The sequence below is a fragment of the Rattus rattus genome, chromosome 10 (assembly GCF_011064425.1).
Source record: "Rattus rattus isolate New Zealand chromosome 10, Rrattus_CSIRO_v1, whole genome shotgun sequence".
In the NCBI taxonomy this organism is placed as follows: domain Eukaryota; kingdom Metazoa; phylum Chordata; class Mammalia; order Rodentia; family Muridae; genus Rattus; species Rattus rattus.
The window spans coordinates 63,260,375-63,332,463 of record NC_046163.1 but is presented as its reverse complement, the minus strand read 5'-3'; the positions used below and the strand labels follow the sequence as shown (position 1 = coordinate 63,332,463).

General features: G+C 46.0%; 1 pseudogene; it reads left to right on the top strand.

Moving 5' to 3' along the window:
• The first annotated feature begins 24,397 nt into the window (after window positions 1–24,397).
• LOC116911386 lies at window positions 24,398–25,417 on the top strand (annotated as a pseudogene).
• Window positions 25,418–72,089: the final 46,672 nt, after the last annotated feature.

Genomic DNA, 72,089 nt, shown 5'->3' with positions numbered 1-72,089 from the left:
GATTACACTTTCTCTCCCCCTATCTGGCCTCTGCCTGTCTACATCCATGAGGAATTACCTTAATTTGGTTAGTGATGTGGAAGACCCATCCTAACAGTAGGCACACCATTCTCTTGCCTTGGGTCTCAGTTTGAATTAGAAAGGGGAAGTAAAACTAGGCGGTCCTGCCTCATGAGTCAGGGGTCGCTTTGATGAACACGTGATGGAGCCGTCGGAAGGGTCGAAAAACGGAGCAGATCTGCATTGTGGAGAGATCCGGATCTGGAGATGCGACAGCCCGTGGCAGGTATAGAAGAGGGCTGAGGCCGACAGTGGAACCTTTTGTTGCCCCATGGGATCAGTGGGATAATGTGCAATGGCCCGGAGTTTATACAGATTCAGACTCAGTCCTTCAACACAACACCTGGCTTAGGGATCACCCTGTCTCTGAGCAATAACCCAGGCCCAAGATAAGGAAAGACCACTGTCGTCCTCGATGTCACTGGAGGCTATGTTGGTGTCTGTGCTGGGCCATGCTGCTGCCTCAGACTGTGATGAAGCCCGAGATCCATATAGAAGAGCTTGGTTTGTGCTGCTGACTGAGGCCTTGGCGATGTCCTACAGCTTGGGGGCAGGGTGGGGAGTGGAGTGAGGGTGGTGGGGATGGGGGTGGTGGCAGATGTTGATGTGAGTGGCTTGTATAACCATTTGAGGCCAGGTTGAGGCCTGTGGTCCATGCTGCTCCTGGACCATGAAGACCATAGGTCAGTGGTTCTGATGTGGCCCCTCCGTGGCCCTGTTATCACCTAAGGTCATATGCATGTCCGTGATCTGGGCTGCATCCTGAAGCCATGCTGATGTCTGTGGTCCAGGCTGCCTCCTAGAGCCGTGTAGTGGGTCTTTGCTACTTTGTGGATCCTTCTTCCCATCCTTTATCCTCTCAGTTTTACTAGAGAGGAGAGAAAGAAAGATGGAGGTGGGATAGAGAAAGAAATCTTTGAATCTAATTTCTTTCTTCTGTTTCTTCTTTGAGCACGACTACTAACAAACCATAACCAACCCCTCTGAAGGACCGTTAACCACCAACTCCCCACCTCCAGCATTTATATACCTTCTGAAAAGTTCCCAGAATTCACAGGTCACAGGAGTTATCTGCAGCTGGGAAAACCACGCTTCTGCTAGAGCATGAGGCAAATCATAGCCAGCTGCTTCAGTCTGGAATAGCCCCACATCCCTATACCTGGGATTAAAACAGGAGCACATTCTTATTCCAAAATTGTCCCTCTAGGGTTATGTCTGGATCTGTGGTCCTACTGCAACTGGGGGCCGGTGTCCGTGGTCTGTGCTGTTGATAGAAACCATGTGGAAGTCCAATGCATGATCTGTGCTCCTGCTGACTGTAAAAAGCAGGGAAGCTACTTTTTTTTTCAGGGATATCGATGACTGCAGGTGCACAGTTGAGAAAGAGGGACACAGACAGCTTCTGTGACAACCTCTCCCCCCCTCCCTGAAAAGTAATAGCCTAAATAGGAAAACATCAAAGAAAACTCTTTTAAAATGTGATAGGATGGTGACATGTGATCCTCTGTGGGACTGTAATGCTCAGGCTTAGGGAGGAAGGGTTGAGGGAACTTCAACCTGGATACCTCAAATATGAGGATGACAGGAACTGGCTCTCTCCTGCCTCCTAACCTGGTGCCATAAAGCCAGCTTTCCCACCATCAACCCTAGCAGGAATCCACAGTTCCCTGTTGTTACCACGCCAGACATACACATCCCAATTTGTGGCAGGCTTGGTGCATCCTGCCACCATACCTTCTCTTGAACTCAATGAACTCAACTAAGTCCCCACATGCAAGAACACACCACACAATAACCTGATTCAATTGATGAGATATAATTTGCCCATCTACATAGCACAAAATCCTGTACACAGCCATCCTTAAAAATATTCATATCAACCTGTATCTATGCACAGAGAAGAATCTTAACACCTGCCGCCACGTTCTCCCAGGTCCCTCTCCTTGCTCCGGCTCCTTGTCCTCCTTCTAAAACTTTTTTCTTGCCCAGCCTTCCTTCTTGTCCAATGACAGGCCTCATTCTATCCTGTACCTGCCTTCCTGCATAAAGACATCAACCTACAGGTCCCCCCAGTCCCACTCTGACCCTACATTCCCTAAGTATGTAGATGAAATATCTCTCAACATCTCTCCCGTGGCCAATGGTACACAGCCACACAAACCTTGTCCCAGAGACCCTGGAACCTCAAGGATGGAAATACCCCTTTTTCTCTGGCCCCGGTAAATGAACCAGCTCTGTGAAACTGTCCCCTGCTGTGTTCATTGTCCTGGAACTCATTGCCAACCAAGACCCTGCACAGCATCCACCAGCACTCGGTTAAGCTCCCCTCCCTCCAGCTCCAGCTCCATGCACAAAGGGCCTGGCTACTCCAAGGGGGAAGCTACTCAAGAGGTGGCATTTCTCTACAATTGGTGGCTTCTGGCAGGATGGGGAGGACTCAGTTCTATTTAACTGGCAGATACTGAGAGTTTGACCATGCTCCAGTGATACACAGATAACACAATCAGACTTTTAAATTTTTTATTTATTTTTTTGGGGGGTCAAAAGGATGGGGTGGACATGGAAGGACTTGGAAGTGAGTGTGATCAGGGTACAGGATGTGAAATTCCCAAAAGAATCAATAAAAATAATATGCCAAAAAAAAACAAACAAACAAACAAAAAAGGACGGTGGAAGCTTGCATTGCTGTAGGTGCAACATGACCGACTGACTCAAGCTCCTATCACCAGGGATTCCCCACCATGCTGGACTGTCCTCTTGAATTGTGAGCCCTTGTTTCTTTTGTCAGGGTTTTTTTTTAAACCACAGCAGCCATGTTTACACATATTTCTTCCAGTGGGTACTTTGTGACTGGAGGATGTCACTGCTGTGACCCTCTGTCTCCCAGAGCAGAGGTCTTGTTATTTCATGTTCTGCTGTTGCTGTGAGATGATTCTGGACTCCATCTTCCTTATTAAATGTTGGGGATTATGGGTTCAAGTTGGGGTTGTAAGGCTTGAAGTGAGCCTTAACTACCAGGAGACACCCCCCCCCAATGAGACACGAGAATGGAGTTTGATGCAAACGCAAGAGGTTTATTTTTCCAGCATGTTGGGGTCGACCCTCAATCAGCCCCTTGTGACAAGTGACTAGAAGGTGACCCTGAATGGCTATAACAAGCAGTTTTTATACTTTTTAAGTAACAGGTTACATCAGCAAGGTTACAGTTTAAACTTATTGGCTAAGCATATTGACCTTTGAATCTATTGGCTAGTAAGCATAGGACACGCATTCGAACTCTATCTGGGACCAGAGGGTCAGGTGATTACCAGTCAGTACATTCTACAGTTTTTCAAGAAAGTCCCTGGTCCTCCTGAGAACTGTGGGTGGAGAATGAAACTTGGCCTAGCCTTGACCCAAGGCGGGAAGCTGGTACTTGGCTTAGTCTTGACCTGAGGCAGTGCATAGAAGGCCCTAGGGTCTTTCAGGGTGAAAGCCCAAGTCCACCCCCCTCCGGGCAGGAAGGAAACCTTTCTAAGTGTTGAGCTTTGGAGGGTGCCCAATCCTGAGATGCCATCCCGTGGTGATGCTCTTTCACCTCTGCTGACAGACCTACCCTCCCCCGCCCTTAACCTGCTGTCTTGCCAGGGGAGTAACTTCAGGTTTTCTTTTTTTACTTCTGTCTTCAGTTTTCTGAACCCTTCCCAGCCCTCTTGACCAGCAGAATAAATTTTCACCTCCTTCTACCACATCAGTAACTGGCTTGAATTGTTAGTAAATCATGTCATACTGAACTTCTGATATTCACACTAAGACTGTCTGTCCAGATAGACTGTGCACTGACTGAACAAGGGATGGTTTCTACACACCCACTTCACGTTAGATGAGCGGACGACGTTTCTTCAAAGCTCACATCGGTAAAAGAATGGGGTACGTCACCCTTCAACTAAAAACTGAGGTAATGGAACAGTCATTAATCCGGTGTTTTAGATAGGCCTTTTTGGTCTTATCCCCCAAATTTCTATCAAATATATCTGTCATTACCCAGGGTCAAGTATTATATATGTTCTCATATATTGCTTTAATTAATGTTTGTTTCTCGGATATGTGTGTGAGAACATGTGTGGGGTCAGAGGACAACTTGGGGGAGTCCGTTCTCTTTTCCCACCATGTGGGTTCCATGGATTGAACTCAGGTTGTCAGGGTTGACTATGCATGGCTTCCTTTGGAGTAAACCTGTTCTGCCCTTACTGTTTTAGCCTGGGTACTATGCCTTCACCTGCTAATCCATCTCAATGGCCCACATTAAGTCTATTTTAAGGCATCTTCTAGGACCAAATAATACACCATATCCTGGGGGAGATAACAATTGATGGTGATGATGATGATGATGGCGATGGTGGTGGTGATGGTGATTTCTGTGAGACTTCTCTTTTCCAAGTTATGAACTAAATAAAATAAAAGAATAAAAGAAAGCGCTGTGGCCTAAAGCCAAGTTACACCATTTAAATCTTCCCAATAAATCTGTTCTGGGACAATGTTCTTTGTGTTGCTTCTTTTAAATATTTAACCACGTGTATGAAAATCTGTCTGTGTGGGGGTTTGTGCAAGTGAGTGTCGGTGCCCACAGAGATCAAAGGCATCAAATCCCTCTGGAACGGGAGTCACAAGTAGATATAAGCCTCCAGGCATGGGTGGTGGGAATTAGACTCAGGTCCCCTGCAAAAGCAGCACATACTCTTACCCCCTGTGCCTTCTCTTCTCTTTAGCCCCCACTTGGGCTTCTTGGTACTAAACTGAAGAATTAAAAGGACTCACCCATTCAGTGATTCCTGGTAGTTCTCAGCACAGTCAGCTTCTATAAAATAAACCAGAAACTGTGTGTGTTCCCACAGCAAAGTCTAGCCACCCAGGGAGAGGGCAGGGAAGTTGATGGAGGCAATAATCCTGGTTATCTCTGCGCTATCTGGTTCCTCCCACCGCCCTGGCTCTCACTAGTGACCTGTCTTGCAGCCAACAGTGAGCAACTGCTCCACTGACAACCTGGAAGGTACATTAGGAAGGTGCAGCCAGTGCTGGTGCCACACAGGGGCAGTGCCAGGGCTGCCCACACCTGGTCAAGATGAGAATGTCTGTGTGGATGCTTGTGGTTGCTACGGTCACCAGAGTTGCTGAAGACGTTGTTGGTATCGGGTCCGCACGCTTGGTGTCTTGGTGAACCATTAGGCATGAGATCAGGCTGGGACGGTGAGGCTGGATCAAAAGGATGACTTGAGGGGTCCTGGGTAGCGTCTCAGGGAGATATCAGCAGGACTGAAGGAAGGCAGCATGGCTTTTTGGGAAGAGCTGGATGGATCACATCACCTTCAACGAACACTGAAGTATGAACTTGTAAGGCTTGCAAAATCCATTAATATCTTGCGAATATAACACCAATTACTTGCCACGTCTTTTATTTCGGTGTCAAAAACTAAACACGTAAGTATGCTAAATGAAAACGTGTAAAATATGCCTTTTTTTTTTTTATAACCTAGTGCTGATATCCCTTACTGTAATACTCTGGAAGTTTCAAGAATTTGAAACTCCACCAGCCTCTGAGAGATGCCCCCTCATTCTCTTTACCCTTCGGCCTCTCCCACTCTGGACCACTGTCCTGGCCCAGATTTGTTTGCTCCAGAGCTTTCTTGAGGAGTTCTCTTCCTCTGGTTTCTCATCTAAGAAAATTCCTGGTGGCTCTCACACACTCCTAAAGTCCTTGAGGCAAACCTCGACAGGCCTAAGCCCCGGCTCGGATAGCCTTAAGTGAGGGCTGGGTTCCTTGTAGGGACTGGAATGAACAGGAGGTGGTGGGGTGGTGGGGGTTTCCCTAAATTAATCCAGGAACTTATTTCAATTAATAAAAGCAACCTTCACAGGGCAGGTGCCATGTTTCTCAGATTTGCTCCTGGTCTTCGTCTGCTTATCTTGTATTCTACATCCGGCTCTGACTCAGTCCCCGCGTTTCAACAGTCACCTACAAATCTTAAGGGTTCATAACTTAAGGACTGGTTCTAACCCAGCTTTGTGGGGACTTGGATAAACAAATCTTGCTGTGGGGGGGGTGTTCTAGAGCTTTCCACGTTTTGCTTCTCGCTTCTATTTCTGTCTAGGACTCTAATGTATTTGTGATTTGCGCTGACTCCCTAGGGAAGGTGTTTGTAGAAATGCGTCTGGGAGGCTGGGAGTGCACAGATCTTTTGAAGGCGTATAACTCCTCTCGGATGTATTGTCTTCACACAGACTCCAGCTGTGCGATGCTAACCACCAGCTAATCCGGCTACTTCTATCATCGTTCCTCAATTCCTCATGATGTTCAAACTCCCTGGGTCCTTACAATCGGTGCTGATTCTCTGGCAATTCTGGTTAACGGCATCACCAAGATCTCACTGTAGTCTCCCCAGACCTTATGATCTCTCTGAGGGAAATTTATTTTTAGAAACACACACACACACACACACACACACACACACACACACACACAAAGCATAGTGTAGAAGACGCACACAGTATGCCAGGGAGCAAAGAGAACAAAGAGAAAAACTCTTTTTTTTTTCTTTTTTTTTTTTCGGAGCTGGGGACCAAACCCAGGGCCTTGAGCTTGGTAGGCAAGCGCTCTACCACTGAGCTAAATCCCCAACCCAGAGAAAAACTCTTAAGGGGTAAAAATGGCCTGATGAGCCATTGTGCGGATCTACATTGTAGAATAGCATTATACTATTTCAAACAGTCTAGCAGAGAGTGTTCCAGAGAAGCATTTTCCTGGATAGGTGGTTGACAGGGCCATTTTGATCGACTCTCACCTGAGACCAAGGTGTGCCCTTCAGTTTTATCAGAAAACACCCTGATAGTAATCTCACAGGGTTGAGGGATCATAGAATCAGGTTTAAATAGGTATCAGCTAGTGACTATGCACGTAGCAGTTTAAGATGCCGCAGCTCCTCCCAGAGCCAGAGGTATGACTTGGGTCATTCCTTGGGCTGGTGGTTTCGGTACTGTAGTTCTAGCCTTAGTTTTATAAGCTGTCGATTATCGGGTAGGGGAGTGTCGGCACCTGCACCGACACGGTACCGAGAATCTGTGGGATTAAAGAAACACACACACACAGGTTATTCGTGTCAAACCAGAAGAGGAAGGGGCCTCCTGTAACTTTATTCACCAAACTATATACCCCAAGTACACCAGTTAGCAGGTATCTGCGAAACACAGTGGGAAACCCTGGCTCGAGACTGACTATGAGACCTGAATAAATTAGGGAAATAACCAGGAAGGCCAGCCTAATTCTGACTCAGGTGAGAAGTACCAGGCCAGACTGCTCCTAGTTAGGAATAAAAGGCTTCCACATGCATCAGCAGGGCTCAGCGGGGGTCAAACCCTGCTGGAGACCCAGAAGGGTCTTGTTCGGGCTGATTGTTATCTTCTCGTGCTGTAAATTCACGGGAGAGGCTTTTTGTCTAACAATCTCAAGAATCTTAACTGTGGCCAAACAGTCACAAAGCGGCCAGGCCCAAATCCAATACGGCTCCCTACAGGGGAGAGGGAGTCCGACACCAATGGTCTCTAATCCTGTCAAACTAGCACCTAAGAATGTTACCATTAGCGTGTGTCTGTCCGGAACACACAGGCAAACGCTCTGGTGGCCATGTTATCTTAGGTAACCAGAGCATTGTTTCTGGGAGTCTGACGCTGCTGCCTTTAAATTATTCAGTGAACCTCTCTCCGGTTCACAGGTCTGCAACAACGGGGAAAGCAACAGGAAAGAGATTTAACAGGCAGAGAAACAGAAAGGGAGAGAGGTCGAAAACAGGAAGGTGCCTAACAGGGAACCTGTGGACCAGGGCCACTTCAGAGCATGGATCTATTCACCTGTTCTCCAGTGGGTGTTGAGAGACGAGTGTGAAGCATTCGAGTGGCCCTCAACCAGTGTCATCCCTGCTACATTGGGAACATTTGTTAACACGGGTGGTCCCGTGTGTATTGCTTGTGGGCCTGTTTCTTTCTAGACTGCTGTTTGAGGGCGGTGACTTCGTTTTGGGTCATTTTGATTTACCCAGATCTGGGTCTTAGTGGCTCTTGATAAAAATGTGACAAGTGGGATCTGTTCGTTTGGCTCCCTTCTCTTTAGCTCTAGCCTACATGGCCCCGCAAAGCTATCACATAGGAGACCCGTTCTCTTCATTGGTACACTTGAAGCTGGGTTGAAAGGAGGTAGTTTCAAAGGGATTAATTGTTTAGCGGATAAGAAACTTAATACTTTAAAAATAACAGAGCTTATAGCCCCCTCAAATTTGATTTGCCGCTCTGCTAAGTGCTTCCTAGCATGGCTCTCTATGTTCCTAGGGTCAATGGTTTGGGCCTGTGAGCAAAGCCATACACTGACAGATGGGCAAGAGAAAACCGAAGTCAGTTTGAATCATGTGCATCTAGAGGAAGATGGAGCTGAGGAAGCAGCCGGACGCCAGGCGTTTACAAGCCCTCTCAGGCTTGGCGAAGAATGGGGGATTTTAATCCTGGTGGGGAAAGGGACTTAGGCAGGGCAGTCTGTTAAGACACAGTTTGCAGATTTAACTTGGTGCTTTCTCTCATAGTGACTTACAGCTCCCGTCCCTTCCTCTTGTTGGTACAGGAGAATGTGCCACCTTTACAAGTGGGAATTGCTTTTGTAAGTGTAGATGTCCTTAAAAAGGGAAACTTAAGCATTCTATTTCCAGAGCTTTCCCTGGGTCTGCTTTTCCTCAACTGCCTTCAGCACAGAATAGTCCATATGCCGTGGAGCCTATTTTGGGGTGGCATATTCCTGTCTCCATCACTATCGCCCTTCTTTCTACAGGGGGATAGACTATTAAAACCATCTGGGCTTCGGCTTACATGGTCAACACATTCGGGAACGATAATACTTATTTCTGCCAGTCCCTGGTGTTGCCAGGATGCTGCTCTGTTTAATGGAATCTGGTGACCGCGTATGTGTGTCCCGCATTGTGTCTTAAAGGAAGAACATTTATACTCTTTCACGACATTCGGTGGGACCAGAACCCACTGAACACGTGTCAGTGTCAGTCAACATGAAGATAAAAGAAAGGAGACTCTCATGGGCTGTGCTGAGCTCAGTGGGGCCATCTGGGCAGAGGAAGCACTAATGGCCAAAGCCGGGTGGATATTTGCTGTTTGCCTCACTGGTGTCCAATCCTGCTTCTGTCGGGAGCCCCTGTTCTCCTTTGGGATCCATTTCCTTTCCATCTTATCACTTACGGCCCAGATGGGGCTCTTGCTCTGGGGGTGGAAGCTGGATTAAGGCCTAAACCAATTGTCATTCCATACCAGTTGAGTCACCACGAGTTTCTGGACATCTCTTAATAGTTCTGAATAAGAACTGTTCACTGTGTTCTCCAGATACGAATTTACAATGAGTGACAATAGACATAAAGGGCCGGCAAGGAAGGGCAGGGACCTAAAATGACAGTTCTAGAGCATCCATAGTAGAGAGCAATCATGTCAGGAGAGAGCTCTGGTTCTTATCCCTCCCTTAGCTCCTGTCTCTGCCTAGAGACAGAGGGAAGTTCCCTGAGGAGCGAGTTCACCGACTCTCCAACTTCATCCCAGTTTCTTCAGTAAGTCAGACCTTTACAAAGTATCCAGAATGACCCCTCCTGCTACTAGGAGCTCTGTGTGCTCTCTCCCTCTCCCTGCCTTCCCTCCCTATTTTGTTCCTTTCCTTCTCCACTCAGAAATCCATAGCAAACCTCTTTCTAGAACTCACCCTCCGAGGTCTGTGAATTTCATTTCTTTAAATTTCCAAGACAAGATCCTGAAGGCCACTGGCTTCCGTGGCCTTCAACTGATTTTTCTTACCAGGACCCTAGCTGTTTGAGTGGAGAAAGCTTCTGTTGTTCTCTAAGACGACCAATGTTTCTGCATCACCAGGAAGATGTTCCCAGAGCAGGTAGCACTATTTTAGGGCTGTAGAGAAAGAGAACTGGAGAACGGAATCAACACAGAAGCTGACTCATAGGTGACATAGAAAGTCAGTCCCAGAAATCAGTCGAATGTTCACTCGTGCCTGAACTTTTGAACTTCCCAAGGAAACGAGCTGATAAATTTCTTTTTGATTCAGATTGGTTCGAGTCAAATATGGTATTATTTGCAGATGTGGAAAAACAGTTGGAATGTAGGTACTGAGTTAGTTCAATTTCTTCAAGTGCAAAGGGTGGATACAGAGTGGAGACAGAAACAAAAGTCCCAACACATGGTAAGAGGGTCCAGGAAGGTCTACAGAGTAGGAGCAATGATTCCTGGGAAGTTAGGGCAGCGCATGGTGGCAGGCTGTGTCACCAAGATACGCAAATTATCTCCCAATTCAGTTTGTAAGGTTCAATTTTTGGCTAATTCCCCAACATTTTTGTTTAAAACATAGTTTTGGTAATCTAAATTTAGGCTACAAACCTTCCCAAGGCCTACTGACCTTCTGAGAAATATGTGAACTATAAAGAACTAAAAATAAAAGCCAAGTCCCTTTTCTAAAACCTTCAACCATCCCAAAGTCAAAAAGGGCCACGGATTCCTACAGCTCAGTTCACTGAGACTTTGTTACCAATAGCAACAGATAGTTATTTTGAACACAAGCTCTAACATCACTCTCTTTCTCCATGTTCTTATTGGCAACTGGGCAGAAAATCTATGGTAACCTCCCACAGTGAAAACATGAGATGATTTTAGAGAGCCCCATACAGATGTCAGCTTTGCCCCTGTACCCCTAATTCATGCTCAGAACCTATGACGTCAGTTCCATTACCATTTGTATCCTTACTGATCGGAACACAAGGTTCCCTCATGGTAAGGGGTTCCCTCTAAATAATACAAAAAGGCACCATGTGGATGGGGGAATGACTTGTTCATGAAGGAAAGAGAGTGTGCATGGAAGGCACTGTGGTTCTCAGCGCTCATAAATAAACACTAAGTGACTAGGAGTGGTAAACACCCAGGGCTGTCTCTTCAAAGGGAAACCCGTGTTCTGCCCAGAAGGCTGGGAGAATGCCCAGAAGGTGGTTCATAACCCGGTGACCTTTGCACTGTGGCCAAGACCACAGTGGACCTTCCCCAGATCCTTATCATGAGCCTGTCAATCTCCAGACTCCTTCTTTATGGAAGATGTCACATGTATTGTACAACGAGTTTTGATGTAGTCATGTCTTAAGTTTTATTGTGCATGTAGGATTGAGTTAATTATCACCCCACCCCCCACTACCAAAAAAAAAAAAATCACCAAACTATTCTGTGCTTAAATATACCTACCATGAAGTCCTCAGGATCAGACTCAGTTTGAACCAACACCAGCAGGTAGTGCATCCAGCCTCCTACAGATCCTTACTCTGCTGGCCGTAGTGGTCACAGAAACCCCCACAAGTGCAGAATGTTTTCACATGGACCACTGCTGTGAGGAAAGATGAGGAGTTGAGGCTAGTTGGGAGATCTCACCATTGCATGAAAAATGCTACAGAAGTTGTCTTTTACCTTTGAAAGAGTGATCATTAATCCTCACAAATCATTTTCATACATATGTAGGAAATTCTAAGTACTGTTTCTTACCCATCTTCCACACAGTTATTGGTATCTGAGGCCAGGCCAGTTAGTGATGAGGGCATTGGAATAGTTCCTGAAGTGCTTTGCAGTCTGATACACTGTAACTTTCAAACATCTTGCTGCTTTCCACTGAGAGCTGGAGTGCCGCCGAGCTATGTGGTGGTTTAAGACACAAATTGTAAGTTCTTTTACACATCCCTCATAACATGGTGGAGTTGAGCTCCCTTCCCTTTGAATACTGAATTGGTTTTAGTCACTCACTTTTGAAGAATACAATGTAAGAAGTGTCACCACGTGACTTCTGGTGTTACATTTGGTAAAGAAATACAATGTCTCCTAGGCTGATTTTCTAGGACACATACCTGGGGAGCCTGACAAAATGAATGAGAAGCAGGCTCCCAGAAACCACCACCTAAGAGAGGCTGCCCTGAACCGCCTTCTTCATATTTGGGGTCTCTCTGTCCCTGTGGCTTCTTATCTTCCCAGAGGCTGTTCTGCAGGTTCAGTCAATGTGGAAGTAGGGGGTAACAGGTAGGGGCTGATCATCCAGACAGTCTAATTGAAGGGGTAAGAAGAACTCTCCCTTTGATGTGAGATCTTGGAAGAATTAATGACTACTGTTCATATCCTGAGTGTGCTCATCTAAGTGTGTTTCCTTGACTGACAGGTGTATTTTTTTTTTAATAACAGGTGTTAAATGGCTGAATTCTAAGATGTAAAACCGGATTATCTCTTTTTGATTCATGAAGTGTCACAAGAAGCTGTGTTGAAGCTTTCCTGGGCCTGTTGCCTTTCATCCTGCAAAAACACCAACTGCCCTTTCTTTCCCTTTAAGAACAGTGGTCCCATTGGACTTGTGCAAGGGACTAGGCCTAGCCAATTAGCTCTGAGAGATCCAAGTCTAGGAAACGGAGAGGAGGGATGTGAAGGGTTGGCTGAGCAGTGGTCCTTAACCTCTCCAGGCTAAATGCACTGACATATCAGTGAAGCGAAAAACCACGTCCCAGTGCAGGACAGAGAGCAGGATCTGGAGTTGGGCGTTCATGGAACACACATGCAACCCTTGCAGGGAAGGAGGGTGGGAAAGGCAAGGTGAGCAGAGCACAGCAGGAGGCTCTAAGAAGAACGGTGTCTCTCATCCCTCAGTCTTTCATGTATTCTCCTCACAGAAGAACACCACCACTCTTTCCACAGGTACACTATGCCTTAAAGCCCCTCCGGGTTCCAAGGGTTCAAACCCATTCTCCCGTGTGTCTTAAGCACTCAGCTAAGTTGGGCCTCATTTGGACACCAGTTAAGCTTTTCTGTGGGCCTCAATGGTTCTTGATATCAGCTTTTGCCTTAGCTTGATATCAATAGGGTTGGGATGAGGGAGGCTTTGGCTAAATCACTACCCGTACACGCTATGGGAAGAGCTGATTTTACATTTCCGTCTACTTTCTTCAGCATGGGTTTTACAAATATTTTGTTGACTCTTTGTGAATTTCACATTATGTACCTAATCCCACTCATCTCCCAGTCCCTCCATCTCTGCTTTTGTGCCCTTACCCCCCCAAGAGAACAAAAAAAATAAATAAATAAAAATAGAAAAGAAATTTGCTGTGTGCCATGGAGTGTCACATAGTCTACCCTTTTGCCCAAAGAGCTTTACTTAGAAATGGTCATTGCCTTGTGCTATTGGTTTGGTCCAAGGCCTCTGGCTTCTGCTACAACATCAACACTGGATTCTCACTGGGATCCCTCTGGGATATCCTGTTGTTTCCCTGTCATAGAGATCCCGGAGTGTTAGCTCTGCAGGGCCAGCTCCTACACATACCCCAGGAGTTCATAGGTGGGGTAGATGTTGGGGTGGGAAAACTCAGAGCCCTGGGCCTGGGTAGTGGCTGAGGTGGTCTGCTTGCCATCTCTCCCGTGCCCATGCCACCAGAGCCAGCTTTCCCACTCTGCTCAGGCTTGGGGCAGGGCCAGCTCTTCTGCCTGTGGCACACCCGGCTCTTCAAGACCCACACCATGAGGGCCAGATCTTCCGTGCTGCCCAGGCAAGATGCAGACCTGCTCTCCAGAGTGCTGAAGCCAGTGAAGGGCAGGGCTGTCCAGCTCACTCTGGGGGCACCTAGGCTACCAGGGCCAGCTCTCTCACACTGCCCCTGGAGGGAAGGGCATCTTTCCTGCACTCACCTGAATACTGTCACCAAGGCCAGTTCTACTGTGCTAGCAGAGCAAGGGTGGAGCCAGCTCTCCTGTCCTTCTACCCTCTGGGCAAGTTCTTCCATGATGCCCAGATGAGGGGCAGAACCAGCCCTTAGACACCAACAAGGTTTCTGGTGGCAGTCCCGATCAAGGATGTTTGCTTAGCTTTTGGTGGTAACATGGGCGACAGACATTGACACCCTTACGGAAGTTATTACTGGATCCGAGATCCAAGTCTGGCCTTGAGCAGGTGCTGGCCTTGAGCCATAGGGCCACCATGGCTTCGTTTTCCTCTCTTGTCTGGGGCCAGGTAGCACCCACATCTTCTGGTTTCTGAGCAAGGGCAGGATTACTATGGTTTGCAAGATGCCAAAAAGTTACTGGACAAGATACCTCCCAAACCCATCTGCTGCAGTGAACCATTAGAATGCTCTGTTAGAAAGAACAGAAAGCAACCTATTAGGAGATGAAAATGCAAAACCAGTAGAGTCTAAACAATTCTGGCCTTAAGTCTGAAGATCGTTAAGTGGCTACTGTGTGGACCACAGTAAAGGTCTACCACCAATCATCTAGTCAACGGCTAATCTACCCCGTACTGTCTTCAGGTCACCACACCCTAACCTTTTGTCTCTGGATTTTACTGTCTGCTTTCTTCCGTTGATTCAGAGCTTGCTCTAAGCAGACATGGGCTGTTGTGTTATCATGTTTCTCATTAATTAAGATGTCTCCAAGCTTTTTGGCATCGCAGAGTTGTGAGTTGTAGTTTTAAGCATTGATATGAGCCCTTCCCCCCTTCTTTCACTCCCTCTGTAGGCTGCCATTGACTTCGCTGTGTAGCTGATGAACTCCAGCTCCCGAGTGCTGAGCATGCAGGCTCGTTATCACTACATCCAGCTTAAGGCGGTGCCGGAGATCAAACACGAGGCTCCATGATGGGCAAGCACTCTACCAGCTGAGCTCCACCAGCTGCCAAGACTTCGTCTCTTTCTGTATGCATCAGATATCTTGAGACAGGGCATGCTTGAGACAGGGTCTTGCTAGGCAGTTAAGGCTAGCCTCTAACCTACGGTCCTGTTGCCTTGGTCTCCGAAGCGATGGAATTACAAGTGTGTGCCACCATGCCTGGATCCATTTTATTTTATTTTAACAAATTCTTTTTTAAAAAATTAGGTTTCTTTATGTGTCTGAGTGTTTAGGTTTAGACTATATAATGTGAACAGTGTGCACGCGTGGTGCCGGCGGAGGTCAGAAGATGGCACTGGGTCTTCTGGAAACCGCCCGTGGGTGTTGAGAATGGAACCCGGGTCCTTTGATGATTAATAAGGGGAATCAGTCATCTTCCATTGGACACATTGTTTATGGTGTGAACAAGCTATAAGTAGCCTGAAAATGCCAACCTGTAATTTCGTGAGGGACCAAAAGGATGGGAAAGGGCTGGTCTCTCTGTGCGTATAGCCCGCTCATTTATACAATAAATGCTACACCAGAGGGCACTAAGAATGGTTAGTGCGGCAGTCCATGGCAGAGGCTGTAATACATGGCAGAAATCTTGCCCAAGCACCTATTCCCATAGGATCAAATCTCACACATTCTCTGTGCATTTTCTGACCAAAGTTTTGATCCACTTGGAGATTTGAAAGTAAAATGAGCCCTACTTTCTGCTTTGGGAGAGACTTAAGGAGACCTACATTTAATTCCTCCTGTGAAGTGTGTTCAAAGACACCACGGGATCCCAGGAGCAATGGATTCAGATCCTGCGTGGGCTGCTAAGACATCAAGGGGCTTGTGGGCAAAGGCTCTTCCATCGCGAGCATGCCTCATGAGGAGCAGTGTGGCTTGGAATCGAGACAGAGGCTGGGCTGCGTTTACTGTGACAGCATTGCAAAACACCAGCTCAACCCACCCTGCATCCTGCTGCTCCTCTACACACATCCGGTCATCATCTTTCAAATGCAGCTGCTGCCTTGCTTATGGGAAAGCGCTTGCTAGGCAAGCATGTGTCTCGCCTTTCATTCCCATGGGGAAAGGTAAAGAGAAAGCGGAGAGCAGGGACTGGGCACGCAGGGGAAGGGGTGGAGAAGGGAAGGAGCGGCTAACACTTGGGGTTGGTGTTTGCCTTTGTTCCCTGAAAGATAGCGACGTGGGGACCAGGATGTGAGTGCAATGTCCACACAAACAAGGCAGAGTTCTGTGAATGTGGGGTTAAATACAAAGTAGGGAGAATTTAAATGTTAGGTTTTAAAAACCAGCCCTTCATAACACGTATATTGCAATGACATCATATAAGGACCAAAAGCAAAGGAAAGTGTGCCTTCCCTTCCTTGAGTAAGATCACCTGTTTTAGGAGGGTGAGCAAATGCACTGAGGCCTGTGGGTAATTGAGAAACATGTTAGCACGGTCAGCTCCATGAATAGAGGGGTTCCAGACAGCAAGTTGTCATGGGGGCAGAAGCGCCAGACACTGGCCCTTGTCAGGGAGGCTCACTGACCTGCTGCTGGGCACCTGTACCTATCAGGCACGAACTTCTTTTGTTCCTGGGCTCTTTCTGTCTCCTACTCTAGCCAACACCCCTAACATTGTCCTCCCCTCTTTCTTCACTGTGACCATTGCAACTTGACTCCTTGACCCGACCCAACCGCTCTGCATCTATGACTTCCCTGCTTGCATGTTGCTTTGCATTCTCGGCTTTCTCTACCGACCCTTAGGTATCCTCACATCCATGCAGCTGCTTCAGATCTCGGACATCATCGGGATTTTTAATTAGTCACACAGCCCTTTCACCAGAACTCTTGCATTTTTCCTTTGGCACAAATTCCAGCTGCTTTGAGGCTGAGGGAAGAATCTCTCGATCTGTGCTTCCAGCTCCACTAAGTTGACTGAACACAATTCAGGAACGGGTTCGGTCCTGTCAATCACAGAATCTCTCCAGTCCCGACTCTTAACGGGACTGGGCACAGAAGGACAGACAAACGGGCTCACGTGGAAAGCCGCCTCCGTTGTCATACACAGCTGATGGTGCAAGCTATCATCTCACATCTCGTTCTTCTCCACAAATCATTTGCAAAAGAGACTAAGGAAAGATGTCCCACCAATGAACCGGTCAGCATTCTGTGCTTCCTCTATAGGAGCCAGACATGAGAGAAACCAAAGGCTACAGTTTAGAACTTAGCTGGGGTCTCCCTCACCCAGTATGGGGCATTCACCAGTTGTAGAGCTGGGTCTCTGTCTGGTGTTGTTTTCCCTGTGCCCACAATGAGAAGAAGCCAGTGAGATCGGGCTAGGATAAATTCCACAATCGTTTCTTTGACGGTTGTGAGCTTATCTCTCCCCATGTTCTCCAAGCAGAGCACACAATCTGGAAAGAAGATACTGCTCAAGAGAGCCTGGTTCCGACCACGGCACAGAGAACTAGAAAAGAGGCAGAGGAGGAGAGAGCCTGATTCCGGCGGCGATGCTCTCCCGTTTCACGTGTCTCTGAGCAGGTCTCATATTATTTCTGTCTTTTCTTACCCAACATAGAATTTTCACAAGGGCATCCTTGAGTTATGGTTGAGGCCATCATCTCTCTTCACACTCATGCAGCCTCCTACTTCCTGATGTGAACCATCCTTCTGTCTGCCATTTATATTTTATTAATACTGACATTAGCTCCGAGGGGTGGTGTGTGGTGTGTGTGTGTGTGTGTGTGTGTGTGTGTGTGTGTGTGTGTGTGTGTGTGTGTGTGTGTATAATTATTCTTAGGCACCAGCAATCCCTCTTTTTAGAGTGAACGTGAACTACCCACAGCTTTGCTGTTTCTTTTTTTTTTTTTTTTCTTTTCTTTTTTTTCGGAACTGGGGACCGAACCCAGGGCCTTGCGCTTCCTAGGCAAGCGCTCTACCACTGAGCTAAATCCCCAACCCCAGCTTTGCTGTTTCTTAAGAGTCAAAACGAGTCTTGGGATATAGTACACAGCCCCTTTAGATAGAGAAGTACGGGTGAGGCTTTGTTGGTTTGTGGTCAGAAGTTTACCACACAGGAGAGGAAACATCTTCAGAATTTTTGTCTTAGCAGAACGCTACAAAAAAAGGATTTGGGGGATTCTTTTTCATTTCATTTTGTTTTGTCCTAGCCGGCCTGGAACTCACCACGTAGACCTGACTGGTTTCAAATGTGTATAAATTCTCCCGTCTTTGGGAAATGGGAGAACATCTCTAATGTTCTGAGACTGGAGGTGTGCCCCACTGTGCCTGGCTCAGTTTAGAGCCTTCCGAAGCCCACAGATGATCATAGGTATTTAGGGAAAGTCAAGCCACAACAGGGCAGGATGATACTGGCAAGCGAGACAGGGCTAACTCTCACCAACCAGGCCTGTTTTGAGGTACGCTCTGTCCATCCTGTGAGCTAAACATTTGTTTACAGTAAGATGACAAAGTCTACTTGTTCCAAACACGTTCCAGCACACTTATTTAACGGGATTATTTAATTCTAGCCTTTATAACCTCAAATTCCTCCACAGTAGGAATTACTGAAATGCTTTTCCGAGTTGTCTAAGGAGACTTGCCTTGGTTTTGATGTGCTTTGACTGATCTGGTCCAGGTTTGGGATGCTTCTCCTTGTGATCCATTGTGCTTTCTGCTTTTACACCCCGGGCCTTGCCTACTTGGGAGAGTTTATTGTCTCTGCAGCCGGCAGTGACTGAGAGTGTGGGGTGTGGATGCAGAAAAATGTATCGATCACTGTTTAGAGAAGCTCCCTTCTGCGGTGGCTAAGTTTGCTTCTCAACCTGATCAGATCAAGGAACACCAGGGAGCTGGCGAAATGGCTCAGTGAGTAAAGGCGCTTGCCCCAAGTGTGGTGACCTGAGTTGGATCCTCCATGACAAAAGGGAAGAACTGCCTCCCACAAATAGTCCTGATAGGCACACGCAATCATGTTCATGCATGCATGAGCACACACACACACACACACACACACACACACACACAGAGAGAGAGAGAGAGAGAGAGAGAGAGAGAGAGAGAGAGAGAGAGAGGTGTAATAAACACCTTGGAGATTTGGGAGGCACACCTCTCCATATGTCGGCGATGTTTCCTGACAAAACTATATCCCAAAGGCTCTGACATAACCAACGGTTTACTCCCCTGATGCTCAGAATTTATTGACATTATTGAGAGATGGCGACAGATAGGAAGTGGGGCCTAGCAGCAGAAGTTGGTTGTTGAATGCATGTCTTGGGAACCTGTGTTCTATCGACCCCTTATTATTCTATTTCCTTTGCTTTGTGTCCCCATAAAATGAGTAACAGCCCTCAGGCTCCAACAGCCTCGATGGAGCTAAACATGTGGGCACAAACAACCACGAACTAAGCCCTCTGAAACCAGGAGCTAAAACAAATCATCCCTCTTAGGCTGGTTCTGTCACATATTTGGTCCTAACAAGAACCATAACCAGGAAGGGGGAGGGGTTAGGGGGATGTTGGCCCGGAAACCAGGAAGGGGAATAACAATCGAAATGTAAATAAGAAATACTCAAGTTAATAAAGATGAAAAAAAAAAAAGAATCATAACCAACACATTTTACAGTATTTTTTGAAACATGGTCATCTTTCCTTACCTTTTGCTCAAAAGAATTGCCTCTATATCTCAGTCTTTTGACTTATTTTTATTTTGTTTTTTTGAGACCTTGTCTCATGTACCCAAAGCGCTCTTGGAACACACTATGTTACCAAGGCTGACAGGACAGAATGCTTGGGACTGAGGCGACCCACTTCATTAGCCCCGTGGTGTTCAGAGGGAAGCGTTATGTGTAGTTCCGATCTAAACTGAGGCGATCTCCATTGTTGGGAAGAAGTCAAGATACGAGAAGCAGCACTGTTGAGAAGAGCTCCCCGTGGAACTGTTTCATAGGCAACATTGCTGGAGCGACAGCGTCATCTTCCAAAACAGGCAGAGAGCAGTCCAAAGTCCTGCCTCTTACGAGAGCTGGCAATGAGAATTTGAAGAGTTAAACACTTCAAAAAGATTCAAGTTTAAAGGAGAAAAAAAAAAGTATCCGGCACTCTTGCCAGATTTCAGGGTGGTCACACTCTTTTATCGGCCTTTTAAAGTTTTCTACAACGAAGCTAGGCTACAGGGCTGTGGGGTCAGCCAGCTTGGAATCGCACGCCACCAGCCAAGCTCTTAACAACCCCATGCATCCCCACCCATTTCTTCCTGCTTCTCTGCGAGCCCCCAGCCAAACCATAATTCAGTTGCCTGTGGAGGTCTCGCCAGAGACACGTTTCTCAAACCGGGCTGTGCAGAACCCTGTTCCACGTGCTTCTAGGTAAGGGCGCCGTAAAGCCAGTGCGCTGCGCTGAAAACACGAGAAATTCTGAATGACACTTAGAGGTTCATTTGTCTTGGGACCTACTAGAACTTCAGTGCATTAACGCACACTGTAACTTGCAAAACGGTATTTGTGTTTCCCAAGTGTGTGCTATCATGGTGGACTACTTTGCGGTATGTGTGTGTTAAGTTTATAAGACCTTTCGGTGAAGCCAAAAACGGTTTGGAAAATGCTGGCCTAGGCGTATTCTCTAATTTTATCTGGAAATACATCCTCGCACAATCCAACTCGGGTCCAGGAGGAATGAAGAGGGAATGGAAACCCAGTCTTTCTCCTACCTCTGCATTACAGTCGAGGGCCTGCACCCAGCCTTGGACCTCTGAATTGGTTCTCACCCCAGTGGTTTCCTCCCTGCATACCCGGAGCCCAGCATGGAGGAATCTCTGGCTTGACTGCACACTGCCTCCCTAGTGGAGGTGGGGGTATAGACTCGGCAGGGGTCGGTGTCACCAGCAACCAGCGCCTGTATGTATTATGCAGTCCTTGGGTCTGTCCCTAACTCTCCCACCCCTGACCTTTTCATCCCATCCTCTTTTTAAATAATTAAAAAATTACCCTTAGAAGCTTTCAAGCACGTATATAATGAAACATGATAATACCATCCTTTCTTTTCTCCAGCTCACTCCAGAACCATCTAGATACATCCACCTCAAAGCGTCCAGTGGTTCTTCCTCCCTCCGTGTGTCGGCGAGCTAACGGATTCAGTTCTTCATGTACAGACGGTCTCTGACCTAACAATAGTATGACTTATGATTTTAGATTTACTGTGGCACAAAGTCTTCAGTAGAAAGTGCACTTCATATTCTGATTCTTTCCTAAGCCAGTGACATACCCAGCCACAGTCTCCTGCCATCTTTGGCAGCAGCATCGGTTCTGGGTTTTGGTTCAGCCTCATGATCACTGGGCTTAACTACCAGCAGCCTGCCGTCACTATGTTGACAGCAGTTTTTTTCAACGTTGCGCTTTCTGTTTTTTCCATCTTATCATGTCCATAAAGTGCCCATCGGTGTGTGGACACGAGCGCTGGACACGTTTCTTAGCAATGTTTTGTCTTCGATGGTTCTGCCTAATGTCTGTGCTCTGAGCACATTTACAATAGGTTAGGTTATAGGGGATTTTCTGTAGGTTGAATATGTTAAATACATCATCATCTAAACAATTTGTGTGTGTGTGTATGTGTGTGTGTATGTGTGTGTTCTGTGTGTGTGTGTGTGTATGTGTCTGTGTGTATGTCTGTGTGTGTGTCTGTGTGTGTGTATGTGTGTGTGTATCTGTGTGTGTGTATCTGTGTGTGTGTCTGTCTCTGTGTGTGTATGTGTGTGTGTATCTGTGTGTGTGTGTGTGTCTGTGTGTGTGTCTCTCTGTGTGTGTGTGTGTGTGTGTGTGTGTGTGTGTCTGTGTGTGTGTCTGTTGTGTGTGTGTATCTGTGTGTGTGTGTGTCTCTGTGTGTATGTGTGTGTGTATCTGTCTCTCTGTGTGTGTGTGTGTGTGTGTGTGTGTGTGTGTGTGTGTGTGCCTGTGTGTGTATCTGTGTGTGTGTGTGTGTGTGTGTATGTGTGTGTGTGTGTGTGTGTGTGTGTGTGTGTGTGTGTGTGTGTGTGTGTGTGTGTGTGCTTTCCCCAGAGGCATATGACAGAAGAGATCACTGATCCCATGAAGCTGGGGTTACAAGTGATAGTGTGGGTGCTGGGAACTGAACTTGGGTCTCCAGCAAGAGCAGCAGGTGTTTTTCACGCAGGTCTCTCCAGCCTTTGAGTTGCTTTTACATAGACTTCTAGTTGACGATAGATTTATGACTCCATCCTGAGCCAAAGGGCATCTAGGCCATCTTGCTTGATTCCCACTATAGCTTTAGGGGCGTATTCTAGCACCCCTGGATGTAGGGAGACTAGACATCTTGTCTACAGTCACACAGCTGTTGACAACGTCTCTGGGCCTGGATCTGTGTGCTACCCATCACTTAGTCATGCTCTTCTGTCACCCTCAGGTGACACAAAGCTGTCTTCAGAGGATACAATGATAAAGTTTAAGGACGTAAATCTCCAGACTGCCAGCCTACTTTACTGAGAAATTCCTCACTGGTGCGTGGACCTGGGTCCCCACGTCCCTCTCCCCGTTTAGACGTTATTCTGCACACATTGCTCCAAGATGTAAAATTCTCAGATGCTGGCTGGACAGGCCATGGAGATACCACAAAGCCTTCAGCTTCCTGTCTTTCTGGTTCACTCTGATGTTCCTTAAAACTATAGAATGAGGGGACTGGAGAGATGGCTCAGCGGTTAAGAGCACTGACTGCTCTTCCAGAGGTCCTGAGTTCAATTCCCAGCAACCACATGGCGGCTCACAACCATCTGTAATGGGATCTGATGTCCTCTTCTGGTGTGTCTGAAGACAATGACCATGTACTTACATAAAACAATTAAATCTTTAAAAAATAAAGGCTATAGAATGATACTCTAGAGCCCTGTCCACAATGGAGGTTATGATGCAGTTATGTGATGGGCGGGCCGTGTGGAAAAATCTTGTTTAATAATCTTGCCTCACTCTTCCTCACGATTGAAAGTCTCTTAAAACAGAGCAGAGACTACACTAAGAAACAGAATGCTAAAATTAGATTTCTTAAGAAATTTAAATTTATATGTTTTTCTTAGCTATTTTTGAAGTACTGCTTTCCAATGACTCCAGTTCCTTTAAATGTAGCAGGGACCCTTTCCAAGAAACATTAGCAGAAAAATACACAGACAAAGGTTTTATGGGCTGTTTTTTCAGGACTGGTAGTTAAAATCTGTATTATAAAATCACATTAGGAGATGTTCATTCTAGTAGCAACCAATGTTTATGTCATCTTCTAAAATTTAAAATTAATTTTAACTCATTAACAAAAAAGTAATGTACAAGTATCTTTACAATAGACTGATGTGAATATTTATTATGATTATTGCATACGATGATCATATACAATGATGTACTCTAGTAATTTTTTTAAATGACATTAGGTTGCAGAAAATTAAAAAGTTAGATTTAATTTTTTACTAATATATTTTATTCAAGATATAATGGGGCAATTCAATAAATTCAGTCATTAAATATATATATGTATATATAAAATATTTATTATGTGTACAGTGTTCTGCCTGACTATATTCCTGCAGGCCAGTAGAGGGCACCAGATCTCATTACAGATGGTCATGAGCCACCATGTGGCTGCTGGGAATTGAACTCAGAACCTCTGGAAGAACAGTCAGTGCTCTTAACCTCTGAGCCATCTCTCCAGCAGTCGTTAAATATATATAATGAGATGGATTTTTTTTTTGTTATATGTCTGGTGGTTGGGGCTTTGAGGGAGCAGAGCGGATTCACAAATTCAAATGGAAGAAAGAAATATGTGAGATCCATATATTTAGAAAATAAGTTTTTAAGTGCGTGTTGGTCTCAAAGGGTTTCAATAGTATTATATTTCAGTAGACAATGTAATGGTCTTTAGAAAGACATTCTTAACTGAATGTGGGGGCCATGCCTGCAATGCCAGCACTCAGAAGAGAAGAGTAGGGGGAAGAGGAGGTCGAGGCCAGTTTCATCTCTGTAGAATGGAGGGGAGACGAGATGATCTGGAAAGTCAGAGAGAGAGGGAGTCAAATGATAAAGATCAAAGAAGATAAAAGGACAAGTTGTCCTCTATTAAAAACTCAGTCCCTGAAACATTCACTTTGCACAACATATTAAAAACAAGACTTGATATCCAAATCTAAAATAGACTTTGCGCCCCCCCCCGCCTAAACACACATATGCACATGTGCACACACATACATGTATTTGAGGGCCCTGCAATGGTAAAATTTGAGAATTCTGCTTAGTTCATGATCCTTCCATCAAAAGGGAAGAAAAGTTGGGGGTGAGGGGGATAAAATTTGGTTTCTCACTCTTGGTAGAAGGACGGCTTGTCACTTGGGAAAGCACCAAAGGTGAGAAGGCAGGAAAGGGTTAAAATGAAACAGAAATTCTGTTCCTCACAAGCTGTAGGCCATCTCAGAAGGGACCCTCGAATCCTGGAAAGATGAGCACAGGCCCAAAGGAGTCAGTGTCTGTGTACTGGTGTTAAAAATGTGTACAATAGCTCTCTGCTCCTCCCTGTTCCAGAGACAGCCACGTCTTCTCGTGCAGTGCCAGCCTTGTCACATAGACAAGATGGTAAAGTTTGGTGTGGACGGATTTTGCCGTATTGGATGCCTGGTTACCAGGGCTGCCTTCTCCTCTGCATCTGGCAAAAGTGGAGATTGTTGCCATCAACAACCCCTTCATTGATCTCAACTACATGGTCTATATGTTCCAGTATGACTCTACCCATGGCAAGTTCAACGGCACAGTCAAGGCTGAGAATGGGAAGCTCGTTATCAACGGGAAGCCCATCACCATCTTCCAGGAGCGAGATCCCCCTAACATCAAATGGGGTGACAGTGGTGCTGAGTATGTCGTGGAGTCTACTGGTGTCTTCACCACCATGGTGAAGGCTGGGGCTTACTTGAAGGGTGGGGCGAAAAGGGTCATCATCTCTGCCCTTTCGGCCAGTGCCCCCATGTCTGTGATAGGTGTGAACCACGAGAAATATGACAACTCCCTCAAGATTGTCAGCAATGCATCCTGCACCACCAACTGCTTAGCCCCCTGGCCAAGGTCATCCATGACAACTTTGGCATCGTGGAAGGGCTCAGTCCATGCTGTCACTACCACTCAGAAGACTGTGGATGGCCCCTCTGAAAGCTGTGGCGTGATGGGTGGGGCAGCCCAGAACATCATCCCTGCATCCACTGGTGCTGCCAAGGCTGTGGGCAAGGTCATCCCAGAGCTGAACGGGAAACTCACTGGCATGGCCTTCCATGTTCCTACCCCCAGTGTATCCGTTGTGGATCTGACATGCTGCCTGGAGAAACCTGCCAAGTATGATGACATCAAGAAGGTGGTGAAGCAGGCATCTGAGGGCCCACTAAAGGGCATCCTGGGCTACAATGAGGACCAGGTTGTCTCCTGCAACTTCAACAGCAATTTTCACTCTTCTACCTTTGATGCTGGGGCTGGCATTGCTCTCAATGACAACTTTGTAAAGCTCATTTCCTGGTATGTCAATGAATACAGCTACAGCAACAGGTTGGGGAACCTCATGGCCTACATGGCCTCCAAGGAGTAAGAAACCCTGGACCACCCACCCCAGCCCAGCAAGGATACTGAGAGCAAGAGAGAGGCCCTCAGTTGCTGAGGAATCCCCATCCCAACTCAGCCCCCAACACTGAGCCTCTCCCTCACAATTCCATCCAAGATCCCCATAATTACAGGAGGGGCCTAGGGAGCCCTCCCTACTGTCTTGAATAAATAAATCAATAAAGTTCACTGCACCCTCCCCCCACCAATGTGTACAGTTAACAAGGGAGGTGGAGGAGGGAGAGGAGGGAACCAGAGGGCGAGGAGGAGGAGGGAGAAGGGAAGAAGAAGGAGGTGGAGGAGGAACAGAAGGGAGTAGGAGGGAGGAAAAGGGAGGAAAAGGGAGGAGGAGGATCATAAGGAGGAGTGAACTGACATTGGATGAAATGAAACTGCTTCAGGACTAAAACGGAGAAAAAAATGTCAACAGTAAATAGCGGCCAAGTTAAACAGAACTTCCTACCAGTTTTATTAAAACTATCACTTAGTGGGGATTTCACTCGGATTTTACAAGTTCAAATTACCTCTGTGCCTTCAAACCATTCGAGAAGACATTTGCCTTATGGTGACATTTAGTGTACTTTAGACTGTCAGAGCACCACGGCCATTTCAGATATGACAGCCTAAATTACAATTCATAGATTCAAAGAACCCAGTTAACAAGTGACTGGTTACCACAATTGCTTGTGAGTGCAGAGTGGGAGGGCACTGGGGGAGAGCTGGAAATGGGTGCTTGTGAGTTGAAAGGTCTGTGTGAATAAGTAAAATCCTAAGAATTCCAAGCTCAGATGCATTGGTTCTGCGGATAGTCAACTTGCTGTGGCCATTTTGGATTTAAATCGGGAGTGAGTTTTATGTGGACTCAGGAAAGACAGAGCTGTGGATCAAAGTGAGTTGGACGTATTACTGTCCCCGCCAGCGGGGACCCAGTTATTCAGGGTCCCGAAGAGGCTTTCTACCTGTGGGCCAAAATGGGGGTGAAGAGAAGAAGGAGACCAAGCAAGAGTTCTGTTGTCAAGGTCTCGTTTATTGAGAGGAATGTACAGCATTTAAAGCTCTGAGGCAGGAAATGAAGCAGGAACTGAAGCTTAGGGTGGGGGAGTTTGGGAAGTGCCCAAGGATATAAGGTGAATCACTATACTGCAAGATATCCTCCTATAACAAAGAGGCAACAGTCTTCCAGGGACATGTTCTTAGAAAAGGTCGAACCCTTCTCAGGAATCTGCTCAGGGACATCCGGTGTTTTGCTCAGGCTGAAACATCCTGTCATTGCTCCCAGGGTCTTCCTGGGAGAGGCTCTTAGTTCAACAACCTCAAGTCTGTATGGCAGTCAATTCAAGGTTAAACCTCTGTGGCCATGCAGCCCAGAGTCAAGTAGCCACCTTGAGCTATGCATTCACAAAGCGGCTAGGCCCAAATCCAATACGGCTCACTGCATATTACTACTTAAAAAACAAACAAACAAACAAACAAACAAACAAACAAAAAAGAGTAGACATGAAAGTGACAGGGATCTTGGAGAAGCAATTCTGTAGCCAGAGGGAAATATGTGACAAGCCCATGACACCGAGAGAACGAAGTCAATGGCTGGTTTTTGTTTGTTTTTAGTTTTGTTGTTGAATGTCGATGATTTCAACTTAACTAGCCCTCTTGAATCCATAATATCTTGAAAATACTACACATTTATGGTTTATTTTTGGGTCTCCCTATGCCGTTCTAAGCTGTCATGGAATTCTCTGTGTAACTCATTCGAGCCTTGATGAGTAATTCCCCTGCCTCAGCCTTCTGAGTTGCTAGGTATGCACCACCATGCCTAGCAACATGTATGTGCTTTTAAAACAACAACATAGCTTTTAAAAATGTAAATTTCAGGGCTGGGGAAATGGTGTGAGAGCCTGAGTTCAGCTCTCTGGCACCCCTATAAAAGGCAAAGTGTTGGTGTGCATATGTAAGACTCGTACTGGAGGAGGGGACGGCCTAGAACAGGTGCTGAATCCCTAGAACCCATTGGCCAGCCCAACCTTATGCAGTGGGTTAGCTCCAGGTTCAACGAGATACATCATCTCCAGAAATAGAGTAAAACCTAACTGAGAAAGACTCCTGATGCCAACCTCTGACCTTCACACACATGTGTACACATGAACATGTGCACATCCCACACATGGACATATACAATTTAAATATTATAAAGAATTTAGATAAGTTGCTGCATAGAAAAAAACAACATAGTAATACCATATTTCTTTGTTGTTATTACTAATTCATCATCTTACCTAGTGCTATTAAAAGAAGCCTAGGACAGTTAGTTTAGGGTGGGTCCCAGACTAGAAGGACCTACCTACAACAGACTGGACACTTCACCATGATTTAACAAATGCCCATGTGACCTAAGCTGTCCATCAAAAAGTGGTGCTACCCAATGGGTGACCTAACTGGAGCAGCGCTGGAGAGTTTGCCCTGGTGCCAATGAGGGGCAGCCGGTGGCTGACTAGTTCAGTTATCATGCAGGCCCAGATCCAGGGCTCTGAATGGACTCACCCCCAAATCTCTATCATCTTCCAATGGCTGAGATGTGTGAACGGCCCAGTCCCGCTGTTCCAAAGCTGCAGGATCTCTGTGACACAGGGCAACAACAGATTATTGAGAGGAGTCCCAGTGAGAATCCAATATTGATGGTGCCACAGAAGCCAGAGACCAGCTCAAACTAGACCAATGACGCACTGAAATGAACATTTGCAAGGAAAATACATGAACAGACGCACACTGTGGGACACTCTGGGACATACTACGGCTTCCACGATGAGACGATCTCTATGCTTTGATTTTATTCTTTGATTTATTTTTGTTTTTAGTTGTTGTTGAGAGAGAGAGAGAGAGAGAGAGAGAGAGAGAGAGAGAGAGAGAGAGAGTTTTATTGTGCACACCTCCTCTACACCTACCCAAATGTTTTGGATTCCCCTAATGAAACACACACACACACACACACACACACACACACACACACCGACATATTTTTAAAAGCCTTAACTAGCTCAGTGGCTGGACCACTCCTGAACAACCTCCACGCGGCTAACACACTCCTCTCTAATATTCCTGAGTTAATACTTGCTAAATTGATATTTCATCTCTGCTACTGGAGACCCAATCAGCAGAGTGACCCAACCACTTTCCCTGATTCTTGTTGGCAGGCTCTCTCTCCTGCACCTCTTCCTGAGTGGTCCATCTCCTACCCCTCCTAATAAGGGAATCTCTCTCTCCCTCTGTGTTTCTTGCCTGGGAATATTAAAAGTCCCACCTCTATCCCCTGTTCAGCCATTGACTGTTGGCTCTTTATTGACAGTCAAAAAAAAATCTGACATGCAGATTCCCATGTACATACAAATCAAATCCCCAACATGAGGGGATGGGGAGATTGAGTGGGACTGGGGTGCATGATGTGAAACTCACAAAGAATCAGTGAAAAAGGCATCCAGTGACCGGCCCAACTTGGGATCCATTCCACAGGCAAGCACCAAACCCTGACACTATTTATTACTGATGCCATGTTGTGCTTACAGACAGGAGCCTAGCATGGCTGTCTGCTGAAAGGCTCTACCAGCAGCTGACTGAGACAGATGCAGGTACTTACAGCCAACCATTGGGCTGAGGTTGGGCACCCCCATGGAAGAGTTAGGGGAAGGACTGAAGGAGATTGCAACCCCATAGGAAGAACAACAATATCAACTAGCCTGGACCCCTCAGAGCTCTCAGAGACTGAGCAACCAACCAAAGAGCATGTACCTTTGCTCTTTGTTGCTGGTCCATGGCCCCTGACACACATGTAGCAGAGGACTGCTTTGTCTGGTCTCAGTGGGAGAGGATGTGCCTAATCTTATAGAGACTTGATGTCCCAGGGAAGGGGGATGCTGGTGCAGTGTGAGGGTAGGTGGGAGATTACCATCTTGGAGGCAAAGGGGAAGGAAGATGGGGCGAAGAACTTTGGGAAGGGGGACTGGGAAGGGGAGCAACATTTGGAATATAAATAAAGTAATTTAATTTTTAAAAAGGCCAAATCAAGAGAGAGAGAGAGAGACAGAGAGAGAGACAGAGAGAGAGAGACACAGAGAGAGAGACAGAGACAGAGAGAGAGAGAGAGAGACAGAGAGAGAGAGAGAGAATAAACAGAATTATTTTAAAAAGTGGTGCCGTCTGATTCACCAACCATGTGTGTTGTAGTACAAATAATGGCTCCCTCTCCCCATAGTGATCAACTCAGAGCCTGTGTGGAAGGCATGAGCAAGTCCCATGATGGAACAGCCAGATCCTCCTAACTCCTCCTCCAGACAGGGCTGCTCGGCACGCTGATCTAGCCTGAGTGGACAGTCACAGCAGAGCTGCCCATGCCATAGCATCCCTGAGTGACAGTGAGGAAGGAGACCTCACCAGGAGGTAGGAACCTTGTCAGTCCACCCAGCTGTGCTCCACAACACGCGCGTAGCAAGGTCGACTCAGGTCCCTGTCACCACAAGTGTTCAGCAGATAGTGATGCTGAGTCTGAATGTGATCACACTGTTAGGGGACACAGGGAGACTGCCAGCTGTCATAGGACTGACCCGTGACTGCCTCCCCTAATATTCATATGTTGAAGTCTTACCTCTATGTCAGAAAGTGATCGGTTTGGGAGGTGCGTCTTTAAGAGGTCATTAGAGTTAAAGATCCACATTAGAGCAGATCTGAAGCCTACATAGCTGATGCACTTGTGTCTATCGGAGAAAACCACACTCGGTCAGGAGCTCAAACCAATGTCAACACTGGGTGTTCGAGACCCCCCACTGCAGTCCAGAGCCTTTCTCGGGGTGGGATTTTAAGCACACACACCACATCCTATGTTGACATGGTTCAGTTATCAAGAACAGTTAGCCAGAATTGAAACTACAGAAGCCCAAGTACAAGGTCTACATGTAGGGACTTTCCCAGATCTATGGACTTTGATGGATTCCGGCTTTGTTTTCGTCTGGCAGGGTGATGCTATTTATGCGCTGGGTTCCAAGGGCTGAGTGGTGCTTCCGTCATCGCAACAGTTGTGCTAAAGTCTAGGGGCCTGTAATGCTCTTTTCAGATTAGTTTAAATGGCCTGAATGCCTGTCCTCCTGTCTGACCTTGATTGACACGGTGCCCTTCAAGGCTGTGATAATCTGCACCCTGTCCACCTCCTCAGAGTCACCACACAGCCCTCTGATCCCTGTGCTCCACTTTCCCTATTTCTTTTCCTTTCATTTTCTTGGATGTGTTAGTGTCCCTCCTGGCTGAGGACCTTTGCTCGAGCTGTTAGTTAGGAGGCGTGGAAGTCCTCTCCTCTCCCTGTCAGCTGACTCCACTCAATCTTAAAACCTGTCTGCTCTAACAGACTCTTTCAGTCCCCCTGATGTAATTGCTCTCTCAGAGGCTTACTGCCTGTATCTGCTAGCCTAGGCCTGGAATCTCCCAGCTTTCGTGCAATCTAATCCAGGCCTAGAATGTTTTCAGCCTTGGAGACTGACTGTTGAACAAGCTCACCCTTTCTAGTTCTTTCTGAACTCTGGCTGGATGGTTCAACTCAGCTGTTCTGGCTCAGAACTCCTCTCCATGCTGACTGATTCAAACTGGCTTCTTTCAGCTTCTGCTGAATTGCTGCACTGCTTGGCCTCCAACTAACTCTGGCAACCTATTCTAACCTCCTGGCTCCTTCTCATTCTCTGGCCCTTCTGTCTTCACCTGTGTCTAGCCTGTTCTCTCTCTCTGCAACTGGTCTCCACAACTCTCCCGGTAAAACTGCCTCCTCCTCTCTCTGCACTGCCCCTCAAGTAGCTTCCCTTTCTCTCTATTCTCTTGAGGGTTGCAGATCCGATTCTGTCAAATCATTCTCTGATTCGTCACTTAGACACCCTTTTGTCCGACACTCAATTAGACATCACTTTCAAACATGTTGCTTCCTTCTGCAAATTAGCTTCACCTTCACTGTTGGGTTAAAGGCATGCATATATTAAGGGTGCGCGCTAAGGTCACACCACAACCAGAAACAGGTTTTTCGGTAAATAACACAATCTCGGGGTTCGCAGTGTGGCCAAATATCCTGCAACAGTTTGCAAATGCCACTGTCTCCAGAGGTTGTGTCTGACCTCTTCTCAAACGCCTCGCTGCGTCTACTCACAGAACCACAGTCTGGGGCAGAACACTTCGCATGTAATGAATCGACTTCCTCATGTTGAGTTGAATAGCAATGACGCCCAAGATCACATTTATTTCTAAGTCTCTGTTTTATTTCCAGGATACATAACGGATGCCTGATACATATGAAAAGCTAGGGGTTTGTCGAAGGAAAGGAAATACTTGAATAATAAATAAATAATAATAAATAATAAATGCTCCTGATCCCTGTTTTTCCCTGGAGCCTAAGTTCTTGACCTCGGTTGCACACTCTAAGCAGTGAGGAGTTTTAAAAAGAGCTGACAGTTGAGCCGCCACCCAATGCTTTTTAGCTGGAGTGTGAACTGACTTTTGAGAGCTCTTGTGGTAATTCTAACAAGGAGCAGGCTTGTAGACAAAATATCAGAAGAACCTAGCACATGGAGAGTCTGTGTGTGACATTTATACGTCTACACACTGGGCTGGTAGATGTTCAGCAAGTGGTTTTATTCCCCCACTACTTAGAAGGGTTACTCTTTCAACCTCTTTTATCCAAATGCAGTTGCTCTTAGGGATGTAGAAGGCCGCTTCTTGCTTGCTTAGATGAAATCACTTCTGAGGTACTTTACAAGTTTGATAACTTAATTTTTTTTTTTTTTCAGAGCTGGGGACCGAACCCAGGGCCTTGGGCTTCCTAGGCAAGCGCTCTACCACTGAGCTAAATCCCCAACCCCAACTTAATTTTTTTAATGAAAAAAAAATCTTTTCTGTTGCGGCCAAGCTAAAGGCACGAGGGCATTAAGGCTTTATGCTCTAGGTGAGAGTGACATATTTAGTCTTGGAATCAATGGTCTGACTTTGACTCAACAGCTCTCAACATTCCACAATCCTGGTAGAAAAATCTCAGTGTAATAAAATTCCAAGCAGATGACCCTGCAGGCCTCTATCAGGATGCCCCCGGATTGGAGTTCCCACAGCCACCCTGGCCCCTCCAATGACCTCTTCCCCATGTTTCCAGGCAGTGCACTGCCTGCAATGAATCACTCAGCCACTGAGGTAAATCTTTTGCTCTATAAGCCTCCAAGAGAGTTCAGGCTTCAGTCAGTGAAATTATTGCATTGAAGCAGTTGGATCAAGCCCTCCTGGCACCCAAATGGTTAATGCAAACTGACTCTTCTCCTGTGGGTTCAATTCCTAGGAGGTCACCTTGATGATGATGATGATGATGATGATGATGATGATGATGATGATGGTTTTCTTTCTAAACACAAAACCGAGGACCTTGAAGCACCCCTGGCTTGCTCTGTCTGTCTGTTTCTGATGCCCCTGGCAAGCCAAGCACAGGTTCTCAATGATTTTTTTAAGGGCCAGTACATCTGAGCAAAGTGTCTTGCTCACTGTGTGGTCTGCAAGCACATACCAATAGGAACATTCATGTATGCTAATAAGCAGAGTCACATTGATTATGCTTTTATGTCCCACAGTTCCTTTTTGGATATCTCATTACTACCTCGACCTTTGAAATCATCATTGGTTTATGGCAATGCATGTGTGTGTGTGTGTGTGTGTGTGTGTGTGTGTGTGTGTGTGTGTGTGTATACATGCACACATGCATGTGTATGTGTACATGTGTATATGTGCATGCATATGTGCATGTGACAGTTGGTAGAGTGTATGTATGTGTGCATAAGTATCTATGTGTATGTATGTGTAAATGTGGGTGTGTGAGACCCTATTATATGTTTATACATGTGCATATGTGCATATTCATGCATATGTGTGTACTATATATTTGTGTGTTTGTATATGTGTGTATGTGGCATCCATACTATGTATGTGTGCATATTTTTATACATGCATATATGTTGATATATGTGTGTGTATGTGTGTGTGTGGTGATCCTTGGGGTATGTAAATGCACACATAAGTGTGCATGAGTGAATGTGACATCCTACATTGTGTGCATTTGTGTGTGAAGGGTGACATGTGACACTATGCCATTCAGGAACAGGCCCAGTGATTCTAGACCACCAAATGATTCTAGTGTCCCTGCAAGGTCCCTGTGGGTCCTGAGTGAGCAGACTCACACTTGTGGTTCCCACCCCTAGAGTGTCCAGGATGAGGTGAAGGAGACAGTTGGGAAGCAGAGGTTCTTGCTCTGTGGCCCTTTACATCTGTCTAGTCCCTCTCTTAAAGTCCATGTGGGGTTAGGAAGCCCCTTCTGCTGACCTCTGCATGGCCGCTGCCTCCCTTACGTAAGTTCATTGGCTTTCTTTGAAGGGCTCCGAAACACCATTTTCCTCTCTAGAGCGACCCACTGGTACAGCCCTCTCTAATGGAGTGTGGTTTTAAATGCACTGTGGTAAAGAAGCTAACTTAGAGCATGGGCCAGCCTTTCCTGTTTCCTCTATTGACTGGAGAGCCATAACTCTCGGCTTTTGGAGTTTAGCTCCTTTGACTTCTCTCTGATTCTGAGACATTCGTTTTCACTCAGCTGGCTTCTCATGATCAACGGCTTCCTCCGCCTTTTCTGCAAGTCTTCAGATGGGCATTTGACTCCACCTCTATGCTCCTCTATACTCTTGTCTGGTTCTCTAAAGTTGTGCAGGCACTTTGTGTAGGCTGAGGAAGAACCCAGAACAACTTAGACATGACCTGGAGAAGAGTTACACTGGGAACTGGCATGGGTTGTTGTGGAAGACAGATGTCAGAAAGTAGACACAGCAGGCTCAAAGTCACAGGATGACAGCAAGCTTGGAGGTCAAGATGGAGGGAGAAGGGAACAGTCTGGAAGAAGGGGTTTGTGATTGTCTCCACAGGTAGCTTCCTAGGACTTGGAGGTTATCCTTGGAGAAGAATTCCAGCCCAGGTATTTGGTAAGTGGCAAGTCAGAACAAATGTTCTCCCTGCTTTCTGGCCTTGGAGGACCCCGGGTGCTGCTGGCCTTTTAATGAATTGCATGGCACTGGGCCAGTGCACAGTGGCTTCTTTGCCAGTCTTGTGAGGTGGCATGTCCTCTGGGCGTCTGCCATGTGTGCAGAAGGCAGCAACCACAGCCTGTCGACCAGGGACAGTTCACGGAGAAGCCCCTTAGTCACATTGGTATCTGACAGCAAGCCTGGCTGGATAGAAGTCCTGTTCTCAGACTCTGTCCCAGGACTGTCACGACCCTGGAGGAGGAGGAGGCTTGAGCCAAGCCACAGCTGGCCAGGTCTGCGGAAGTCTCTAGAATGGCTTCTAGAAATTGAAAATTGGTATTGTTGTTTGAAATTGCAGGTGGACTCCAAGGATACTCAGCCAGAACCTGGGTCTTAGGGGTCTGAGCTCCAACCCTCAAGCTTGGAAGCAAGCACTTTAATCACTGAGTCATCCCCACAGACCTTGTCGTGGTATTTTTCTAAAGCATATATCCACGAGGGATACTTAATTCCCTGTTGCTGGCTCAGTCCAGCTCTGTATCCTAGAATAATTTTGACACTATATATAGTTCTCAATTTGTGGGTCGCAATCACCAGAAAGCATTTATTTCAGATGGTCTTGGAAACTGAGATACCGTTCAGTAGTGAAATTCCAGTTGTAAAGTATCAACGAGAATAATTCCTTGGTTGGGTTGTCACTACAATGTGAGGTACTGTGTTAAAGGGTCACAGCACTAGGAAGGTTGAGGACCACAGCTACATAGCATGATGCTGGTATACGTTAAGAGTTCAATAAACAGGTTTTCTTTTTTTAACACATCCAAGTGACTTTTTAAAGCGACTGAAGCCATCACTGGAATTGTTTGAGGCCATGTTGTCAGCATGATCTCCAAGTTATTCTGAGGGTTCTCACCTTCAGTAAAACGCAAGCTCCTGTGCCTCCCTGGTCACCGCATTCTGCTGCTCAGTGCCTGACTTGTGCTTTCTATGTCGTATTCCTTCCCTCCCCTGGCTCAGGGACTCTAAGCTGCCAGAATCACTAGGTCCCCAAGGCATTGTCTGGCCTGTCAGCAACCTATGAACTGTGTTGGACTCCTGCAGCCTGCTCAGGCGATCCCCCTAAAGGATCCTCTGATTCCCTAGACTAATGCCCGTGTTATACAAACTGCCTGTTACTGTCAGGCCCAAAGACTCTGGGGCCCAAACATCGCATGGGAAAAGGCTTAAGGCACTTTTTTTTCTGGAGTGAAGGAGCCAAATGTTGCACATGGAGTCAGTTTAGAAGGAGTGGGTGGCAAGCGCTGGGAACTACAGTCTCCAGCGCTGGCTGACTCCCTCTGTGGAGGTTAGGTCTGGACACTTCCAATCAAAGGTCACATCAAATGCACTCGCTAAGAGCATATGAAAGGGATCACATCCTCTGGAGGAGGCCGCAGAAGGCCAGAGTCAGCAGTTGTGAAAAGGCTCGAAGGCCAAAAAGCTTGAGTACACTTAACTACAGTTTGTGATGCCTGGTCCCTCTTGCGCTCTCGCTCTCTCTCTCTCTCTCTCTCTCTCTCTCTCTCTCTCTCTCTCTCTCTCTCTCTCTCTCTCTCACACACACACACACACACACACTCTCTCTCTCATTCTCATCACCAATTCTAATACACTGTGAGAATAAAAGTGATTTAAAATCATTATTTATTTTGTGTGTGTGTGAGAGAGAGAGAGAGAGAGAGAGAGAGAGAGAGAGAGAGAGAGAGAGAGTAGAGGAGTAGAGGTGCCTGTAGAGACCAGAAGCATCAGATGCCCTTCAAAGTAGAGTTGTAGGCAGTTGTGAGCCACCCCATGAGGATGGTGGGAACTGGACTTTGGCCCGAGTCTTCTGCAAAAGCAGTGTGTATTTTTAACCTCTACTCATCTCTCCTGACTCAGGATAAAAAATCATGAAACAAAGATTACCTGATTATCAAGGATCCTGGTCATTCTGCCAAGAGTGTCAAGGAGACACAGCCTGGCACTGCCACCAGTAGCCTGAGGAGTCTCACCTAGGATCCTCTACTCAAAAAAAGCCAGACCTTTGTCGATGATACCACTACAGAACAGAATGCCACAGTAAGCCTGAGTCCTGAATGAGTTCTGAATTCAGAAAGACATTTAGCATTCTGTCTCGTGTACACTAAGAATTCAGAGCATTAAGGGACCTAAGGAGATGGCTTAGTAGGTAAAGCACATGCCACAGAGACATGAGTTTGAATCCCAGAGCGCACACACAGCCAGGCGCAGCTGCGTGCACCCGTAATCCCAGCGATTCCACACTGAGATGGGAGACGGGGCCAGGAGAAGCCTGGGGCAGCTCACGAGCCGGCTGGCCTTGTGTGTGCATAGGAAAAACAAAGAGACCTTGCCTCAAGCAACATGGAAGTCAAGGCTGACACAGGAAGTTGTCTCTGGTCCTTATTGGCACACCCTGTCATGTGCCAACAGTCACACACAGACATGCATGCAAAAAGATTAAAAAAAGAAGAAGAATTCAGTAAACATCATCCCCATATTAACAGTGAAGTCATCACTGGAATCGTTTGAGACTGCATAATTAGGACTGCGGAGATGGCTCAGACATTAAAGGCTAGGCTCCCAACCAAAAAGACGTAAGGGTGCATTATTAGCACGGAGTTTATTTACTTATTTGTTTTTAATATGCTTTTAATTGTAATAGAATTACATCACTTCCCCCTTCCCTTTACCTTCTCCAGCCCCTCCCAGTTACTCTTCCCCCCCACCCCTCCCATGTCCTCCTATTCTCAACTTGATAGCTTCTTTTCCTTTGATTATTCTTGTTAGTTACATAATAAGTGTGTGCATGTATATATACATATATATGTATTTGTATGTACAAATTACATATATACACACACATATAGACATACATACATTCACACATACATACACATACACACACACACACACAAGGCTGGAAAGGCCTTCTCCCAGCAAGTCATAAGTCGCCTAAAGTCCTTGATCTAAGGGTGGGGCCCCTCCATGTTAACATGCCAATTGATTCACCATTGTTCCAGTCCTGTTTAGTTAGCACAAAATTTAAATAAGCTTAATGGAAATGTCATCAGAGACATTACAGGAGAGAGATGCTTAGGAAAGACAGTACCCACCGATGACCCGTGAGGGTCTCCCTCATGTGTCTTTAAAAATGAGGTGTGTGTGAGTATGTGAGTATGTATATGCATATGTGTGTGCGTGCATGTGTGAAAGAGATTCTGTGTTTTTCTAAGTTACACCGTTTAAAGAGTATAATTTTCAACAAGGTTTTAAGATTAATCAAAGTTTTAAACTTAAAGTTTATAAGTAACGTAAAAAACATATTAGCAGTTTTACTCATCTGTTTTTTCAAAACTTTTCTTTTGTCCATGAGACTGTGAGGTCGCTTGGTGGGAAGTGTGGTTTAGATTTAGGGCATTAACAAGCTAAACTCAAGGCCATGGAAATGTTGGCCCCAAGTCAGCAAACGTTGCTTTTTAACGTCCTTGTTGAAGATGCTGGTAGGAAAGTGAGCATTAGCTCTGCAGGCAATCTTGGTTTTATCAGTTGTGCTGAAATTTCTTGACTCAGGGCCAGCAGAAAATACAAATGAAACGTCGGGGTGAAGATGTTTTTGCTTTCCCATGCCCCCTTAGCTTACGCTGCCTCTCAGCCTTGCCTCAATCCCAAGTCCTAAGATGGAGAGTGGCTGATTTACCCAGGCTGACATGGTGTAGGCAGAGAAGATACATGGCCTCCACAGAGTCAGAAACAGTACCCACATGGAAACTGCTTCCTGGAAACAAGATCAAATGTTGTCCCTTTGTGGAGACAAGCTGAATATGTGTAATACACTCCCCGTGAGTGTTACAAATACAGCCACATAGCCAGCCACATTCCTATTGGCCGTGGTCTATTAGCTACTCATTGCTGTGACAAAATCCCCAAGGAAAACAGAATAGAGAGGAAAGATTTGCGTTAGCACATGTTCCAAGGGTCTTCCGTCTGTCCGGCAGGGAAGAGCTGGTGGATCAGATCTGCTCGCGGCCGTGGGTGTGAATGAGGAGGCTGTTCACTTAGAGTCTTGCATGAGTTAAGCAAGAGTCTACCACTAAGCTGTGTCTCCAGTCCTAACTTCATCTTTCACACTCCCTTCCAGACACCCGGCCTTCTGCCTTTGAGTGAGCCGTTGAAAGGGGCCTTGGGGTTCATCAGCTTCTGAACGGATAGAGACAAAGGTTCCAGAACAACCAGGAGTGTCTTCTGTAGTTAATGTGACAAAAGATGAACTCCCCTGGGTCATAAAGGAATTTCCCTGCCCTAGGAGTTACCATAGGACAGTGGTCTGGCTACCGGAGCCTGAGGCTTTGTTTGTAAGAAGTTGGTGGGAGGGCGGAGGATGTAGCTCAGCTGGTAGAGTGCTTGCCTAGGGTGCACGAAGCCCTGGGTTCAATCCTCAGCACTGATTAAAGACTGGGCATGGTGGGGTCTGCCTGCAATCCCCACACTCGGGAAGTGGGAGAAGGAATAGCAGAAGTTCCAGACCGCCCTTGGCTGTGCAGTAGGCCAGGCTGGGTTGTGTGAGACCCAATCTTAAGGAAAAAAACAGGTTTGTAGAGGGTCACAGACGGAAAACTATGTATTTGTGTGTTTGCTATTTGGCAAGTGGGATCCCAGTGTGTGGAGAAAACTAATAAAAGTCCAGGAAGCTTTGAATTCATAAAGTGTGTGTGTGCATGTAACTGTGCCTGTGCATGTGTGAGTGCACATGCATACATGTCTATGCATATGCGCGTGTATGCATGTGTTTACGTGTATGTGTGAGTGCACATGCATGTCTAGGCATGTGTGTATGTGTGAGTGCATGTGTGTGAGCATGTGCATGAGAGCATGCATGTGCACATGCACATGCCTCTGTGTGTGTGTGTGTGTGTGTGTGTGTGTGTGTACATATGCCAGCATCATGTTATTAGTGCCTTGAGATCAAACCCCAGAGGAATGATAACAAACATGGTTTACTTTGGAAAGACTTTAGCTCTCCAAATGTTGCTGACCCAGAACTTGTCATCTTTCCACTCCTTCAGCTGATAATTAGCCAAACTATTCCAGTGAGAAATCATAGCAGAAAGCAATGTGAGTGTGAAATTCGATGATTTAAAAATTTCTATAATGTTCCCTCTGGTACATTAGTGTTCTTAGCTAATATTATTGGTGGCTTTTTAAATGTGAGTACCAGAAATAAGAGGGATTTAGAAACAACCAGGTGTAGGGAATAGAATGTCTGATAATAAAAAAAAATGTGTATGTATGCATGTTCCTGTGTGTGTATGTGTGTGTGTGTGTGCGTGTGTGTGTTTGCGTGTGCACGCGTGCACATACACTCACAGACACAGAAACTAGTGAACAACCTTGGGTGTCATTTCTCACTACCATCATCCACCTTTTTTTTTTTCTTTTCTTTTTTTTTCGGAGCTGGGGACCGAACCCAGGGCCTTCAGCTTGCTAGGCAAGCACTCTACCACTGAGCTAAATCCCCAACCCCCATCATCCACCTTTTAAAACAACAAACTAACACCACCACCAACAAACCCAGGGCCTCTTATCAACTTGGATTTCATTAAACGGTCTAGGCTGGCTGGCCCGTTGGCTCCAGCAATCCCTGTGTCTCTGTCTTCCCAGAGCTATGGCTGCAGGTATGTACACCAGGCTCAATGTTTTATATAGGTACCGGGGATCCACTCAGCTCCTCGATCAAGCATGTCACCCACTGAGCTGTAGAGAGAATGTTGTGCATTGGATGGATGTATCAACTGCTAGTAAAAGACTTGTGGCCTATAGGAAAGGGTAGAATAGAAGGAAGAACATCTAGTAGGCAGAAAGGATTCTGGGATAGAGCCAGGTATGGGAGGATTCACTCTGGAACATGAAGAAGGATAAATGCACGGAAGCTGGGCAGAGGTAACCACATGACGGAACTTAAATTAGAATAAATGGGATATTAAGTTATGAGCTACTGAGGACATGAACCTAGCTGTATGGCCTAGGTATTCGTGAATATAATTGAGTCTTGGAGTTGTTTTTCTGGGGAACTTAATCACAGGTCAGAAAGCTCACAGTTACCCTGAGTTGTCCCCCTGGTCTGTATTTTCAGAGCTTTTGAACAGCCTGGTACTTGGCGTTTCAGTGACTAGGTTGAGTTCTGTTCCTCCGTGTCCCCGTTTTAGTTATTAGGTGGAGTTTATTTTCAATGTGAATCTCCAAGAAGGAAATGCTAACAAACGACAAGTTGCATACAGCTCTGTATATTGCTTCTGTTTTTAGGCAATCACATTAAGCCAAGCCTTCCACTTGAGCAGGCTACTGGCTTCTCACCAACTGTGTTCGGAGGGACCTCGGATCTAGGGAGCATTGCCTTGTGCATGGGGCTGATGCTGCTAACAGTTCCGGGTTATGACACCCTGGTATTTAAGTTCACCACCTCTTGGGTTTGAGATGTGACTAAGATAGGGTCATTGTCCTCATGGAGCCTACTAATGATGTCATCTCTGGCTCAGGACATGCTACACATCTTCTGTTTCAATCTCTGATCTATATGTGATCACAGCAGCCTTTGCTGGCTCCCCTGGATTTGGAGACATCATCATGAACATTTTCTGCTGACACACCCTCATTAGTGAGGGCCCCGCAGGCCCCAGACTGACCTCTCTATCTTGTGTATTTAGCCAGGGACTCAGCTTTGGTGTGGGGCATGTGGGAAGTTCCCATTTGTGTCAGCTGAGAGGTCTCTTCACTTGGGGAGCATCTTGGTGAGGAAGCGTTTAAAAGGCAGGAAGGATCCTCCCTCACGTCACTGTCTGTGCCCACGGTGTGCCTTGAAACTTGAATCCAATGTGTAATGGGGAAGCCCTGGGTGGCTCTGAACTCTGCTTATGCCTCAGTAAAGTACTGAGGGGACCCTAGGGGCCCCAGGTAGATTGAGAGCAGTGTCACAGCTGTCAGTCTCCTGACATACAGGCACCACCTGCCATTCCTGTCCATCTAGTCTCCTTCACTTTGATCTCAGTTCTCAGGGGAAAGTTCCCAGGACATTCCATTTCTCCTCCTCTGCCACAAGGGCTAAGGGGACAGTCATAATCAGTTATTGATCATGGATATGCCTTAAAACCACAGCACTGTTTATATTAGCAAAGACCGAGAAATGCTCAAATCCTATCTAGTTAGATTGAAAAAAAAATCTATAAAGCAAAACAATATGCATCCATTTAAAAGAATGAAGTCAATGTGTAGACATGCTAAGGGAAGCACATAGTAGGATCCCTCCCGTTCTGAGATATTTATTCATAAATATACACTGAGCTGTGTCTGTGCTCTCTCTCTCTCTCTCTCTCTCTCTCTCTCTCTCTCTCTCTCTCTCTCTGTAAGGGAAAAGGATTTACAAGAGGCATGCTTAATCTGTGTGGCACAACACTGCATTGATTAAATTTGTAATAAAGCCATAAATACCGTTCTGATTAAAACGCCCTGCACATCTTAAGTGATATCCAGCTCTGGAGCGCATGCATGCACCTTACTGGGAATGCAGGAGACTCTACACCACACCTGGCATCCAAAGAGGAAGTTGAGATCAATCTCTCTCTCTCTCTGTCAAGAGTTCTGGCTGGAAGCAAGCAAGCAACCCATCTCAGTGAGAAACTGCGATTCATTGGAAAGACTCCAATGGGTGACCTGAGCACTGGCCTCAGCCAGTCTGGAATGAGGTGAGCCGATGGGTCTCCGCGTAGGAACCCACACACTAACATGGTAGGTTCATGGTGTCTGCAGTCATTGGACACAGCTTCAGCCGGTATACCAGTCTTCAAGTCCCTGTGTCTTGACAGGAAAGAGGCTCTGCTTGGTCCCTGCACACATGGGGCATGACTAGGATCCATTGGGTAGGTGGTCCCTTTGACTTTGTGCCACTCGGGGGTTTCCTCTTCTGGGGAAAGAGGACTGTGTCTTCCAAAAGATGGCAGGCTGAAGCTTTCTGTTACTGGTTGTTCGTGTGTGTGTGTGTGTGTGTGTGTGTGTGTGTGTGTGTGTGTGTGTGTGTACACTGGGGCTGGGGTTGCTTTGTTTTGTATTTTGAGTAGTGACATAAACTCCTACTGCAGAGACCACCTTCCTTTGTCTGATATGACCAACAACACTCTTTTGTTTTGTCTGGTAATTTTGCCAAGATACTTATTTTGCAACTTGAATTTGTCCTGTGTATGCACAACAGGTATTTTCTTTTTCTTTTTTTTTTATTAACTTGAATATTTCTTATATACATTTCGAGTGTTATTCCCTTTCCCGGTTTCCGGGCAAACATCCCCCTCCCCCCTCCCCTTCTTTATGGGTGTTCCCCTCCCCATCCTCCCCCCCTTGCCGCCCTCCCCCCAACAATCTAGTTCACTGGGGGTTCAGTCTTAGCAGGACCCAGGGCTTCCCCTTCCACTGGTGCTCTTACTAGGATATTCATTGCTACCTATGAGGTCAGAGTCCAGGGTCAGTCCATGTATAGTCTTTAGGTAGTGGCTTAGTCCCTGGAAGCTCTGGTTACTTGGCATTGTTGTACATATGGGGTCTCGAGCCCTTCAAGCTCTTCCAGTTCTTTCTCTGATTCCTTCAACGGGGGTCCTATTCTCAATTCAGTGGTTTGCTGCTGGCATACGCCTCTGTGTTTGCTGTATTCTGGCTGTGTGTCTCGGGAGAGATCTCCATCCAGCTCCTGTCGGCCTGCACCTCTTTGCTTCATCCATCTTGTCTAATTGGATGGCTGTATATGCATGGGCCATATGTGGGGCAGGCTCTGAATGGGTGTTCCTTCAGTCTCTGTTTTAATCTTTGCCTCTCTATTCCCTGCCAAGGGTATTCTTGTTCCCCTTTTAAAGAAGGAGCGAAGCATTACATTTTGATCATCCGTCTTGAGTTTCATTTGTTCTAGGCATCTAGGGTAATTCAAGCATTTGGGCTAATAGCCACTTATCAATGAGTGCATACCATGTGTGTTTTTCTGTGATTGGGTTACCTCACTCAGGATGATATTTTCCAGTTCGACCATTTGCCATTTAATTTCATAAAGTCATTGTTTTTGATAGCTGAGTAATATTCCATTGTGTAGATGTACCACATTTTCTGTATCCATTCCTCTGTTGAAGGGCATCTGGGTTCTTTCCAGCTTCTGGCTATTATAAATAAGGCTGCTATGAACATAGTGGAGCATGTGTCTTTTTTTATATGTTGGGGCATCTTTTTGGGTATATGCCCAAGAGAGGTATAGCTGGATCCTCAGGCAGTTCAATGTCCAATTTTCTGAGGAACCTCCAGACTGATTTCCAGAATGGTTGTACCAGTCTGCAATCCCACCAACAATGGAGGAGTGTTCCTCTTTCTCCGCATCCTTGCCAGCATCTGCTGTCACCTGAGTTTTTTATCTTAGCCATTCTCACTGGTGTGAGGTGAAATCTCAGGACAACAGGTATTTTCTATTGCTGTGCAGAGACACCACGGACATGGGAACGTTTATAAAGGAAAGCATTTAACTTGGGGTTCACTTACAGTTTCAGAGGTTTAGTCCATTATCGTCATGGCAGGAAACATGTCAGTGTGCAGGCAGACATGGTGCAGGAGAAGGAGCTGAAAGTTCTACACCTTGATCCTCAGGCTGCAGAAGTTGACTGTGTATCCCACTGGGTGTGGCTTGAGCATATGTGATACCTCAAATCAGCTCCCACAGTGACACACTTCCTCTAACAAGTCCACATCTACTCAACAAGGCTACACCTCCTACTAGTGCCACTCCCCATGGGCCAAGCATTCAAAGTCTATGGGGACATTCCTGTTCAAACCACCACACTCTCCAAGTCTGCGTCATCATTAAACTTTACAAATGATGTCATTAATGTGTATAGACCTTTAAGCATTTATAAAATCTTAGACTTGTACTACCCCATGCCAAAATATATGTACTATATGATTGGTGCTAATTAGTACACAATATTTAAAGCCATGTCATTGGCCTTATTAATACTGTGTTTGAACCAATGAAGCTAGTCAGCTGAATTCCCATAGTTCTCTGCTCCTTATTTGGCATGTAGTATATGCTCAATAAATACTGACTTCAGTAGAACCTCATAGCACGATCTTGACGCCTTGGAACTGGGGAAGGGTTTGCCATGTGTAGATTACTAACTACTTTGATTAGGGGTAAATTGCAACCTGTACAGAATATGGATCACCCATTCTATTTTCATTCCTGTTGCTATGGTAAAATACCATGACAAACAAACTTTAAGGAAGAAAGGGGGTTCATTTCAGCTTTAAATTCCAGGGTATAGTCCATCATTGTGGGGCAGTCAAGGCAGGAACTTCAACCAGCTAGTTACATAACATCCATAGTCAAGAGCAGAGAGAAATGAATGCATACATGCTTGTTTGCTTACTTGCACTTAGCTCCATTTCTCCACCCTTGTATAGCTCTAGACCTCCTGCTAGGGAATGGTACTGCCCATAGTGGGCTGGATCTTCCTATACCAATTAACTTAATTAAAATGGTCCTCCACAGACATATCCACAGGCCGACTCAACGAAGACAATCTCTCACCAAGACTCTCTTCCCAGGAGATTTTAGGGAGTCATGTTGACAATAAAAACTAACCTTCACAATCATCTACTGAGTTCTTTGGGGACCTAGGACCCTGGTTTAGTGTCCAAAAGTTTCAGGTCAAAGTCATATGAAAGGAACAGAGGGCTGCACCAAAGGTGCTGTATTTATGAACTTGAGAATAAAATGTTCTGGAAGAAGCAGAGTCACCACCACCTATGAAGCACATTAAGAACTCATTGTTGTTTTATAAGCCTGGTTCAACTTAGTGAAGAAAACCCAGCCTTAGTCTGAGGCCTTTTTGCAGAAACACTGTTCAGTCTCAAGTGTTCACCTGACCACTCTGCTCTAGGTCACTGTCCTTTTCACTTAGATGTCATGACTAGAGCTATCTGCTGTGTGGGTTTCATCAGTCAGAAGTTCCTGGGTGGGACAACTTGCCCCAGTTCTCAGCACTCTCCCTCTGACCTATGCTCTCACCACGACTCACACTACAGTCAAGTTACAGAATCTCTCACCTTCAGCGCAACTGAAGTTTGGGTGTTGCCTGAATTCCTTGTAGCCTGATCCACTGAGACAGGGCCCTTCCCCACTTCTCATTCCCTACAGTATAAGTTCTAGAACCTTCCCACATTGCTTTCTCTACTTCTGGGATCCTATGCAGGGCTCTCTGAGAACACCACAGCCAGCCAGCAGAGTGTCTGAGCAACAATCCGAGGGTCACAAGTCATCTGTTCAACATCAACTCAGTAGGTGGTGTTGGTTCGAGCTCACAGAGTCTGGCCCCGAGAAGTTTAGTTTAGTCATATTTAAGAACAGCACAGTTTGGTGAAAATTTTCCTGGTGATAATCAGCTCAATCCTGTGTGCACAATAAAACTTCAGACATGACTACCTCAAAACATTTTGTAAAGTACATATGACATCGTCCATAAAGATTGAGTCTGAAGATTTACAGGCTCATGATAAGGGCCTGAGGGTGGTCTGGAGGATCTGGTGTGGTCTCAGTCACACAGACACTGCAAAGGTCAACAGGTTATTAACGGCATCCACTCCCTGCCTTAGGGGCAGAGAACAGGTTAGACATCTTTCCTTTTGAAGGGACAGCCCTGTGTTTAACATTCCTGGCTCCCCTCGTAGTTATCTGTGAGCACAGGACCTCCATGCCTCCCACACTCCTAGACTTCAAGGTGGTGACCTGTGCCTACCCAGACATCTCCACCCCTCTTGCTACTCTTGGAGTTTGGATTGCCTGAATGTGAGCTCTTTCTGCCAGCGTAGCCAAGATAACATCTTCCCCTGCTGGTCAGCTCTTTGCTGGGTTTGCAGGGCAGTGGCTGGGGGGTGGAAATAGAAAGGAGGGAGGTGGGAGGAATTCGTTTGTAAATAGAGTTTTTCTCACTTCCATCAGATGGGTTACAGGAAATGGACCGGCTGAGACAAGTGTGAGAACAGATGTGGTGTCACAATGACCTCAGAAACACTGCTGTGGTTTTCTCGCACAAGATCATATGCATTTGAGCTCTGGGTTAAGATCCACTTCTGGAAACTGGATTTTTGAGGAAATCTCAGTGTCTTCAGTCTGGGTGCAAGAGCTACACCTCCAACCCTTAGTCCGTTGCAAGCTGTTGTGTTTAACATCTCTTTTCTTTTCATTTTGAGATGGAGTCTTGTACCGTCCAGTATGTCCTAGAACCTGCTATGTAACCAAGGACGTCCTTGACTTTCTAATCCTTCAGCTTCCTGCTAGGGTTCCAGGTGTGTACCACCACGACTCATGGGTTGTGGTTCTGGGGATGGAACCCTCAGCTTCTACCAACGGAGCCCCATCCATAGCACCTGGTTAAAGTTATCTCAAAGTGGAAAGTGACAGTGTTTTCTTCAGTGACCCAAGTCAGACTTCTGTCCTGTGAGTCCTCATCAATCTAAAAAAAAAAAAAATCACCTATTCATGGGCAGGAAAAGCTTGATCGTGAGCGATTTTATCTTCTTCCCCCTCCTCCCCTTCCTCCTCCTCTTCTTTCTTCTTCAAGTTGGGGGTCTCAACATGCAGCCCTAGCTGACCTGGAACTCACAAAGATCTACATGCTTCTGTCTCCCAAATGCTGGGACAAAAAGCATGTGCCACCATGCCTGGCCTACTGTCTGCTTTTAGGTCTACACTGACCACACACAAACTTTCTTCAGATTTTGTATGTGATCATTAGAAGTACTAGTAAAGTCACCATTCTAAATCTGTGTACATTTGCTTTGTTGTCTGTGGTTAATGCTGAGCCTGAGTGTTTTAGAAACACAATGGACTGTCATTAGTTACTATGGGATGATGACCGTTGACCAGGGGAAACATGATTTGAGGTAGCGCCTATCAGCAGCCCCAGTGAGACTAAAAAGAAAACTCTGATCTGTACTGATTCATAAATACTCTACATGGTCACACTACAGAAGTGCTGAGAAACAAAATGAGAGAGAGAGAGAGAGAGAGAGAGAGAGAGAGAGAGAGAGAGGAGAGCACAATGCTGAAACTCCCCCCCCCCATCTGTCCCAGCACCCTGTAGACATTTCACAGGTGTCTCTTTCAGTTCCCACTGCATCCCAACATGGTATTGCTTGACATTTCCTGGTGAGTAAACATCTGTTCACTGCAGATCGGGCACCAACACAGACCAAAGAAGCAGTTATTTGAGTGTAGCTGGGTAAACTGTGATCTTACTGGAATTACTTACAACAACACGGTGGGTAACTGTATTCCCCACAAAACTCTGTGGCATCAAAGTTCTCAGTACAACTTGTAGGCAGCTCCATTCGAGATCCCCTTCCCCCTGAAACTGACTAGCACTTCTATACCTTGGGGAGGGGCTTCGTGAGTCTTATAACTTGAGAAGTTCTTACAGCTCTCTGGTGTTCCCTGTGAGTCTGTCTGTCCTCCCTCTGTAGAGGAGGTTTCAACTCGGGAGAAATACTTACATATCCAGTTGGTACCACTCTGGGCTATAGATTACAGGTCAGAAAGCAGAGGCTCAGAGAGACCACCTTTTCTAAGAGCCTCACACACCTACCAAAGGAATATCAGACGTTAGAACTTAAGCTCCTGCATTGCGAATACACGCCCACCAGTGGGTGGGAAAGGTCTACAGATTTATGCATTTCTTTTCTTTATTTGGAAACCCAAAAGGGGTCCTGAACCTGTAAATTTTCATTTCTCAGAATTCAAAATATTCACACACAACAAATTCTGCCCTTTCTATGGCCTGGTGAGAGTCTAACATAGACTACTCTCCCCCGGAAAAAACAAACAAACAAACAAACAAACAAACAAACTAACTAACTAAAACCGAATCAGCAATTATTATCATAGTGGTCAGACCACCCACGTATACAGAGTAGGCCCTCGTTCATGGCGTGAAGAGGGAACTTCTATCTCTGATAGTTGTGTCTTCCTATCAAAGTCAACTATGTTACGTACAAACAGCCCGAAGCAGACACATATATTTTGAAGACGAATTCACCAAAGGGCAAAAAGACAAGTGGACTTCCTCAAGCTCATGCTTCCAGATGCGTGAGCACAGGGCATACACAGCCGGATACATGACACATCTTGTATGCGCCTGCCTTGCAGTTCAGAGGACATCTGAATGAGCCTGGTATGCTCTAGAAAGCACTACCACAGAAGAGTGACTCCTAAGAAGTTTACATCCAAAAGGGAAGCCAGAGCTCCTTTCTCTCATCTGGACTTCAGTCTCCCTGTCTGCCATGACTTCTGCTGGAAATTCTCTGAGCCAGTGGTAAAGGGGATGCTTGGGTGTTAAAGATGAGTGAGGGGTTGTGGATGTTTCTGTAATTCCCTGAGACCTCACTTTAACCCGTTGCTCTCCTGGACTGTAACCAGAGCTGATGCTCACAACAGTTCATCCATTTCACGCTGTTGGCCCTGGTCTTCTGAGGACCAGTTTCCATGACAATCAGAGTCTGCCACCTCCAAACTGAAGGGATGAAAAGGAGGAAGGAAATGAAAGGTAAAAGATGCTCACCTCAACACACGTTTTAAAAGGAATTTCAAGTTAAACACCAATAATTGTTAGGAAGAATGACCAGAGTGAATGATCAATGCTTACCTCACGTCTAATGGTGAGTAAGAGTCTGTTCTTTGGCACCTGTCTGACAATCTCTCTTCTTTTCCTTAATTGATTTGAACTGCTAGAAGCCAGCGGTCTAATATCATTTCTCAGCCTGGAAGTTAGTGTTATACACAAGGCCGTGTGCCCTTCTGATGGGAGAAACATCGAATCAAATACTGTAGATCCTCACACACAGTGGATTGCGTTCTGTCAGCTAACCAGCCTTCCGAATTTGTTTTCTCTTTTCTGACATCTCCACACATCAAGATGACATTGATGTCTGACAGCAAGATGAGCAAGTTAGGAAATTATGTGGAGGAGGAAGTGTGGCTAGGGAGACGGTTTTAGACCACGATTTATTACTGCTTTTCTGAACATGCCTAGTTACTGAAAGATTATGACCGAGTCTTCCAGAAGCTGAGAGCCCAGAGCACCATGACCTCATCACTGTCTGATTTCTCTTCATTCATTCACTCAATATTTGTTCATACTCTATGTGCCAGCTATGCAGCAAGGAGTAACACAGGATCTTGGCGAGATCATGTAAGCATTTTAATCCTCCCCACACACCTTTGGTTGCTTAGGGGACTAATACAGTTTCTACTAAACCAAATACAAAAGTAGTCAAGCTTGCCAAAATGGAGCAAGGCTAGGTGTCCAAGTGATAATTAGGGTATGGTAGAGTTCATTCAGGAAAGCATGCCGTCCTGACCAAAGAAGTCTTCTGAGAAAAGTGAAGCAGGCACATCCCACAGGGTTAGAGAGGATGCGGTGGTTAAACAGTGGTGTAGGTAAGGTTGGGTCCTATAAATGAAGCCCTCTGTTCTTCCTGTTCCTGATTCTGGGTGGCCTTAACTGCACAGGGTACCACTCAAGCAAGGACACCCAGACTAACCTGATCCTCTGCAGAGATTAGGAAAGCATCTTAATTTTATTTCCTGTTGCAAGCTCTGACAAAAGCAATTTAAGAGAGAAAGTGTTTGGTTGACAATTCCACTTTATACTCCACTTGGGACCAAACAGCTAGTCATATCATGTCTAAAGTCAAGAGCAGAGAGCCATGAAGCCATCAATGCATACATCTTAGTGCCAGCTCACTTGTTCTACTCCTACATAATTCAGAATCCCCCTCCTAGGGAATGGTGCCACCCTCAGTGGACAGGTCTTCCCATTTAATTAACCCAATCGAGATAATCCCTCACAGAAAAACCTAACACAGATAACTCCTCACTGAGACCTCCTTCTCAGGGGATTCTAGATTCTCAGGGGATTGTCAAGTTTCACAATTAGAACTAAGTACCGTAGGAGAAGGATCTCTGCAGCCCTCTTCTTGGGTTGTTAGGGAAACAGGGTCTTACATATCCAAGACTGGTCTCAAACTTGCTACGCTGCTGAGAATGATCTCAAACCTCGGATCTTCCTGCATCTATTTCCAACATGCTAGGATTGCAGGTATGTATCGATATATTTGGTGCTGGGTATCAAGCTTAGGGCTGTGGGGATGCTGAGAACTGAACTACATTTCCAGGCCCTCTTTTTTAGTAATACACTTTTTTGCAGTTGGATTTTGAAAGTATTAGGAGGAGAGTGAAAAGTCTTCTATCTTCTGACAAAGTAGCTGATGCTGCTGTTTTTATTTCTGTATGTGGCTTCTGGGCACCATCTGAGGCCATGTGCTTCCAACCTTTGGTATTTCTTATACTCTGGCCTTCCGATTTCCCTTTTATTGTAGTTTTCTCCACATGACGTATTTTCCCACTGGTGTGCATTTCTAGTCATTTAAGACAGTAGCAGCACAAACGACTGCCCATTCGAGGCACTGTGTGTGGCAAATCTGTCTTCCTCCTCACAAGGAGTTGATATTTTTATGTTTGCTCATATGTTGGTTTGTGTGTGTGTACGTCTCCGCTCGGGTTTTAAAAAAACTTTCAATTATTATCTTGTTTTCAAAGCAGGCTTCCTTCTGGTTACTCCTGGCTCTCTGTCGCTAGGTGGTTAAAGACAAGACAGAAGTTTACCTTAAATGTTGTGAGCCAACAGAAGCTCTACCATGTGTGACTTAAGAGTGCACGTTTGAAGCTCAGACAATGTGCTTTTGAGATAGACTCTTTTTTTTTTTTTTTTTTTTTGCTATTTAGTCCAAGTTAGGCTCACATACCTGATCTTCCTGCTTCAGCCTCCTGGGCTCCTGGGTGCCAGGAATCATAGCCATTTACTACCATGTGTAGCTCCAGACAATTTTTAAATTATTTTTTAACATAGATTTAGTATACAAACTAATGGGTTTCACAACCACCTTCTGTATGTCTCCTGCATAGTATAACACTGTACTTCAGCCAGTTCCACTTCCGTTACTATCTCTTGTTCCCAACCAGCTGGTCCCCTTCTGAAGTGACTCTGGGCAGCTCAAGTGTGGTGGGTGTGGCTTAGGTAAATCTTTTTTTTTTTAAGATTTATTTATTTATTATATATAAGTACACTGTGGCTGTCTGCAGACACACCAGAAGAGGGCATCAGATCCCATTACAGATGGTTGTGAGCCATCATGTGGTTGCTGGGATTTGAACTCAGGACCTCTGGGAGAGCAGTCAGTGGCTCAAGCAAATCTTGCCCTTCTCTCCCATTCCCTCTGCTTTGCTAAAAACCATCAGGTCACATTCCTAAATCTAGCCCCAAGGTCTATTCCCTTATTTGGTCATTTCTTCTTCCTGAGGGTGACCACTAAGATTACCAGGTATTAAAGTATCCGAGTCCAGAAATCAAAAGCTCCCTTTGGCTCACCTAATTAACATGCTAATTAAAATTAAACACTCATCCTAACATAGGGTTTCTCCTTGTACTTTTATGAACTATTACTTGCATGTGGGTCACATTTGCTCTCTGTCTCTTCTCTATCCAGAAGTAGTCCTTTGTCCCCACTCTGGGACAAATATCCTTTCTCCCTATCCCTTCCCCCTTTACCCCCAATTCCTTGTTCTTTCCCCTTCTCTCTCTTCCTCTATCTCCTGTCTTTGTCCCTTATCCCTGTCCCCTCCCTCTGGGCACACAAATCTCTCCTTGTACTGGAATTGCCCTTGGGTGTCTTGAGCTGACTTGCAGTTCCCTGTACGTTCTCTTTCACTCTTCTCTCTTATTGATTTTCAGGTCTAGAACCTACATATAAGAGAAGACATGTAATACTTATCCAGAAAACTTGACATTTTGACCTCAGCTTCCATTTTCAGTTAGCACAGGGCCTTGTGGTCAGTCAGATCCCGGGTTCGTGTGGGAAGTGCTCAGCCGTCTCCCCAGACCCCACTGTCCCCAACGTGGTCTCATCTTTGACACATTCCCCCAGCAGAGTATGATCTGACTTCGTGGGCTCAGTGAACTGCTGCATACACATAGAAAAACACTCCTCTTTCAAAGCCTGGCTCGGTAGGGCTGAAACAAAAGCAGTTATCGATACAGACTATGCCGTGGTCCTTTTTCATTAAATATTCATATATGCCATCCGTCATGTTGTCACATACTAAGCCAGGCAGTTTTTCTAGGTACCACGTTAAGTTATGGATCCCTTTAAAATATATCTATAGGATGGAGGAAATCTTGGTTGATAACTGACAATTTGCAACTGTTAGGCAAAATTCCACCATCACTTATATAGATATTCAGGGGATTACCAAAGAGGTCGTCACTGTGGATTGAGGAACCTTGTGGGGTTTTGCTTGCTTCTGCTAGACTGATGTTTCCCACAGCCCTGGCAAATTAATACAAACAAGATACTGGGTTGGCAAAGCCAAAGCCCCGGGCCAGTGGTTTTCCCACGTCGAGTGAACAGAAACATCTGCCAAGACTCCTCAGATGTGCCATTTCCTGCAGCCGTCAGCGCTGAGTATCGGCTTTAAGTGGGAGTTTCCTCTGGGGGCCGTCCCAGGAGTCTCGTTCAAAGGCTTCACAGTATGGTGAATTGTGGGACCGTGAAAGGCACCCTGGTTCCGGGTTGAGGGGGCTTGAGACCCACGTGACCCAGAAGGGACAGTAGGCGTTTTGCCTGATTCCCAGGAAACCAGGCTGGTCACTAGTCCGCAGCCCTCCATAGATTCGTGACCATTAGTCACGTAAAGACAACGCCCTAAGCTCCTCTACTGGTAGAGGATGTGACCACAAGTCACGTAGGCTCAAGACAGATCTCCGTTATAATGTGGTACCCAAAGGCCTGGAGGCTTGGACTATCACCTTTCCTTCCAAGACACTCCTCCCTGCCAAAGGTATTTAATCTCAGTCCCACCCTGAGAAGTGCGGTATGGTTTTACTCATTTCTGCCATGACAATATACGCCTTGAAACCATGGACTGCCTCTTTTCATCGAGATTTGCTATGGGGAGCCGTGGAGAAGCCCTTCGCCTACAGAGCTTCAATCTAATCTCCTGAAGAAAGCCTCCCTGCGCTCACAGCCACCTCCACCAAGCCTGCAGACCACCACCATGAAGCCAAGAACTTTTTCCACAGGACCAGCCCAAGCTCCCCTTCTTCCCACTCAGCCCCAGGCTAGATCCAGGCTCATGGGCCCCCACTCCGTTCTCAGCTCTTCTGCGGCATTCCAGCAGTGCCTGGATGTTCAAGAGCCCGAGAACCAAACAGCCCCGGCCTCCTTGCATGCCCGGAGACCCTTGAGCCGGCTCTGGCTGTGTCCCATGCCATGCTTCCTCACCCCCAAAGCAGTGTCCTGGGCTTCCCACAGCCTGGCACCCGCAGGGTGGCAGCATGGAGTCCTGCCTCCCCGAGTGGCCGAGCCCTGTGGTGGAGCAGACGTGGGACCCCAAATAACCCTACAGAAATGGGGAGGGGGGAACATGGCAGTTATAATCCTACAGCGAGTGGCAGGAAGAAGCTGTTCTAGACTTCGAGGAGTTGTATGCTTAACTGAAATACTCCTATGGTACCAGTTTTGCATCTCAATTGTTGCTTTTTTTTTTTTTAACCCTGCCCCACCTAGGTAGATTTTTTTTTTACTTACCCCCCTAGGAGGTGGCTAAGAGAGCAGGGAGGCTTTCTTCGGGAGATTAGACTGAAACTCTGTAGGCAAAGGCCTTCTCTAAGGCTCCCCATGGAGGATCCCAAAGAAAAGAGACAGTCTGTGTTTTTTTTTTGTTGTTTTTTTTTTTTTTTTTTTTTTTTTTTTTTTTGGTTTTTTTTTTTCGGAGCTGGGGACCGAACCCAGGGCCTTGCGCTTCCTAGGTAAGCGCTCTACCACTGAGCTAAATCCCCAGCCCGACAGTCTGTGTTTTTAAGGAGTTTATTGGCATGGCAGAGAGTGGATGAGTAAAATGGTCAGCAACGGCGCCTACAGCAGGTTTAATCGTCGCTCAGAAAAGCTGGACGATCTGCTCCCACCCCGAGTCAGTCCTCCATGTGGCGTGAGGCAGCGGGAGAGAGAAGAGTGAATCGTGTCACCGTCCATCTATAGCGCTGTAACAAAATGCCATGGCGGCGACGTTTTATGACCCATAGAAACTTAGCTTTACCGCTCTGAAGGCTGGAAAGTCCAAGATCAAGGTTCTGAGGAGACCCTAGGCACAGAAGGAGCAAACCCCTGTGTCCTCACATATCGAAAGGCAGGTGACTAAAGGGACAAGTACTACATATTAAAAGTCAGAAGGGAGGAAGGGAATAACTTTGCCCCAGCCATTATAGAAGGTCCCTAGCCCCATTCTTGGGGACAGCACCTGAAAGCCCTACCTCTTGATGCTATCACAGTGTGTTTGTGTTTCCATAGCGGAACTCATTCAGATCTTAGCAAGCAGAGGTTGTGGCTGGTGACATGCTATGAATCGTCATTCTCCGAATAGACGCGCTAAAGCCTTAATCCCTGATGTACCTGCAGGGAGAGTCTTTGGAAAGTACTTGGGCTTAGAGGAGAGTGTGAGAGTAGAGTCTCCTTGATGACATCAATAGCACTTCAGAAAGAGGGGGAAGATAGGACCTCCTCCTCTTCTCTCTCATCCCCACTCCCTTCCTGTACCGCTAAACCCTCCCCTCCCCTTCCCTCCCTCTCCTTTCTCCACTACTTTTCGTCTACTCTCAGGAAAGGTTCATGTGATGCTATACCCAGGGACTAGCACTCCCTAAGAACCTGTCCATGCTAGCACCCTGGTCACAGCCTCTAGCTTCCAGAACCAGGAGAAGCAAAAGCCTGTTCACTGTCCTGTCTGTGACACGTGTCTAGGGCAGCCTAGACTGACAAAGACGCCATCTATTTTGAGATTCAGGAAACAGTTTAAAAGTTTGATTGACAAGTAGTTAGAGAATTTTTTTTTCAAAATATTTCTGTGTGACCCTGGCTGATCTGGAACTCACTCTGTAGACCAGGCTGGCCTTGAACTCAGAGATATGCCTACCCCTGCCTCCAGAGTTCTGGGATTAAAGGCATGTGTCACTACCACCACCACCACCAACAATACACAAGCTAGACAAATGGTTAGAAATTTTATAAATCTTAGGGGTTGGGGATTTAGCTCAGTGGTAAAGCACTTGCCTGGCAAGCGCAAGGCCCTGGGTTCGGTCCCCAGCTCCGAAAAAAAAGAAAAAAGAAAAAAAAGAAAAATTAAAAAAAAAAAGAAATTTTATAAATCTTGATCACCTATGCAATCACAGAGGAATTTTAGAAATTAGAGCCAGTAGTCTAGACAGTGTCAAAGGAAGAATAGGTTGGAAGGACTGGGGGAAGCCGGTCTGAACACAACAGCCCCGGGGCCAGGAGTGCAAACTGGAACTGGGGATTTCGATTCAGAACCCTGCAAAAGGCTGCACTGGAACTGCTCCCTCACAGAGATCCCCTCCCAGCTCTGCCTTTCATGTTTCCTTCCGGTGTCAATCTCAGATAGACAGTCCAACAGAAAAAAAGAGCCCTAACCTCCAAGAGTCTGGGCTGAAAATAATGAAACTGTTTGGGTTGGAAGATTTCCTCCTCTCTCAGTTGTCCCCAAACACATCGTCTCCTCCTGTTGACCCTGGAACCAGCAAGCCCCAATCTCCCTCCTCACATCACCCTGGCGTGTGACTTCATGACGGGGAAAAATTGCTTCTGGCGTGCCTCTGACCCCCCACTCACAGGGTACAGTCAGAGCTTCCCACACCCCAGAACACTTTTGTTGTATTTAAGCAACCCCGTCTTGAGCAAAGAGCAGCCTGCCAGGTGGTGACGAACACTGGAGCCGCTTCCTCGAGTTTTCTTTGAAAACCCGTCTCTGGTAGGGAGCCAAGCCCATTTCATAGGGACGGCAGGGACGCAGATGGAACGTGGAAGTAAACGATCACCCTGGGCCAACTCTGCAGATGAGTGATGAGCTAATCCATGCTCGGTAAGAGTGTTAAGTATTTGCTGGTCAGAATCTGCCAAGAAGTTCGAGTTCACAGGCTTCAAGCTTAGCTTCCCTTATGCTATCTGGCTCTGATGTTTAAATAGCTCGTTTCTTTGAGCCTGGGGCTCAACAGTGTGGGACCAGAGATTCTGAGAGGAGATGGTAACCAAGCTAATGGAGGATGGAAGGCAGAGGCACGAGGGTCAGCTACACGTCGGGATAGAGCGCTGTGAGGCGTGGGGTTGCTGTGGGCACGTGTTTGATGGTTTGTTCTCTCATATAGCTTTTCTCTCTGGAGATGGCTAGGCCCACATTTTAACTTCAGGTGGCTTTCCATTTTGATTGTGTAACTATAATTTTTTTTCAAATATTACCTTTAATGATGGTTCTAAAATGCTTTAATCTCCCTTCTAGTCCACCACCCACCGGAGGTAGTGGGGAAGAAAGGATACGGGGGAAGTAGGTCTGTTTGGACCTGTTTAGAAAGGTCCATTGGAGTAACTTCCATCTATGTTATCTGGAAATCGGCAGTTCAGTTGGAAGGTCAGCAGCGGCATCTAGATCCACTTGAAAACACTTCCTGGATACACCAGCAATCCAGTTTGGTCCAGTTGGGTTAACAACAGCGGTGACACAACCTAGCGGAGACAGCCAGGCCTCAGCCTCTGCAGGAGGGACCAACAGGAAGACCAGGATAAGATCTCGGCTGTGCCTCTCTCAGGGAAGCAAAGATCAGTAGAGACTTGAGACTCACAAGTGCTGCACAGCTAGCCAGGCTCTGTTTCCATCACTCTGTGGAATCCTATTTATACCCTCCAAACACCACATGTCCTCCAGGAGTCTTGCCTCAGCCCAGGCCTTGCCTTAGCACGTCTCACCTCAGCATGTGCACCCCATCAGCCCGAGTCCCTGTGGCATCCCAGCAAACGCAGCTCACCTGTGCAATGTAAGGTGGACCGATACACGCATGTCATTAGCAAAGAATCCTTCATCACGGGTCCTTTCATGTGTTTGCTTTAGCAGAACATCCTCACTCCTGTGTCTGCTTCAGTGAAATGTTCCTTCACGAGCCTGTGTCCACCTCAGGAAAAACACTCCCTCAGGTGTTCGCCCCAGCAAAACACCATCCGACACAACTGGCTTTCCAATGAACCCTTAAGTTTCCACTTCAAGAATGTTTCATGTTTTTCCTTCCCCGTTGCGTGTCTCTTTGTGAACCCAACAGAGGTAGGTTTATGTGTTAGCAAGGCACAGCCTAGTCAGAAAGCACACAAAAGCACTGTAGTGACTTCTAGACCCCGTGCGAGTGCTTCAGTGTGGTCACCCAGTATGTCAGAACGATGTGAACCTCGATCATTCCCACACCAAGTAAACCAGACATCTAAAGCAAAGTGTCCAGCCAGCTGGACCCTTGAAAGGGTTATTTGACTCCCAAAAGGAGTCATGACCTACAGGTTGAGAAATGCTGCTTTAAGGCAACTTTTTGGATAGACAATTTATGCAACATATGATTTGCTCATTTAAGTGAATAATTCGTGTATTTTTATTAAATTTACTGAGATGTGGGGGTTGGGGATTTAGCTCAGTGGTAGAGCGCTTGCCTAGGAAGCTCAAGGCCCTGGGTTCGGTCCCCAGCTCCGAAAAAAAAAAAATTTACTGAGATGTACAACTGTCTTTACACTCTTAGGACATTTCCTTAATTTTTGAAAGAAACGTTGTACCTCTCAGCTATCATTTCTTTAGTGCCCGACTCTAAGTAATCAGCAAGTAGCCCCTCATTCCCAATCGCAAATAGAAGGGATCTGTTTTCTGTCTGTGGATGTTCTTCCTGTGGAGCATTTGTGTGACTAGACTCATGGTATCTGATCTTTCATGACGGTTTCCATCCGACATGCCCAGGTTCATCTCTATGATACATATATATATTATAATATGTGATATTATATATTTACAGACATTTGTCAGCTGCCATGTGGGTTCCGGGAATTGAACCTGGGTCCTCTGAAAGAGCAGCCAAGGCTCCTAACCACTGAGCCACTTTCCCAGGCAAAGATTTATTAATGAATTATATATGAGTACACTGTAGCTGTCATCAGACACACCAGAAGAGGGCATCAGATCTCATTACAGATGGTTGAGAGCCACCATGTGGTTGCTGGGATTCGAACTCAGGAACTCTGAAAGAGAAGTCAGTGCTCTAAGCCACTGAGCCATCTCTCCAGCCCTGTGACGTGGTCTTCTAGGTGGCATCTTACAATAGGAAAGAGACATTTGAGAAAAAAAAAATAAAATGCCAAGTTTAGATGACAAAAGCATAGGCTCTTGGGTTCTATTGTCACAGTACAGGCCTCTGTATTTTCCAGTGAATCTAAACATTAAATGAGGATTTCATTTTACAAAGACAAACACCTCGTTTCCCTAGCCCTCTCTCCTTTCAGGTACCTGCTGCTCTTCAGCCAGAGCTTCAGTAAGTACAGCCCATGATATCTCCAAAGCACTGGAATCAAGTGTGTGGAGAAAAAGAAGGCAGAGAGCAGAGGGCTTGGCTTAGGGAGCCTCCCTCTGGGCTCCCATCCCCTGTGACTCATCTGCCTGGACCTCAGTTTTCTCACAGAACATAGAATGTGAGGGTTGGGGTGCATGGACAGTAAGAATTCACTTTGCCTGATGTCCAGGATATGCCTTGATCAGGAGACAACTCAGAGAGAGATAATCTATGTCTGTCATATGGATTTCATAGCTATGGTGTCTGGGGAGTCATTCCTTCATTATGGGGGAACTCCATTTAAACACCTTTACATATGTGTACGCATATATTTGAAGAAGCTTCTAGGTTTCCATGTTCAGTTTCAGGGGTCGGTCATGCTAATTACCCTCCCTATGCTTATCCTTCTACCTGCCCTTCCACCCACCCCACCCCATTCAACCCTTCCTGCCCCATGAGCCTGCTTCCACACCACCACATTCCCTTCCCCTCCTTTGAAGTTTTCCCGCCCCATGGCCCATTACCAGTCCCCTGCCTTCCATGGGCACTCCAATTTAAACACACATATTTAAAGATTCAAATATATCGTCCATCTATGGAAGAGCTCAACATGATGATGAACGAAGAAAAACTCAAAACATTAAAATCAGGAACAAGACAAGGATGCCCCTCCTTCTTCCCTCCTGGTCAGCATCGCACTCGAAATCTTAGCTAGAGAATTAGACGGAAGGAGAAGGCAATGGAGCTACAAACAGGAAGGGAAGAAGAAGCCAAAGCATTCTTATTTACAGAGGATATGGTTCCATACATTAAAGACCCTAATGGCTAAACAGGCAAGAAGAGGTTTTCCTATTAGGACATCCCAACTAGATATAAACATGACTGAAAAGACCCAGCCATCACCAATATCATCCTTTATAAGAAGAAATGCATGAAGACAGCTCTCAGGGGACTTAAGACCATCCAGTAGTTTGTTAAAGCCTTGTGCAATTTACTTGTTTCCCTACCTCCCAATTACTTGATTAACAAATACATGGGCTTCGAGTCACACAGTGAGGAGATGAGCTGAGTGAGGTTCAAACCCAGGAAGGCCATGCAGAGACCACTATTACAGACTCGTGTCATACGGAACACTGTGCTGTAAAGGATTCAAGTATCAAATTTTACAGCCAGGACCAGACCTCAGAAGGCATGGCATCAGCGATGCAGAATATTTAGAAACTTCAGGCTAATCTGAGAGGACAGACGTGGAGTACACAGCAAGGATGGGTATACAGGAGAGTCCCCAAGCAGTGGTCGTTATCATCACTCTTTTAAGCCATTTTGGGGACTACTTTGAGCTGTTGTCTCTGTGACCAGCATGTAACCTATAGGGTCTTCCACCCAAAAAGCAAGTCTTCACAAATGTCCTGAGTTTGCTAGGCAGTGAATGCCTCTAATCCCAGCACCCTGGAGGCAGAGGGAGAGGCAGGTGGATGAGTTCGAGTCCACCCTGATCTACAGAGTAAGTTCCAGGACAGCCAGAGCTACACAGAGAAACAGCTTCTGGAAAACACCAGGACAAAACCAATCAAAACCAAATGCCCTGAGCTGTGTCAGGTGAGGAAGAGAGAGTCAAAGTGAAGAGAAAAGAAACCTAGGAAAGCTCAAGGAGCTGGAACAGAGTTCACCTACAAGCCCACATGTTCCAGTTTGGTTCCATTTCCTGCTGGTCATGAAACCACAGGACTTTAGAGTAGGTCGAGCTACTGAGACTTCTGGGAGACTCTTGCTCCATGCTTTGCAACTGGGCCTCATACCCTACTCTATTCCATGGGAGGGACGGGGACTAACTGGGGATAGAATTCCTTTTCTACCTCGCTCTAAACTCCATGATATTAGGGAGTCAGGATAATAGCAGCTACATTGGAGTGTGTGTGTGTATGTGTGTGTGTATGTCTGTGCGTGTCTGTGCATGTGTGCATGTATGCATGTGTACATGTCTTTGAGTGTGAAAAATAAACACCAAGAATAATTATAAACTTACAGACATATTTGGCACAGTGGTACTTGATAATTATAATTATTTTCTTTGTCTTGAGGCTGGTTTTTCTTTATTTACTTCGTTAATGTCCCCTCTAGAAGGAGTATCTAAATAATGCTTTGATACTGTTTCAACTATGGACACACACACACACACACACACACACACACACACACACACACACACACATACCGAACTCACACACAAACATACCACACTCACACACACTCAGACCACACACACAACACACAAACACACACACACACACACACACACACACACACACACACACACACACACACACACCAGGCACAGTGCTTCACATTTCAGAAGCTTTTGAAGGAGGATGGCGTACTAAATAAAGCTAAGGGTCAGAGTAAGCAAGCCATTTGCTTAAGTTCCCATGTGGTCAGGATGTGGGTCAGGTGCCTGGGTCCCAGTGTCAGCAGCTATGGGCTGGAGCTGTGGAGATAAGATCCTTTCTGGAGCGGTCCTGAGGGGTAAGGGGCAGGCAAGGCGACAGAAAGCGTGGAAGGCAAACCCGGTCAGAGAAGGTTGCACTTCAAATCTAAGAACCACATGTAAGACTCTGTCCCTAACTGCACTGGCCTTAAACATAACAGACAAGCGGATCTTGTGGATGGGAGGGAGGGAGATAGAAGTCCTGGGCTAATTCTGCGTTTGCAAATGAATTCTCTACGTCCCTATAGGCTACTGGGTGTGTGTGTGTGTGAGTGGCTGGGTCTGAATTAAAGAACCCACACTGAGAGTAACATTAATGGTGGCTTCCGCACACTCGATCTCCTTCCTCATTCTGCAGGGCCTGTGTGAAGTTAGACCTAAAACTGACGAGGCCCAAGAGAGGATCCAGCTGTGGAAAGTCCAATGCTCTGAGCTTCCCAAGAGCTCCTTCTAAGGATTTCTAAAAGCACCTGTGACTGTGTGCTCAGTCCTGGGAAGCACATCTCTGTGTTCTCATTCCCTTCCAGGGCAGGGCCTGGCCAAGGGAGGGCAGAATTCTTCCACTGCCCTCCAAGGCGATGCCTCTAGTCATGCAGGTCTGGAGACTGGGTGTCAGGGACACCTATGTTCAGTCTTGGTGGCCTTTTCTCTTTGTTTGCTTCTTCTCCTTTGAGACCATACCACTGACTGGTGTGGCACAGACACCCTACCACACCCCTCACCCTTCAGTACTGGGAAATATAAAAATCAGGTCTAGGACCTGGAACTCAGATAGTTCGTTCCAGTGAATGGTTAACCCGAATACCTTTAACTAGAACGCTGTTAGCAAATCCAGGCTTCATACTGTAAGTGGGGTATTTATTTTACTATACAATCTGCATTTGCAGGCCACTTCTCCATGACTGCCCTAGTTAGCATTAACTGTCAACTTGACACAGCCCAGAGTCACCTGAGAAGGACGTCTCGATTGAGAGATTGCCTAGATCTGCTCAGCCTGTAGGTGGAACTCTGTGGAAAGTCTTGATGGCTGTAGGGTTCAGCACACTGTGTGTATCACAATTCCCTGGACAGGTAGTCCTGGCCTGGATAAGAAATCTAGCTTGTGTAGGGGGAATGGGGTGCTGGAGAGATGTCTCTACAGCTAAGAGCATTTGCTGCTCTTGCAGAGAATCCAGACTCAGGTGACTCACAACTGCCTGTAACTCCATTATCAGGGGGGATCCAATGCCCTCTAGCCAGAGGTACCTGTATACATGTGGTGTATACACCACACACACACACACACACACACACACACACACACACACACACACACACACACACGAGAGGTAGGGGGGAGGAAGGGAGAGAGAGTGGGGGACGAGGAGAGGAGGGCGAGGGAGACGGAGACAGAGACAGAGAGACTAACCATGAGATGGAGTCAACAAGCAGTGTTCCTCCAAGTTTGTGCTTGATCTCCTGCCCTGACATCCCTCTCTAGTGGGCTGGGACCTGAAAGCTAAACAGAATCTTTTTCTCCCTTCGGTTGCTTTTACCCGGTGTTTTATCACAGCAACAGGATGAAAGTAGGACAGTTATCACACATGAACTGATGGGAGGCGTGTTTGCACTTTTCCCCATCTTGCTTCCATAAGGATACAAATTATGCTTCTCTCTAAATAAAAGTTATACACCAACTAAGGATGGATACATAGAGATGCATGCATGGATTTCCACACATACATGCACACAAGCATTACAGATAATTCAAATTCATTCTGTATGAGAACTTAGTGTTGCTTTCTTATTGCTTAGAAATACTGACATCAGAGGGAACCTGCCCTGAGTTTTATCACAAAAATATAATTATAAGAATACTAATAATTCATAACCAAGAAAAGACTGGAAATGACAAGTCTAAATGGATGTTGAAACAGTGACAGTCCACATTTAGCTGGTCCCAACTCTTTCCTGTTGTCTGTATAGGGTCATCTCGTGGAGACACAACACACATACATATACTCAGCCGGGATAGGAACCAACAACACAGCTCAGGAAAGATTTGGCCAAAGTAGTCAAAGCAACTTGGTGAACCAGTTTGCCTCCTGGAGTTACTTACGGGAGCGGGGACAACTCAAAGACAGCTATATCACTGACAAGCTAACTCCAGCCTAGGTGACACTTCATAAAACTGCATCCTGGAGCTCTTGGCATGACTTGTAGGTGGGTCCACAAGTTAGAGAATCTCCCAGCAGCTTGGCCTCCTGGCTTTCTCATGGCAGTTGCTCACTGCTTTCATATCTTGTAAGTTTCTGGAACTTCCTGAGACTTGTGAGTTGTATTATGTATTATAAACCACCTAAGTGGTTATAAACCTAAGTTCATATGTATTATGTATCACCTCTCCTAAGTATTATATATTATGAACTACTTCTTTCCTTCACTGAGGGAAGATCACAACCTGGAGGAAACTGTGACACACCGCTAATAAATCAATGAGAAATTTCCTAAATACAAAATGTTTGGATTTATTTACATATTGAGTTAAAAAAAAAACCCACTGCAGTATAGTAGCATAGGCTTTGATGATCCCTTGGTAAGAATTAAAATTAATAAAGGAATATATTTTATATTATTAAATAAAGATATAAACTCATACACATATATATGAATTTGTACTTTAAAAAGTCGATAGGATTCCCAGGGCCTGAGAGATGCAGTCTATACTACATCAAGGACTGAGTTAGCCCCTCGCACATTTTCAAACAATGGAATAAAGAAATAGGACTGACAGAAAGAGACCCAGAATGAAGGAGGAACAGAAAGACAAAGTAAACAGAGAGATTACAGAACTGAAAAATGTATTGGGATAATGAGCTGTATTTAGAACCCAACACCTGAAATGTCCAGTTTCTTTTCTTTTTTTTTTTAAATTTATTTTTTAAGATTTTATTTTATTGTATGAGTACACTGTAGCTGCCTTCAGACACACCAGAAGAGGGCATTGGATCTCATTACAGATGGTTGTGAGCCACCATGTGGTTGCTGGGATTTGAACTCAGGACCTCAGGAAGAGCAGTCGGTGCTCTTAACCACTGAGCCATCTCTCCAGTCCCCCAGTTTCTTTTTTTTTTTAAGATTTATTTATTATGCATACATAGTTCCACCTGCTTATATGCCCGCAGGCCAGAAAGGGGCACCAGATCTCATTACAGATGGTTGCGAGCCACCATATGGTTGCTGGGACTTGAACTCAGGACCTCTGGAAGAGGAGACAGTGCTCTTAACCTCTGAGCCATCTCTCCAGCCCCGATATGTCCAGTTTCAACTGTAAATCACTTACTGCACCTGGAGCCAAGAGGTCCTCTACTGAAAAAAGACCATTGAGAGATGCTGACAGAAGATGACAAGAGAGGCTGGGATTGCCTAGCAAAAGTCTAACTGGAGTAGCAGTGAAATCCCTCCAGTGAACAATTACAAACACCCTCGAAGCTGAAAAGCTCTGTAAGATTGAGGGGAAAAGAAATCTTTACAAGTACTAAAAACATTACTGCCAACTTCTGCTGAGATAAAAATAAAGTCAAAGTTTTAAGAGACTTGGAAGTAGGCCCGTGCTGGCAGGCAGGTAGAGAAGAAAGACTGATAGCTGTATACAGGAAGCAGGGGTGTAGAAGTTGTTTTTGCTGAGAAACACGGACCCCTCACTTTTGCCCTCCGGCCCCCCAGAGGTAACACGACATCTCTGATACCATTTTGTCTTCTTCATTTTGACTGAAGCACCTAGGCAAGGCATTGTCAATATTCTTTCCTCCCGAGTCACCTTGGGGTCCTGGAACAGACAAAGCAATGTCAGAGAAGTTCTCCACGGGGCTCAGGCTGCGACCTGGAGCAGACGTGATTCCTCTTGGAGTAAGCATGTTGGGGTCCAGCAATGACAGGTCCCAGCAATAGGGATTTCTTCTGACCACCTTATAGAATCAGAACTGGGACAATGACGAACCACACCCCATTAAGACCAGGACCCCCTTACCTATGTGTTCCTTATGCCCCTTATTCTCATTCTTCCTCAGTCCCAGCCTGAAGCTCATGCCAGTACTCTGGAGGCTGACCTGAGGTGGGGAGTCACTGGCCACTCGTTCCTCTTGCAGATGTGGCCATGTTGGATGAATCTCCTGTCTCGGCCATTTATTATTGGTTCTTCCTAGCTTGTTGGGACTGCTGAAGCCCAAGCTTTGAACCTAAGAACTCTGGTTACTTCCAGTGTGGCTTCTGGAAGGCTGGGTGGCCAAGAGGAATGAGTCTGCAGGCCTAGCACCCAGTCGGAGAGAGCTTGGCAAGTCAAGAGTGGGTGGTAAGGTATAAGTACTGAGGAAGTCCGAGGGAGGTCAAAAGTAGAACCACAGAGTTCTGTGTGAGCAAGAGAAACACACTCATGCACTCACATGTACAAAATTCCTTTTTAAACTCAGAAATAAAAATTTATATGTGGAAGAAAGAAAAACAAGAGAGACTCCACAAGTATGCATTGTGATTACCTCTGAGTGGTGGAATTTAGGGAGACCCTCCCTCTCCGTTTTCCAATCTTGTCATATACATGTTTTTCAATTAGCACACGTTCCGTGGGAAAGCGTTCGAATGGTCTTTTAGTCGGCAGCCAGTAAGAGCAGATAACATAGGTTGCCCCTTTGTAAGGCCTGTCACCCCTTCACAAAGGAGGGATGCTAGTTTGCTGACAGCCCTGAAGACCTCTCAATCTCCCGTGGCAAATCTAACCACGGTCGCCAGAAGCAAAGGGAGCAAAAGCAGCAAATTTGAAAGCATAACCAGGGCCCACATCTTCTTTTCTGAGCTCAGGGACAAGTGGCTTCTGGGCCAAAGAGAGCAAAATTTGCCCATTAGCACAAATGCGACAGCATTTCGGCGGCGGCGGGGGTTGGGGGGGTTGTCTGTGGATTTGCAAGAGCCTGGAAAGACATCCCCTTGGTTTTTTGTTTTTCTTTTGCACAACGAGTTCCTTAGCGAACTTCAGGCTGGGATGCTGGGTGCGGGGTGCGGGGCGAGCGCGGGGATGTAGGGTGTGAGGTGCGAGGTGCAGGGCACAGTTCCATTTGAATGGGTTTCCCTTGAATAGCGTGGAAGCCAAAGAAAGTCCATAACTGACCCGCCCCTTCGGAGGGGGAAATGCTATCAAGAGTTTTTCCCTTTTTGCTTTTTTTTTTTTTTTTTTCAGTTGTTTTTTTTTTCTCAAATGCAGCCGTGGTGATGCGACACCGCCCTTTTGCAGGGCGGTATTGGTGTTCCAGCCAAGTCTCTCCTGGACCCAGGAGGGAAGCAGAATAGCGACCAGATTAGCTCGGTGGGACCAACTTTACATTTGCATATGAAAGTGCCCGCCAGGAACCGCGGAGGCTGCATTTATGGATGGGGAGAGCGGGCTTGAATACATCCTTGAGGTCGGTCTGTCTGAGGACTCTGCCTCCCTGCGAGAGAATTCTGGACTTAGAACTAACTCTTAGTCCTTCCAGAGTATCCCCATCATAGATGAAATACCCTATTCACTTGGGAATCACAATACATTTTTCAGTTCTGTAATCTCTCCATTTACATTGTCTTTCTGTCCCTCCTTCATGCTGGGTCTCTTTCTGTCAGTCACCCGAGAGAGGGTATGGTCTCCTATTCCTTTATTCCATCATTTGAAAACGTGTGAGGGGCTAACTCAGTCCTTGAAGTAGTGCAGACTGCATCTCTCGGGCCCTGGGAATCCTATCAGCTTTCCCCTCCCAGATACCTTCACTCTGTGAGTTCTCTGAATTATTTGTCTAAAGGACTCTTTTTTTTTTTTTAATGGGGGTGGGAGTAGGGGAATAGCTGGGCGAAGAATAGAACGGAATCCTATGTCCTTCTCGGGAAAGGAAAAGCGTTGAAATTGTAAAATTTCCCAGGATTCTCATGGGACTTCAAGGAAGACACAAATTGCATAATCTCACAAAAATGCGAGCTGTAGCCCTCGCCTCTGTCAGCCCCGATAATATATAGTCGGGGGATTAGAGAGACCCAGAAACACATGTGCTAGTTCCTGACCTGTGCTCAATTAAAGAGCTTGGTTGCAAAGCTTAAGTGCCTCAAGGCGCGAGAACCGCAGACAAGGCGAATGTGTGTTCGCCACAGCGGGATCCTCCTGCCTCGGAGCTTAGGTTTGTAAGAGCTAAAGGGGGAACCCGGAGGCTCCTCCACTGCCAACTCAGCAAGCTCACACTTGGCAAACCGTACCCATGGCGCCAACAGAGACCGCAGCTTCTAAGCCCCTGCTATTTAACAGATTCCCACGAACCCTAGACCTAACACTACCATTCCGATAGTCAATTCTCCGCACTTGTTTGCGCTTACAAAACGTACTGACCAGTTGCTGATGGTCAATAAGGCTGGACTAAGAGTAAAACTGTCAGTCTTGGGATTCTCAGTCACTGCTCCCAAGGCCTAGGATGTACTGCTCCGGTGGAGACCCAGCCTGACCACTAAAAATGGAGCCTGGCCTGACCGCCCAGGAAGGAAGGTTCTGTGGGAAGCAGGGCTCTATTAAATTGAGTGATTATTGGAGCCATACATGGGACAAACAAAGATAAATGAGATTTAATCCTTGACCTTGAGATTGTCACAGCTCAGAGCCAGGTGTAGTGGCACGTCTTTAATCCAAGCACTCTGGGGACTCAGGCAGTGTATCAAATAAATTCTGCAGTGTTGTGACCAAAACCATAGCAGAAACAGCTTAAAGAAGGAAAGACTGCTTCTGATTCATAGTTTACCCATCTCAGCTCACCGGCATGGGGGAACGGTCCTGTCTGCAATGGCAGGAACATGGTGAAGGGACCTATTCAGGTCATGCATACCAGGAAGGAGACAGAGCAGGGGCTAGGACCAGGGGTAGATAGAACCTTCAAAGACAAACCCCTAGTGGCATCTTGCCCTGCCAGAAGTTTCCAGGCCCTAAAGGCTCTCCATCTTCAAGGCCCTGCAGCCTTTCAGTGCTCAAAATCTGAGTCTGTTGGGGACATTTCAGATTCAAACACAGAAGGGAGGGACATCAACACCCTGTCGTGAGTTCAAGGCCAGTATGAACTATACAGCAAGACCTTGTCCCTCTAACTCAAGAAAGTGACCATCCAATGGGGAAAAATATATAAATGAACAATTGTTGTTATGAAAACGATCTCCATATACTAACTTCAGGGATGGAGGAAGGCCTTCAAGAATCCTTCAGCAAAACCATGCCCAAAAGAAGTTTATCTGGAGTCGCTTCAGGGATCTCTTTCTCCTGGTCCCTAATTTAACGGTGCTCAAAAATAGGCTTGGTGATTCTAGGAGAGGCAGGAAAGAATCATGCAGATACAAAATAAAACATTATAAAATGTTTATGCTTTTCATTATGTCTTCTACACGTTACTCTTTAAAGATGTGTTTTATAAAATATAAGGATGGGTCAGTGTTAGCTTTTTTTTTTTTTTTTTTTTTTTTTTTTTTTTTTTCGAGCTGGGGACTGAACCCAGGGCCTTGCCAGTGTTAGCTTTTATAACATATAAGGCGGGTTCGGTGTTTGCCATTTACAAAAGGACTTTATTGAGGGCACATATTTAAAAGGTTCCATCTGGAGCATAAACACCTTTGAGTGCTAAATACTTCAGGGTTCATTTCTCCACTGTCTTGAGGTGCAGCATTCCAGTTCATTGTCGCGTAGGACGTGGAACAGTTTAAGCTATCTCCGTAACTTCAAGCTCCTCTGACCACCTCATTCATCACTCAAGCTCAAAAGGGCAGGACCTGTCTGTTACTTTGCCAAAAGGCGTCCTTTTTTGGAAGATAGCCTGTATCACTAGGATGCTCTCCTGCCCCTTACACCACAGGTGCAGGAGGTGGCAGACACCTAGACGGATGGTGAAACTTGCCCGGTGCCAGAGGGAGTGTAATATTAATATATTAATGTGCTATCAGAAAAAGCAACAAAAAGCAGGTGGGCAGTTGTAACTCAGTAGGGAAGCGTCTGCTGTCATGGTCAAAGTCTTGGGTTCCTTCCCTAGCTTCACAAACAAAGAAAAACAACCCTACTTAGTGGCTATGCTGTACTGGTGAGAAACTAGCCAAAACCTTTAGCAGCAAAGCAGAACCATGACAAAATCTATTGCTAGAGGATAACAAAAAGCCCCCAAATTAAAGCAAAGAGGCAAACGAACCACCATTTATGACTCATGGTCACTGGTGGGATTTTGAAATCTGAGTTACAGTTCTACCTTTCCCCCTTTGAGTCTAAGCCATGACTGAACCTATTTGAACTACAAGGAGTAGAAACCAGCTCTTGAAAACACACATGGTACCCAGGGGGGCTATTTTTATAAGGAAAACAGGGTCATTCAAAGAACAAAAAGAAGCTGAAAGTCGGGCTGCTCCAGAAACCTTGGCAGGGATGCTCAATATCCTGTGTCTTTAGGGCACTTCGCTCAGACAATCCTGCTTTGCACGGTGTTTGACTTCTGGGATGCTATGTCCACTCAGAGTGCAAGTGCTCAGAATAGAGTTTCTGATCAGCCTGTCTAGGAGATCGATTGGACAGAGTTGAGGTAAAAGCCTTACAGACTCAGGGAAAGGTTTGTCTCCGGAGGAAGGAAGGCAGAGCTGACCAAAGCAAATCACATCTATTCCATTATCCTTCCGTTACCTCGTCAGGAAAATGGGCATAAAAATATAGGTCTGGTAGGATCCTTTGGAAGGTTAACTGAACAAGGTGACATCTGTCAAAGTGCATACAGCAAGACCGGCCCTTTCGAAGAGTTAATGGCAGCCATTGCTACAACTTGTATGGGATAGGTGTCATATGACACCTTTAAAAAAATCAGACTCTTAATCTTACGTAGTCACAGATTTAAGTAGGAAGCTCTCCTGTAAGATGTATTTGCTTAACTATTGATTTAAATATCGGTAGTGGAATGAATGAACATTTGGATGGAAATGTGATTAATTACTTTAACAAAAGATTTGTTACATTAATTATCTTCTCTGTGTATTGAGTCCCATCCCATTGCTCTCTATCTTCTTCACGTGCTGTGTGCATGTGCGTGTGTGTGTGTGTGTTCAGGTGTGCATGCACATGTGTGCAAGAACATATGGAAGACAGAGGACAAGGATAATGTGTCAGTCTTCAGGAACTGCCCTTGACGCTCACCAAGTAGATCAGGCTGGCCGGCCAGCAACTCCCAAGGCTCTGCCTCTTTCCACTTCCCCAGAGCTTGGATGACAAGCACTCACTAACATGGACTGTTTTTTTTCTTCTTATGTGGTTCTCAGATGTTCATGAGGCAAGCATAAGAGAGAGTTTGGTTCCCTGGGAGCCTACTTGCTTTTGATTATTCATTCCTTCCTCGTCTGATGACATACGTTTGACCACCTAGCTCTTTGGCTTGCATGTGTTCCACACACAGTGCTCCTGTCCAACCAAATGCACCTTGAAGCCCCAGACTCCCCTAGAACCTGCTTCAGGCTATATATGCTCTTATCTCAGAATAGTAGTACAGATTTTCCACCCTTAGTAACAATCACACAGACAGCTTCTATTCAAGTGCATTCTCAGCATCGCTAGGTATGAGGAGTAGAAAGGTCCATCCAGCCCGAAATGGTTTTAGGTGCACGTAAGATAAACTCTGTCCTTCAAGTGAGCTTTTAGAGATCTCCTGTGTTTACCATATTTTATTTCTATCTAAGCATAGTTGGGAATCATATGATTAAAATCAAATGCACTACTAGAGGGTTATGTGTAGTAGGAAGAATAAACATGTGACCTAAGGTATCAATCAAGATTGAGAGCCACTTGAGTAGAACTCCTCAGTCCTAGTCTCTACTTCCTCCAGACCCAAGTGGTAGCCTGAGGCCTTCAGGTGCCTTCATTCAGGTTCCTGCTATCAATCTTGAGTGTATCCCTCAATAATCTTACTGCTTTCCATCCAGTGAAGTTTATTTTTCTTCTTCTGCAAATCTATAAACCATTATTTTTCACTCCTCAGATAAAAGGCCAAGAACCTAGAAATACCTGTCCCAGAAGTGAGCCGCAGGGACACCATGCATGTATTTACTGTCTGAGCAACCTTCCCAGTTCCTTCCTCTCCACAGTTATAAGCACGGTAGTGTCAATGAAGCTTCACAAAGCATATTAGAAAATAAAAATCCAGCCTCTTACAAGTGGGGACTCCAGCTGCTCTTCCCATAGTCTCCAAGTTCTTCTCATGGGCTCTCAGAATTCTCTATGAGCATATTCAGTTTGTGAAGAAGTTCATCCTGCCTTTGAGGATAAGATACTCAAAAGAAGTGTCAATGTGCTACCTAATAGCTAGTCAATGCTACAAAGAGTCAAAGCCACAGAGAGAAGTTCAGTCTTCATGTTGAATTAAATGCATACGTGTGCCTTATGCTTATGTAGCCTTAAACCTGGCATTAGCTTCTTCCTGGATTGATTAAATAGTCTCCTGTTATACAACTATTCTTACCAGAAAAACTGGGGAGTCCTGCTGGAGTCACCTCATGTTACCCAGGTA